The sequence below is a fragment of the Trachypithecus francoisi genome, unplaced genomic scaffold, assembly GCF_009764315.1.
Source record: "Trachypithecus francoisi isolate TF-2019V2 unplaced genomic scaffold, Tfra_2.0 Lachesis_group2, whole genome shotgun sequence".
NCBI classification, from domain to species: Eukaryota; Metazoa; Chordata; class Mammalia; order Primates; family Cercopithecidae; genus Trachypithecus; species Trachypithecus francoisi.
Genome location: NW_022681465.1, coordinates 112,838,548 through 112,899,495, shown reverse-complemented (window position 1 = coordinate 112,899,495; position 60,948 = coordinate 112,838,548). Strand labels below are relative to the sequence as shown.

The 60,948-nt window shown below is 39.6% G+C and overlaps 1 protein-coding gene and 2 pseudogenes across 4 annotated transcripts; 2 read left to right on the top strand and 1 right to left on the bottom strand.

The window, feature by feature from the left end:
• The first annotated feature begins 1,934 nt into the window (after nucleotides 1-1,934).
• On the top strand, nucleotides 1,935-54,691 carry FAM151B (family with sequence similarity 151 member B). Of its 4 annotated transcripts, XM_033180150.1 has the most exons (7): nucleotides 1,935-2,539; nucleotides 8,535-8,652; nucleotides 15,200-15,325; nucleotides 27,866-28,031; nucleotides 34,579-34,796; nucleotides 36,936-37,071; nucleotides 53,821-54,691. In XM_033180150.1, exons 2-7 carry the CDS (start codon nucleotides 8,580-8,582, stop codon nucleotides 53,978-53,980), a joined length of 879 nt encoding a protein of 292 aa, XP_033036041.1. In that variant the 5' UTR covers nucleotides 1,935-2,539; nucleotides 8,535-8,579; the 3' UTR covers nucleotides 53,981-54,691. The 4 variants fall into 4 exon arrangements, with proteins under 4 accessions (XP_033036041.1, XP_033036042.1, XP_033036044.1 ...); XM_033180151.1 differs by lacking the exon at nucleotides 8,535-8,652 and having other exon boundaries at nucleotides 53,821-54,077; XM_033180153.1 differs by lacking the exons at nucleotides 1,935-2,539; nucleotides 8,535-8,652; nucleotides 15,200-15,325 and adding an exon at nucleotides 24,266-24,752.
• On the bottom strand, nucleotides 11,899-12,822 carry LOC117064648 (annotated as a pseudogene).
• On the top strand, nucleotides 13,662-14,509 carry LOC117065381 (annotated as a pseudogene).
• Nucleotides 54,692-60,948: the final 6,257 nt, after the last annotated feature.

Here is a 60,948-nt window from a genome sequence, read left to right as displayed (position 1 = left end):
AAAATATTGTGGTAATATTGTGACCAATATGTCATAAAAATTTAGTAAACTGATGCAGGAACAGAAAACCAAATACCACATGCTCTTATAAATGTGGGAGCTAAATGATGAGACACATGGACACAGATTGGGGAACACCACACTTGGACTTTTGGAGGGTGGAGGGTGGAAGGAGGTAGAGGATCAGGAGAAATAACGAATGGGTACTAGGATTAATACCTGGGTGATGAAATAATCTGTACAACAAACCCCTGTAACACAGTTTACCTATATAACAAACCTGCACTTGGACCCCTGAAGTTAAAAGTAAAAAAAAAAAAAAAAAAAAAACAACACCTGCACTTGGACCCCTGAAGTTAAAAGTTAATAAATAAATAAATAAATAAATAAAAAGATAGCTGAGCACAGTGGCTCATGCCTGTAATCCCAGCACTTTGGGAGGCCAAGGAGGGGTGGATCACTTGAGGTCAGAAGTTTGAGACCAGCCTGGCCAACATGGTGAAACCCTGTCTCTACTAAAAATACAAAAATTAGCCAGGCATGGTGGTGCGCGCCTGTAATCCCAGTTACTCAGGAGGCTGAGGCAGGAGAATCGCTTGAACCCAGGAGGTGGAGGTTGCAGTGAGCCGAGATCGTGCCACTGCACTCCAGCCTGGGACAACAGAGCGAGACTTCATCTAAAAAAAAGAAAAAAAAGTTTTTTAAAGAAGACTTGTACTGCAATCAATACCATCAAGAAAGTGAAAAGACAATCTGCACAATGGGAGAATATATTGCAAATATTTGCAAATTATCTGTTAAGGGACTTGTATTGAGACTATACAAAGAATTCTCACAATTGAAATGAGCACAGGATTTGAGAAGACATTTCTCCAAAGGAAATATATAAATGACTGATAAGCACCTGAAAATAGGCTCAACATTATTAGTAGGGAAATGCAAATCAAGATAATGATGTAGTACTTCCTATCTACTAGGATTATAATTAAAAAAACATAATAACAAGAAGTACTGGTGAGGACGGGGGGAAACTGGAATCTTCATACACTGCTGGTGGGAATGAAAGATGGTACAGCTGCTTTGCAGCTAGGTATGTACACAGATATGTACGCAGAAATGTGTTCATATACGTCCAAGCAAAACTTGTCGATAAATGTTCATAGCAGCATTATTCATAAAAGACAAAATGTGGAAACAACCCGAATGTCCATCAGCTGTTGAATGGACACACATAAAATGTGGTATATACAAACTGGAATTTATTCCAACATAAGAAGGAAGAAAATACTGATACATGCTAAAACATGGATGAATTTTGAAAACATGCCAAGTGAAAGAAGCCAGATACAAAGATCATACATACAGTCTCTGATTCTATTTACATCAAATGCCAGAATAGGCAAATTCATGAGACAGAAAGTAGATGAATTTTTGTCTGGGGGTAGGAAGAGGGTAAATGGAGAGTGGTTGCTTTAGAGTGATGAAAAGTATTTTATCTGAAAGGCTGGACAAGAATCGCTCCCCTTTGTATTATGTGTCAGGTGATAATAGTTATCCTAACTCTACCACTGGCAGATTGAGTTTTTTGGTCACAGAAGCCGAAAATGGCAGAGCTTTGTTGCTAATTCTGATCACTAGTTTGGCATCAGAAAGGAATGAGTTAAGGAGGGCTAGAAAGACAGTGGATGGGAGAACCCAGTTGCTGGGAGCGTTTTCTGAGTGAACACTGGTAGAGAGACAGAAGGGGAGAAGAAAACTTCAGGTTATCTGCTCGGTAACTTTGTACAAAAACTGTTTCTTGTTTTTTTTTTTGTTTGTTTGTTTGTTTGACAGAGTCTACCTCTATCGCCCAGGCTGGAGTGCAGTGGTGCGATCTCGGCTCACCTCCACCTCTCCGGTTCAAGCCATTCTTGTGCCTCAGCCTCTCTAGTAGCTGGGATTACAGGCGCGCGCCACCATGCCCGGATAATTTTTAAAATTTTCAGTAAGGACGGGTTTTCACCATGTTGGCCAGGATGGTCTCGAATTCCTGACCTCAAGTGATCCGCCCACCTCAGCCTCCCAAAGTGCTGGGAGTACTGGCGTAAGCCACCGTGCCCGGCCAGAAACACTGATTTTTATCAGTAATGATTCCACACCCTTTTAGTATATTACTAACATTTAAAAGAAAATATATCCAACTTTTGAAATTCGTGCTCCACTCCAGCAACTGCTTTCAATCGGAGTTCCATCCTCCGCCGCAGTATTCTCTAACGCAGCGTTATCTTCAGAGCTACCACCTGCTTCCGAAAGCTTTCGGAGGAGCGCTTCGCCAACACCTGCACGGCCAACCGCGAACGCCAGCCTCTGCGCCTGCGTGCCGCGGCTCCATTTGGTTCCGCTTCGCTGGCGCCCGCCTGGCTCTTCCCCTGCAGGAGGCCTGTGGTTTGTGGAGTCGAATTTCCCTGCCACCAGTGCCCGGTTAGCAGGGGCGCCAGCCGCCGGGCGCCTGCGCGGACGGCGGGCGTCATCACCATGGCAGCATCCGCTGGAGGCCCAGGTAAGCGCCAAGCACGCGGCCTCTGCCTGGAGCTGGGGCTCTTTGAGAGGCCCCGCCGGCGGCACCCTCCCTTTGTGCGCTCCCGCGGTCCTCCTTGCTTAGGGACCTGGGAGCGCGCCGCGCAGTACCGGGCGGCTGGGCTTGGAGCCCGCTCCGCACTCGGAGCGCGCCCCCGATCGCCTGGCGATGACCTTGGTTTGCCGGGTGGGCGTTAAGGGACAGGCGTTAGGGGAAGGTCGGAGAATGGCAGAGTCAGTGTGTTTTGAGGTCTTGGTTGGAAGGAAATGAATGTGACGTTTCCCTAATTCCTTAATTTCCGCAGACCGCATGGGGGCGGTCTGGGTCAGTCGGTTCCTCTTTGGAAACGGGGAGGCTTGAGAATGCGGACGGTGGGCCGGCCCGGCCCGGCGTAGTCCCGCTGCTGAGCGCGCGGCCTGGAAACCTGGCAGAGTGCGGCTCGCTTAAGTTTTCTCTTGGAATCAAGTGCTTCAACTTGCGGGACAATAGTTCCGCTCTTGAAGGTTACAGTATCTTTTCTGTAAGTTTAAGTAGTGGCATGAGACAACCTCAGTGACGCGTTCTTTCTTCAGTTTAGATTTTTTCCCTAATTGTAAAAATAATACACGCTTTCACCATTCTGACTAGCAGGCTGTATAAATACAGGTTTTCTTCTGAATCGAGGCACGGTTTACAGAATCTTGGAATAACATGTGTGTGTAAGAGAAAAATGTCCAGGTCCTGATAAATGTCATTATAGAACATTTATAAAGTATATTAGTATAGGGAAGTAGGAAAAAAAAAATTCCCCAAATGCTGATACCCACAGGCACCACTACTAACTTTTTGGTATTTTCTAACAACCCTGACTCTTAAAAATAGAGTTAAGGTCATGGTAAACATAATTTTTAAAATCCTGCCTCTTATACTATTCCATGTCACCAAGGTTTTTATAAACATAATTTTGAATGACTGAATTTACACAATTACATTGTATACAATACAGTTATATTGTAATTAACCAGTCTCCTAATGTTGAACGTTAATCAGTCGTTTCCTGTTTAGTTTTGTTAGAATTCATTCTGTAATAAACATTTTTGCATTGTTCTTCCTCAGTTATGTTTTTGGTTTGTTTTTATCCTGGATATGATTCTTGTAATTGAAATTACTGGATCAAAGTGATCAATGTGAACTTTTTTTTTCTCTTCTCTTTTTTCTCTTTTTTAAGACCTGTGCTAAACTTCCATAGAACATTTTCTTCAGAGTTTTCCATTTTTAACCCTTGGGCTCTTTACTTCTCAGTATAAATCCTTTTAATGCCTGCTTTTCCTAAGGATCCAAACAAATCTGGGACAAACCCACCCTCAGGACTTACACCATTCTCACTCACAGGCTGTATAAATCCAGGTTCTCTTCTGAATCCATACAAGGTTTACGGAATCTTGGGGGGGAAATGTGTGCACAAGTGAAAAACGTCCAATTCCTGACAAATGCCATTTTTAAAAAAACAAATTTTCGGGCTGGGCGCAATGACTCACGCCTGTAATCCCAGCACTTTGGGAGGCAGAGGCGGGCGGATCATGAGGTCAGGAGATCAAGACCATCCTGGCTAACACAGTGAAACCCCGTCTCTACTAAAAATACAAAATAATTAGCCGGGCGTAGTGGCGGGCGCCTGTAATCCCAGCTATTCGGGAGGCTGAGGCAGGAGAATGGCGTGAACCTGGGAGGCGGAGCTTGCAGTGAGTCGAGATCCCGCCACTGCACTCCAGCCTGGGCAACAGAGAGAGACTCTGTCTCAAAACAAAAACAAAAACAAAAACAAATTTTCTTCTCATTACCGAGTAACTGATAAAACTAATTCTTAACCAGATTCTTCTGTTATATGTCATTTTCCCCCCTTACTTAAAAAAAAATACATTCTCAACGTAAAAGAGTTAAAAAGGCACAATAGGATGTATAGTGAAAAGTTCCATCCTGGCCAGGCATGGTGGTTTACGCCTGTAATCTGAACACTTTGAAAGGCAGGAGGATCGCTTGAGCCCTGGAGTTTGGATCAGGCTGGGCAACACAGGGAGGACTTGTCTCTACAAAAAAATACAAATAAATTAGCCAGGTATGGTGGTGGCACATGCCTGTGGACCCAGCCACTCAGGAAGAGACTGAGGTGGGAGAATCGCTTGAGCCGGAGAGAGGCTGCAGTGAGCCAAGAACATGCCAGCCTGGGCAACAGAGCCAGAGCCTTAAAAAAAAAAAAACTAATAAATTTTTAAAAATCCTCACTGATGTATAATTTGCATACTATTAATATACAATTTACTCATTTAAAGAGTATAATTCCATGGTTTTAGCTTGTTTATTTAATTTTAGCTTATTCACAGACTTGTGCAACAATTGCCACAATTTTAAAACATCTTCACCTTACAAAAAGAAACACTTCCTCATCCCCCACCCTTTAAACCCAGAGCCACTATTCTTCTACTTTCTATCTCTTTGAATTTGCCTATTCTGGATGTTTCATATAAATGGAATCATCCAATATAGACCCTCTTATGTCTGGCTTCTTCTGCTTGTCATAGTGTTTTCAAGATTCATCCATCTTGTAGCATGTTTCAGTACTTCTTTCCTTTTTGTGGCCAGAAAAGGAATTGCATGAAACACCACATTTTATCCACTCATTAGTTGATGGACATTTGAGTTGTTTCCATCTTTTGGGTATAGTGAATAATGCTACTGTGAACATGTGTGTACAAGTGTTTGTGTGGACATATGGTACACTGTCTTTAATGGTAAGTCAATTCTGGTAGTCGCTTTTGGAAACTGGAAGGAACCTTAATGATTGTCTCTTCCAGGGATCAGCAAATAGCAAGCTTTCTTTTTTAATTTTATTTTTAATTGACAAATAATAACTGTATATTTGTGAGGTATAATGTGATGTTATGATACATGTATACATGTTAGAATGATTAAGTCAGGCTAATTAATATATCCATCACCTCATATACTTATCATTTCTTTGTAATGAGAGCATTTAAAATCTACTCATTTAGGAATTTCAAAATATATAATACACTATTATTAGTATTATTATTATTATTATCGAGACAGGGTCTCGCTCTGCCACCCAGGCTGGAGTGCAGTGGTGCAATCATGGCTCACTAGAGCCTTGACCTCCTGGGCTCAAGTGATCCTCCTGCCTCAGCCTCCTGAGTAGCAGGGACTACAGGCACACAGCACCATGACCGGGTTATTATTATTTTATTTAGTAGTAGAGACAAGGTCTTGCTTCATTGCCCAGGCTGGTCTCTAACTCCTGAGCTTAAGCAGTCCTTCCGCCTCGACCTCCGAAAGTGCTGGAGTTACAGTTGTGAGCCAGCATGCCCAGAGTTATTAACTATAGTCACCATGCTGTGCAATAGATCTTGGGAACTTAGTCCTCCTGTCTAACTAGAACTTTGTACCCTTTGACTGACATATTCCCCTCCCATCCAATTGCCCCAGCTGCATCCCTAGCCTCTGGTAACCACCACTCTACTTTCTACTCCTGTAAGCTCTACTTTTTGAAATTCCACATGTAAGACTATGCAGTGTTTTTCTTTCCATACCTGGCTTATTCATTTAGCATGCTGTCCTCCAGGTTTCTTCGTTTGTCACAGATGACAGAATTTTCTTCTTTTTTAAGGCTGAATAGTACTCCGTTGTGTATCTCTACCACATTTTCTTTATCCATGTACCCACTGATGGCTCTTAGCTTGTTTCCATATCTTGGTGGTCAGCAAACTTTTTCTGTAAAAAGCCAGATATAAAATTTTGGGCTTTGCAAGGCATACATTTCTGTTCCAACTAATCAACCCTGCTATGGTAACTGGAAAACAGCCACAGGTTGCACGGGAAAGGAGGTTGGGATAAATAGAGGAAGCACCGAGGTTTGGAGCAGCAACACTGTGATTCCATGTGATATTGTAGTGGTGGATACATGCCATTGTACAAGCATCCCTTGTTTTATTGTACTTCACTTTATTACACTTTGAAGATAATACTTTTTTTTCTTTTTTTTTTCTTTTTTACAAATTGAAGGTTTGTGGCAACCTTGTATTGAGCAAGTCTATTGGTGCCGTATTTTTCAATAGCATGTGTTCACTTTGTGTCTGTCACATTTTGGGAATTCTTGCAATATTTCAAATTTTAAAATTATTATATTTTAAAAATTATTATATTTATTATGGTGATCTGTGATCAGTGATCTTTAAATGCTACAATAATAATTGTTTTGGGGCACCACAGAGTCAAACTGAATCTGTAAATGTGGCGTGTGAGTCTTGCTGGCTTGGGCAGTGCATGCTGGCCGGCTTGGCGAGGATAAAAAATAAATACATAAATATGGTGTGTGTTCAGACTGCTTCGCCAGCCAGCCATATTCCTGTCTCTCTCCCTCTCCTAGGGTCTTACTATTTCCTGAGACACAACAGTATTGAAATTAGGCTGATTAATAACCATAGAATGGGCTCTAAGTGTTCACGTGAAAGGAAGAGTCACCTGTTTCTCACTTAAAATTGAAAGCTAGAGGGCTGGGCACAGTGGCTTATGCCTGTAATCCCAGCACTTTGGGAGGCTGAGGTCATCACATGAAGCCAGCAGTTCAAGACCAGCCTGGGCAACGTACCAAGACCTTGTCTCTACAAAAAATTTTAAAAATTAGCTGGCCGTGGTGGTATGCACCTGTAGTCCTAGCTACTTGGGATGCCGAGGCAGGAGGATCACTTGAGCCCATGAATTTCAGATTACAGTGAGCTATGATTGCACCACTACACTCCAGCCTGGGCAACAGAGTGAGACTTGTCTCTGAAAAAAAACAAAAACAAAATCAAAAGCTAGAAATGATTAAGCTTAGTGAGAAAAACATTTTGAAAGCTGAGAGAGGCCTCTTGTGCCAAACAGCTAAGTTGTCAATGCAAAGGAAAAGCTCTTGAAGAAAATTAGAAGTGCCACTCTATGGAAAACACAAATTATAAGAAAGCAAAACAGCCCTGTTGCTGATATGGAGAAAGTTTGAGTGGTCTGGATAGGTCAAACCAGCCACAACATTCCCGTAAGCCAAAGCCTAATCCAGAGTAAGACCCTAACTCTCTTCAATTCTGTGAAGACTGTGAGAAGTACAGAAGCTACAGAAGAAGAGCTGGAGATTCGCAGAGGTTGGTTCATGAGGTTTAAGGGGAAAAGCTGTTTCTACAACAAAAAATTTCAAGGTGAAGCAGCAGGTGCTGATAGGGAAGCTACAGCAAGTGATCCAGAAGATCTAGCTAAGATCATTAATGAAAGGAGCTATACTAACAGTAGATTTTCTTTCTTTCTTTCTTTCTTTTAAGACAGGGTCTCCTTCTGTAACACAGGCTGGAGTGCAGTGGCAAGATCATGGCTCATTGCAGCCTTGATCTCCTAAGGTCAATCGGTCCTCCCACCTCAGCCCCCCAAGTAGCTGGAACTATAGGCACACACCACTACCGCCTACTAATTTTTGTATTTTTTGTAGAGACAGGATTTCATCATGTTACCCCAGCTGGTCTCGAACTCCTGGGCTCAAGTGATCCTCCCACCTCAGCCTCCCAAAGTGCTGGGACTACAAGTGTGAGCCACTGTGCAGGGCCAACAATAGATTTTCAGTGTAAATAAAATAGCCTTCTATTGTAAGAAGATGCCATTAGAACTTTGATTGCCGGAGGGAAAAAGCCAATATTTGGCTTAAAAGCTTCAAAAGACAGGCTGACTTTCTTGTTAGGGCTAATGCAGCTGGTGACTTTAAGTGGAAGCCAGTGCTCATTTACTGTACTGAAAATCACAGGGTACTTAAGAATTATGCTACATCTACTTCTCTTCCTGTGCTCTAAAAATGTAACAACAAAGCCTGGATGACAGCACATCTGTTTATAGCATGATTTACAGAATATTTTAAGCCCACTGTGGAGACCCGCTGCTCAGGAAAAAAAAGATTTCTTTCAAGGTGTTACTGTTCATTGACGAGGCACCTGGTCACCCAAGAGCTCTGATGGAGATGTGCAAAGAGATTGATGTTGTTTTCCTGCATGCTTGCATCTATTCTGCAGCCCGTGGATCAAAGGGTAATCTTGATTTTCACATCTTATTATTTGAGAAATGTTTTGTAAATCAGTAGCTGCCATAGGTAGTGATTTCTCTGATGAATGTGGGCAAAGAATCATCATCCTAGATTCCATCAAGAAAATTAGTGATTAATGGGAGAAAGTAAATATATCAACATTAACAGGAGTTTGGAAGAAGTTGATTCCAACTCTCATGGGTGACTTTGAGGGAATCAAGACTTCAGTAGAGGATGTAACTGCAAATGTGATAGAAATAGCAAGAGAAGATGGGGCACAGTGGCTCACACCTGTAATCCCAGCACTTTGGGAGGCCGAGGCAGGTGGATCATGAGGTCAGGAAATGGAGACCATCCTGGCTAACGCAGTGAGACCCAGTCTCTACTAAAAATACAAAAAATTAGCCAGGCATGGTGGCAGGTGCCTGTAGTCCCAGCTACTCGGGAGGCTGAGGCAGGAGAATGGCGTGAACTCAGGAGGCGGAGCTTGCAGTGAGCTGAGATAGCACCACTGCACTCCAGCCTGGGCGAAAGAGCGAGACTGTGTCTCAAAAAAAAAAAAAAAAAAAAAAAAGAAATAACAAGAGAACTAGAATTAGAATGGAGCCTGAAGATGTGACTGTATTATTGCAATTTTATGATAAGACTTTAATGAACTAGGAGTTCCTTCTTATGTATGAGCGAAGACAGTAGTTTCTTGAGATGTAATCTACTTCTGGTGAAGATGCTGTGAACATTGTTGAAATGACCACAGATGATAAAGAATATTACATACATTTAGTTGTTAAAGCAGCAGCAGAGTCTGAGAGAATTGACTGTCATTTTGTAAGTTCTCCTGTGGGTAAAATACTATCAAACAGGACTGTGTGCTACAGAGAGATCTTTCATGAAAGGAAGAATCCACTGATGTCAATAGCTTCATTGTCTTATTTTAAGAAATTGTCACAGCCACCACAGCCTTCAGCAACCACCACCCTGATTGGTCAGTAGCCATCAACATTGAGGCAAGACCCTCCACCAGTCAAAAGATTACAGCTAGTGGAAGGCTCAGATGATTGTTACCACTTTTTAGCAATAAAGTGTTTTAAAATCAAGGTATGCACATTGTTTTTAGACATGATCCTATTGTACACCTAATAGGCTACAGTGTAACAGTGTAAACATAACTTTTATATGTACTGGGAAACTAAAAATTGTGTGACTTGCTTTATTGTGATACTCACTTTATTCCAGTGGCCCATAACTGAACCTGCTATCTCAGATGTACACCTAGACATCTGTCAAAACCTATAAAATGTATGACACCAAGAGTGAATTCTAATGTAAACTATGGACTTTAGTTAATAACAAAATGTCAGTATTGGCTCATCTATTCTAACAGACATACCACACTAATTTTTAAGATGTTAAAAATTGGAGATTTTTAAATAAAAGCAATTTTGTAATTACCAAAAAAACAAAAACTGGGGAAATTGAGGGAAGAGTGGGGATGATATGGGAACTTTGCTCTTTTTGCTAATTTTTTTTAAAATTTTTTTGAGATGGAATCTTGCTTTGTCACCCAGGCTGGAGTGCAGTGGCATGATCTCAGCTCACTGCAACCTCTGCCTCCTGGATTTGAGCTATTATCCTGTCTCAGCCTCCTGAGTAGCTGGGACTACAGACATGAGCCACCACACCCTGCTAATTTGTGTATTTCTAGTAGAGGAGGGGTTTTACCACATTAGCCAGGCTGGTCTTGAACTCCTGACCTCAGATAATCTACCCACCTCGACCTACCAAAGTGCTGGGATTACAGGCATGAGCTACCATGCCCAGCCTAATTTTTTTCTGTAAATGAAAACTGCTTAAAAGGCCAGGCACGGTGGCTCATGCCTGTAATCTCAGCACTTTGGAAGACTGAGGTTGGCTGACTGCTTGAGGCCAGGAGTTTGAGACCAGCCTGGCCAACATGGTGAAACACCATTTCTACTAAAAATACAAAAAGTAGCCAATGTGATGGCTCATGCATGCCGGTAATCCCAGCTGCTCGGAAGGCTGAAGCACAAGAATCACTTGAACGCAGGAGGCGGAGATTGCAGTGAGCTGAGATCATCCCCCTGCACTCCAGCCTGAGTGACAGAGCAAGACTGTCTCAAAATAAATAGATAAATAAATAAATAAATAAACTGCTCAAAAACTCAATCTTAAAAAAGTTGCAATTATTTTTGCCTTTATCTTGGCCCTGTTTTCAGAGTTCCAGCCTGTTTAAATAATAATACTAAGACCCTAGATCATAGGTAATTGGATCCTCTTTTAAGTTTTAAGATATATACAGTTGTGGCTTTAATACAGACTAACAATTTCACTTAGTAAAAGGGTAAGGAAAACTTTTTACTTTAAATGTTTTCAAATTATAGAGTCCTGGTACTTTATTATCACTTTGTAGGTTGCCTTTATAAAAATTCTGAATGCAGTATGTGTAGTTGAAAAGTGCTGTGGAAATATCCAATATGAACCATTAACCAACATTTAGGTTTTTCTGGTAACAGCATGCTTATCAGATCTCTAAATCATTTGGTGTATCTCAAAACCTTCCTTTTTTTTTTTTTGAGACGGAGTCTTGCTTTGTCGCCCAGGCTGGAGTGCAGTGGCCGGATCTCAGCTCACTGCAAGCTCCTCCTCCCGGGTTTACGCCATTCTCTTGCCTCAGCCTCCCGAGTAGCTGGGACTACAGGCGTCCGCCACCTGGCCCGGCTAGTTTTTTGTATTTTTTTAGTAGAGACGGGGTTTCACCGTGTTAGCCAGGATGGTGTCGATCTCCTGACCTCGTGATCCGCCCGTCTCGGCCTCCCAAAGTGCTGGGAAAGCCTTCATTTTTAACAGCCACATTAGTCATATATTCTATCATGCATATGTACTGATTTAATTATTTTCCTATTGTCGGATATTTGTTATAGCCAATCAATAATGTGCCATCTAAGATGGCTACCTTAATATTTAAAGAATGATGGCCATGTGTTGCCATCTTAGTATGAAAGGTCTATGACTCTATTATATATGCCAAATAGGGCCATGTGTTTTGAGTGGGAGACTGCTTTGGGGATAGTGAATCCTCCACCTAACGCTCCTTTTTTTTTAAAATTCTGCAGCCCAGTATTAGAAGTGATTGCTAAGTCCCTCGTATGTTAGTTAGAATTTGTCTTTATATGCCCCTCCATTCTCTGATCAAATTTTACTTTTTCTCAATATCTTATCAGCAGTTTCTGATAGGTTTTAGGTTTTTGGTTTTTTGAAGGGTTTTTAAAGAAGATGTTAGCTCACGTCTTTTATTAACTCATACACAATTACTTGTCTTCTGGTTTGTTGAAGCAGTAAGTCAGACAACATTTGCCACGATAATGTCTGTCAAAGTAGCTTGCCATAAACACTCCAGCACCATCTGAATGACACTCTCGACAAAGGTGACTAAGTTTGCCATTCTCATCTACCTTATAGTATTTCAGGACAGCCAGCTTCACCTTCTTTCTCTTGTGTTTATTATTCTTGGGAGTGGTGTAAGACTTCTTCCTTTTCTTAGCACCACCACAAAGTCTCAACCCAAGATAAAGAGTAGACTCCTTTTGAATGTTGTAGTCAGACAGAGTACGTCCATCTTCCAGTGGCTTGCCAGCAAGGACCCGGCTTTGTGGATCAGGAGGAATTCCTGGATTTTGGCCTTTACCTTTTCTATTGTGTCCGAGGGTTCAACCTTGAGGGTGGTGGTCTTCCCGGGAAGGGTTTTTACGAAATCTGTGTTTTGGTGGCAGCTCCACCACAGATGGCAGATGGGAAAAAGACAAAGAAAAAAAGAAGAAGCGGTTTCAGATTTTTAACTGTTGTTAGGCAGAGTTAACAAACGAGTAATTAACAGAGGAAAGAATCTCATGCTTGGGGACTTTGCAGCCACTTGCTAGGCTCTTAATATAATGTTCGAAGCATGAACAAGGATTAGGGAGGTAAAATTATGGACACCTTTTGTTCAGCATTTTCTTCCTGTATGTTATGATATAGTATGGAGTGGATCTGGGTTCAGATATTTTTGCTACCACTTATCTTAGTCTTTGTTAACTCACAAATTTTAATGCTTAATCAAGAGAAAATATGTTATACCAAAAAGTAGTTGAAGGATATGAGAATTAGGTATATTGCACATGCTAGATAAACTTATGAATCCTAATTCAAGAGATTACTTGCTCACTCATATAGATGTTGCTGAGAATAATCTGAAGGTAGATATGCAGTAAAATATCCAATTTAAATATTAAATTGTTAATACAAATGTAGAATGGGGCTTCGGGTAGAAAAAACAAGTGTGTAAAACTTAGAATTTTAAATATAGCTTTGGCTTTACCTCAGTTGTCCTTATATTTCTGGGACCAGGATTGTAGAGAACATCATATGTAATTTCCAGCTTTTAAATATATGCTTGAGTTTTAGTTTCTTCCTACATTCTTATGCTTCTGATGTTCAGACTATCCTATGTCTACTAATTATAATATATAACATGTTTATATTATATACTTGCCACATCATAATACTTGTTCTCTATTTTTAAAATCTTATATTTTTCCCAGTCTAACTACTTTGTTATTATCCCTCAATATCTTGTCTGTGCTTTGTTAAATTTTTTTTTCACCCCATAACTCAGCAATCCCTTTCCCGGTCATATACCCAAAGGAAATGAAATCACCACTTTGTAAAGATATCTGCACCCCCATGTCCATTGCAGCATTATTTACAGTAGCCAGGATATGGAAACAACAAGTGTTTGTTGATAGATGAGTGAATAAATAAACTGTGGTACACAGATAAAATGGAATATTATTCAGTCCTAAAGAAGAATGAGAATTTGCCATTTTCCACAACATGGATGACACCGGAGGACATTATGCTAAGTAAAATAAGCCAGACACGGAAAGAAAAATAGTGCATGATCTCACTTATATGTGGAATTTAAAAAAATCAAATATAACAGAAATAGATGACAAAACAATGGCTACAGGGAGGGGAGATGCAGAGGAAATGGGGAGATGTAGGTCAGAGGATACAGAACAGATATATAAGATGAGCAAATTGCCTCTTTTTCCGGCTGGAACTGTGGAAGGTGTAGAAGACAAGAAGGTTCCTGCTGTGCCAGAAACCCTTAAGAAAAAGCAAAGGAATTTCGCAGAGCTGAAGATCAAGTGCCTGAGAAAGATGTTTGACCAAAAGATGCTTCGAAAGGCAAGGAGGAAGCTTATCTATGAAAAAGCAAAGCACTGTCACAAGGAATATAGGCAGATACACAGAACCGAAATTCAAATGGCAAGGATGGCAAGAAAAGCTGGCAACTTCTATATACCTGCAGAACCCAAATTGGCGTTTGTCCTCAGGATCAGAGGTATCAATGGTGTGAGCCCAAAGGTCCAAAAGGTGTTGCAGCTTCTTCGCCTTCATGAAATCTTCATCGGAACCTTTGTGAAGCTCAACAGGCTTCAGTTAACATGCTGAGGATTGTAGAACCGTATATTGCTTGGGGGTACCCCAATCTGAAGTCAGTGATCTACAAGCATGGTTATGGCAAAATCAATAAGAAGTGAATTGCTTTAACAGATAACACTTTGGTTGCTCGATCTATTGGTAAATACGGCATCATCTACATGGAGGATCTGATTCATGAGATCTATACTGTTGGAAAATACTTCAGAGAAGCAAATAACTTCCTGTGGCCCTTCAAATTATCTTATCCATGAGGTGGAATGGAGAAAAAGACCATCCATTTTTTAATTTAATTTAATTTTATTTTATTTTTGAGACAGAGTCTCGCCCTGTCATCTAGGCTGGAGTGCAGTGGCGTGATCTCAGCTCACTACAACCTCCGCATCCCATGTTCAAGTGATTCTCATGCCTCAGCCTGTGGAGTAACTGGGATTACAAGCGTGTGCCACCACACCTGGCTAATTCTTTTTTGTGTTTTTGTTAGAGATGGGGTTTCACTATGTTGGCCATGCTGATCTCGAACTCCTGACCTCAAGTAATCTGCCTGCCTCAGCCTCCCAAAATTCTGGGATTACAGGTGTGAGCCACTGTGCCTAGCTGAGAGACCACCCATTTTGTAGAAGGGAGAGATGCTGGCAGCAGGGAGGACCAGATCAACAGGCTTATTAGAAGAATGGACTAAGATGTCTACCATGATTATTTTTCTAAGTTGGTTGGTTAATAAACAGTACCTGCTCTCAAATTTAAAAAAAAAAAAAAAAGATGAACAAGTCAAGATCTAATGTGTAACATGAGGACTCCAGGTAATAAAATTGTACTGTATATAAGGGATTCATGTTAAATGAGATTTTAGCTGTTCTTGCCACACACAGAGAAAATAGATATGTGAGATGATGGATATGTTAACTTGCTTCATTATAGTAACCTTTTTACTATCTATCTATATCACATAACAGCATATGTGTATCTTAAATATATACAACAAAATTAATTTAAAAAATTTTGTCCTATAAAAAACAATATTAATTTACATGTAAAAACTGTTATTTTAGGATCTTGGAGTGAAAATATACTGGAGTATTTTCTGAGAAATAGCCAGATTACAGCAGAAGATGGCGCTGAGATCACCTGGTATCATGCAGCTAACCACAAGGCACAAATGAATGAGGCACTGAAAAGTAAGTTAGTACAGTTACTTGTAATTTACTTTGGATAATAGATTAATTCAACTCTTTTTTTGATATCTAGGTATATTTTCAGATACTAGAGACAGGTGATCCAAGTGTAAGTTCCAGGCTGACATGAGTATTTTATTTTTTTTATTATTTAATTATTATGTATTCATTTCTAGAGATATAGTCTCACTCTGTTGCCCAGGCTGGAATACAAAGGTGTAATCACAGCTCATTGCAGGCTCAAACTCCTGGGCTCAGGCAATCTGTGAGCCACCACACCAGGCTGAACATTTTTATACAGTGTTTCATTTTGTTTACAAAATGGACAAATTACATAATGGAAGAATTTTCTTATTTTCCAGAAGCAATTTGCCTGTTATGTGTGATTCGAAACTCTCATATATTATTATATTTTCTTATATATCTAGTGATTTGAGTAAAACTTTTAAGATCAGGACCATGTATCTTACATATTTTTATGTCTTTCGTCATGTATTAATGAGAAACCCACTCAATATTTGTTCAGTGGATGGATGAAGCCATTGTATACCAATTTATAATGAATAAATAATTGGGTAATATTGATGCCTAAGCTAGAAATCAAGCCTTTAGTTTACTGATTCAACCTGTAATCATTGTATGTATATCCCTTCATTATACAGATGAACATTATAGCAGTGTTTCTCGGCCTTTTCCTATAAAGTGCTCATGTTGGCTGCAGCCACAAAGGAGAATGAAAGCATATCACCACAGGGCTGGGGCAGAGCTTGCAGTACCTGGTCCAACAGGAAATTACCTTGAAGTTCCATATTTTATTGTAAAAATGTATGCATTTTTGCATCCTAATCCATTATATATCTGAGCTGCTTTTATTGTCAAAACACTGTTTTAAGTTGTATTTTTCTCCTCAAAAGGAAGAACTTTGTCTTGTTTCATATTGAATCCTTAATGCCTAAAACAGTGCATAGCATATAATAACTACACAATGATTATTTACTAAATGAATTTTGGCAAAATTGATGCCTCAGGAAATGGTTGATTAATGATTGCCAGGAACTGTAAGGAGTCAATGCTAATGAGTACAGGGTTTCTTTTTTGGATGATGAAATTTTTCTAGAATTAGAGAGTGGTAATAGTTGCATAACCTTCTGAATACACTAAATAAAAACCACTAAAGGGTTCACTTTAAAAGGGTGAATTTTATAGTATGTAAATTATGTCTCAGTTTTTAAAAATGAAAAAATGATAGGAAGAAATAAAACCATTATTCACAGACAATATGATTGTATATATAGAAAACAAAAAAGGTTCTGTAGATAAATGATCATAATAAATAGGTGAACTTAGAAAATCTCAGGATGTGATCAGGGGCTGCTGGCTCATGCCTGTAATCCCAGCACTTTGAGAAGCCAAGGTGGATGGATCATTTGACCCCAGGAGTTCAAGATCAACCTAGGCAACATAGTGAGACCCTGTCTTTACAAAAAATAGAAAAATTAGCCAGGCATGGTGGCATGTACCTGTAGTCACAGCTACTCAAGAAGCTGAGGCAGGAGGGTCGATTGAGCCCATGAGGTAGAGGCGGCAGTGAGCTGTGATCGCGCCATTGCACTCCGGCCTAGGTGACAGAGTGAGACCTTGTCTCAAAAAAAAAAAAAAAAAAAAATCTCAGGATTCAAGGTCAAAATAGAAAATAAATTCTGTTTAACAACTGAAAATCCAGAAATACAACTTAAAAAAAATTATACAATTTGTATAATAATAGTATATACAAAGCCCTTTTGCCGTCATAGCCTGGGAATGGTGAAAAGTTACTTTGGTCTGCTGAACAGGAGTTGATGAAGCAAGGCAAAGTCTGGCCATGGTCACAAGCTGGAGCTCCTGTGGGTAAGGCAACATATGCCTTGATATATAGACTTCCTCCTCTGGCTGTCCCTGTTATATGAGACTATTAGAACCATGCAGTCTCCCGAGCAGAAGTGTGCCCTCACTTTTAAAAGTGAGCTGTGGATGGGAGAGTAGGGAGAGGGGCTGGGCAGCTTCTATATCTTCTCTGTCTCCATGCCAGGTCTCCCTCTCTTGTTAGGACTGTTAATATTAGTCTATCCAACTGCTTATTGATGTTTCCACTTAGAGATCTCTCATGCGTCTCAGATTTATGTTATATGAATTGAGATTCTTGACTATATTTACTAACCTGCACTTCCTATGATCTTTCCTGTCTCAGGAAATGGCACCACAATCTACTTAAATGTTTCAACCAGAAATCTAGGAGTCATTTGTTCGCTCCTTTCTTTTTCTTTCTTTCTTTTTTTTTTTTTTTGAGACGGAGTCTCCCTCTGTCGCCCAGGCTGGAGTGCAGTGGTGCGATCTCCGCTCACTGCAAGCTCCGCCTCCCGGGTTCACGCCATTCTCCTGCCTCAGCCTCCCGAGTAGCTGGGACTACAGGAGCCCGCCACCTCGCCCGGCTAATTTTTTTTTTTTTTTTGGTATTTTTTAGTAGAGATGGGGTTTCACCGTGTTAGCCAGGATGGTCTCGATCTCCTGACCTTGTGATCCGCCCGTCTCGGCCTCCCAAAGTGCTGGGATTACAGGTGTGAGCCACTGCGCCCGGCCTTCGCTCCTTTCTTTATTGCAGTATCTAATATATCATCCAGTCATTATGATTCTATTCCAAAATACATTTTGAATTAGTCCACATCTCTCCATCTTTCTTATCATTATCCTAGAAGCCACCAGGATTTCTTGCTCGTACTGCTGTAGTTTCCCATCTTTCATGTAGGAGATCTTAGGAACATACTTTACATGGGCCCAGAGACTCCTCAATTTGCCCATTTACCGATTTTTTTTCTATCTATTGGAAATAATGGAATTAGCAAACTATTACTTTTTTTTTTTTTTTGAGTCTCAATCTGTCGCCAGGCTGGAGTGCAGTGGCGCTCTCTAGGCTCACTGCAACCTCCGCCTCCCGGGTTCCAGCCATCGTCCTGCCTCAGCCTCTGAGTAGCTGGGACTACAGGCGTGTGCCACCACGCCCAGTTAATTTTTGTATTTTTAGTAGAGATGGGGTTTCACCATGTTGTCCAGGGTGGTCTCCATCTCCGGATCTCGTGATCTGCCCGCCTTGGCCTCCCAAAGTGCTGGGATTAGACTATTACTCTTAAATGAAAGATTCCAAGCTTTCGTGCCCCTTCATAACCACATTGATAAAGGAAACCTACAACCCCCTTCCCCAACTTCATCCTGGGAAAATAATAAAAGACTAGATCATCTACCTTTCTGCAAATTCACTTGCCCTATTGTCCTTGCAGAGGTTTGGCCATAGGATAAAAGAACAACTTCTCTGTATCTGCCCTGCCCCTGGCGAGATAAGCCACACAAACATCAGGACTCAGTACTATTCACATGATTGAAGAATTCCACCTTTGGCAGAGGGCTGGAAGCTGTTTGGATAGTACCTGGACATTGCTTAGAATTGCATTTGATAGAGAATAAAAGGAGTATAAAACTCTTTGATTGGTCTTGGTGTTTTGGTGTTTATTTTGTTTTTTTTTGTTGTTGTTTAATTTTTGTAGAGTCTGGTCTCAAACTCCTGGCTTCAAGCAATCCTCCTGCCTCAGCCTCCCAAAGTGCTGGGATTCCAGATGTGAGCACCACACCCAGCCATTTTGTTATTTTATGCTTTGCCTCACTGTAATTAAAAGAGCCTAAATATGGTGTAGCTTAGAGAAGAGAGACACAGCAAACATCTGCTGAGTTCTTACTGCATCACCAGTCACCTTTTCTTTCTTCCTATAAGAACTTTTTTTTTTTTTTTGAGACATCTCGCACTGTCGCCTGGGCTGGAGGGCAATGGCGCGATCTCAGTTTAGTGCAGCCTCTGCCTCACAGATTCACATAATTCTTCTGCTTCAGCCTCCCAAGTAGCTGGGATTACAGGCTCACACCACTATACCCAGCTAATTTTTTGTATTTTTAGTAGAGACGAGTTTTCACTGTGTTGGCCAGGCTGGTCTCGAACTCCTGACCTCGTGATCCTCCCGCCTCAGCCTCCCAAGGTGCTGGGATTACAGGCGTGAGCCACCACACCCAGGCAAGAACTTTGCTTTTATTAAGGTATCCATTTCTGCTCCATACAAGCGTATGGAAACTGATTTCATTTGTAGCTCCAGGGGTGGATTACCATAAGTTAATCGGCACTTGAGGTTTTTCTGATGATTCATATTGTCCCCATGGTGGGCAAGTGATCAAACTGGGCTCAATTAGACTCAAGTAAAGTAATTATAATTACCAAAGAAGTTTTATATCTTAAAATTGAAATATGTGAACATGAAAATATGTAGCCCCAGTGGTTATTGGTAGCTGTCTTAAAATCATGAGATGAAATTGCCTTACGATGAAGATACCACCAATGACAGTGAAGAAAAGAGACATGAATATCACGATAACGTCACTGAGCTGCTGATTGTACCACACTTAAAGCTCACCTGACCCCTGGACTTTTAGTTATTTGAGATGATAAATCTGCTAGCTTGAATCCAAATTTCTCTTTATTTGCAGCCAGAAGCATCCAATAGATTTATGAGTCCATCCTAATTGGATAGATTATGTTCCCTGCTTCCACACTTGTCCCTGTCCAGTTTATTTTCCACCCAGCATCCGAAGGGGTGTATTTAGACATAAATCAAGCTTCTTTTTTTTTTTTTTTTTTTCTTTATTGGTCCAAATGTTGTTCTGTTTAAAATCTTTAATATAATTGCTAGATGGAAACATGTTTGGTTCTATTGCTCCGGTTTCCAAGAGGAGAGATTTTTTTCCCTAAAGGCTTTGACCTCTTGCCTCACTGTTCATTTCTGTCACAGAGGTGGAGAGACTGTTTTGGTTTGTAGTTCTTGGCAGGGTGGAGCTAATCTATCAAATGCCCTAGGCCAAGCGAGGTGGCTCATGCCTGTAATCCCAGCACTTTGGGAGGCCCAGACCAACCTGGCCAACATGGTGAAACCCCATCTCTACTAAAAATACAAAAATTAGCTGGGCATGGTGGTGCACACCTATAGTCCCAGCTACTTGGGAGGCTGAGGCGGGAGAATCACTTGAACCCAGGAAGCAGAGGTTGCAGTGAGCCAAGATCACACCACTGCACTCCAGCCTGGGTGACAGAGCGAGACTCCGTCTCAAAAAAAAAAAAAAAAAGTGCTGGACAAGGGAGTGAGCTCTTCTCTTCCACAGGGAAATAGCCATCTGGATATTTGTATTTGTTACAACTTTGCTTCGAAGGGACTATTCCAAGATTTGGACTAGAGGGTTACTGTGGCAGTTAGCAGGTAGCAGGTGCAGGCTCATTTAGCTCTCAACTAAGCTGTGTCCTCTGACCTAGCTTTAGAGGTAATACAAGTATACTTTGATCCACGTCTGCTTGACTTGGCTATTTTATTTCTCAAGATCCATTTGGAGACCAGGTGTTGTGGCTCATGCCTGTAATCCCAGCACTTTGGCAGGCCGAGGCAGGCCTCAAACCAGGAGTTTGAGACCAGCCTGGGCAACATGGAGAAACCCTGTCTCTACTAAAAATACAAAAATTAGCTGGACATGGTGGTGCATGCCTGTAATCCCAGCTACTCGGGAGGCTGAGGCAGGAGAATCGTTTGAACCTGGGAGACAGAGGCTGCAGTGAGCTGAGACTGTGCCACTGCACTCCAGCCTGGCGACAGAGCGAGACTCTGTCTGGAAAAAAATTAAAAAATTAAAAAATCCATTTGGAGAAAGGGGTGCTATTTATTGGCACCTTCAAACCACCTCAATAACCTGAAGGCCCTGCATAGACTGGCCTGTGTCTCCAAGTCCGCCTTCACAGTGTTTTCACATTCCTAGAAATTCCCACACTGGCCTCGCAGCAGTGCCTCACGTGGCTGCGCTCCCTCCTTCTTGGGCTGTCATACACATTCTTTCCTGGAAAGCTCTTTTCGCCACACTCTGCCTTGCTAACTCCTTAGGCTGATCCTTTAGTATCGGCTGAATTGTCACTTCCTCAAAAAGACTTTTCCTGACTCCAGAATCAAAATTCAAGAAGCACCTTCCTATGTGGCCTTTTGTGACTGGCTTCTTTCAATTAGTATGCTTTCAAAGTTCAGCTATTTTCTAGTGTGTATCAGTTCTTTATTCATTTTTATGGCTGAATCATTTTTGTGTGTGTGGATATACCACATTTTGTTGATCCACTCATCAATTGATAGACATTGGTTGTTTCCCTTTTTGGCTACTATGATTACTGCTGCTGTAAACATTTCACATACAGGTGTTTTTGTGGACATGTGTTTTCAGTTCTCTTGCTTATATGTCTAGGAGTAGAATTGCTGGATCATATGGCAACTATATGTTTAACTTTTTAAAGAACTGCCAAACTCTTCCAAAGTGCCTGCTTGCTCCTTTTTATATTCCTCCCAGCAGTGTGGATAAGGGTTCTAGTTTCTCCACGTCTTTGCCAGCACTTGTTATTGTACATTTTTAAAAAAATTATAGCCAGCTCTGTGTATGTGAGTTGGTGTCCCATTGTGGTGTAGATTTACATCCCCTAAAGACTAATGCTGGTGAGCATCTCTTTGTGTGCTTTTTGGAAATTGGCTCATATTTGCAGCTGAGTAGCTTTCTTTTTTTTTTTTTTTTGAGGCGGAGTCTCGCTCTGTCGCCCGGACTGGAGTGCAGTGGCCGGATCTCAGCTCACTGCAAGCTCCGCCTCCTGGGTTTACGCCATTCTCCTGCCTCAGCCTCCCGAGTAGCTGGGACTACAGGCGCCCGCCACCTCGCCCGGCTAGTTTTTGTATTTTTAGTAGAGACGGGGTTTCACCGTGTTAGCCAGGATGGTCTCGATCTCCTGACCTCGTGATCCGCCCGTCTCGGCCTCCCAAAGTGCTGGGATTACAGGCTTGAGCCACCGCGCCCGGCCGCAGCTGAGTAGCTTTCTTAGCCTGTTCCCTGCCTGTAGAAATTTGGGAGCCCACAGACCTCTTTTCGTTTTGAACTGTCTCTGTCCTTTTGTGTCCAAGTAGATATATCTTCCTTAAAAATATAGTGGGCGTTTAATATATTAAATTTAATCAGAAGCCACACCCCCAAGTCTCTTTGAGGTAGACCTCTCTCTACTTTGGTATGCAAGTTAAGGTACTGTGGGTAACACCCTTAAGATTCCAGAAGATTCCATATCTAGCTATGTGACTACATGAGGCACCTTCTTTCCGAGGGCTTAATAAAGGGTCATATGGTTGTACCCTTGGCTTAATATTGACACTGAGGCCGTATTTTAATGGTGGTGCTATGGTTTGAATGTTTGTTCCATCCAAAACTCATGTTGAAATTTTTTGTTTTTTTTAGAGATAACGTCTCACTCTGTCACCCAGGCTGTAGTGCAGTGACGCAATCACAGCTCACTACAGCCTTGACCTCTTAGGCTTAAGCAATTCTCCCTCCTCAGCCTTCCACGTAGCTGGGACTACAGGCCTGTGCCACCAGCATGCCTGGCTAATTTCTTTTTTTTTTAGTAGAGATGAGGTCTCACTATGTTGCCTAGGCTGGTCTTGAACTGGCTATTTTTTTTTTTTTCAGTAGAGATGAGGTCTCACTACGTTGCCCAGGCTGATCTTGAACTCCTATGCTCAAGTGATCCTCCCGCCTCTGCCTCCCAAAGTGCTGGGATTACAGGAGTGAGCCACCACTCTGGCTTCATGTTGAAATTTAATTGGCAGTGTAACACTACTGGGAGGTGATTAGGCCATGAGGGGTTCACCTTCATGGTTGGGTTTAATGCCATAATAAAAGGACTTTGGAAAGTGGGTCTTCTCTGCCTCTGCCTTCCACCAGGTGAAAATGCAGTGAGAAGGCCCTCTTTAAGTATCAGCACTTTGATATTGGATTTCCCAGTCTCCAGAATGGTGAGCCAATAAATGTCTGTTTATTATAAATTACCCAGTCTGTTATTCTGTCATCACAGTGTAACACAGACTAAGACAGGCAACACCCTAGATTTAACTTTTGGCCCAAGACTATCTCTTACTTTGAGAATCTCTTGCCAGCTGGAGAGGACAGGAATAAGAAACAGTTTTATTTTTGAATTCAGGAAGTCCTGAGTTGGAAATATTTTCTCTATATGCTGCTGAAAATCTGAAACGTTAATTATGTAGCTTAGCTCTTTCTTCTCATTGTTTATCGTAAGTGATTAAAAGAAGCCAGTTGCCACTTTTCACCATTTCCCCTGGAAACCTCGTCAGCCAAATACACAGATTTACTGGGTATCCTCTCCATCTTCCACCAGTTGCTGCAGTGACAGTGTTGCCAGAAGTTTTACCACTATGGAAAACAATAAAATGAGCTTATTGTTCTCAAGCTTCCAATAAGAATTTCTGCACTGCTCTTCCAACTTCCATGAACAGTTCCCTCCTTGCCTTTCTTAGCTTCCACCAGGTCACAAAGCCAGTGCCACATGTTTCAGGTTTTTGATATGGCAACACTCCACTTCCAGGTACCTGTTGCTTTTTATCTATTGCTGTGTAATAGAATACCCAAAAATGAGTGACTTAAAATAGCAGTAGTATATTTTTTCCTTATGATTTTGTGGGTCAGCTGTGTGGTTCTTCTGTTGCATGTAGTACGGGCTGAGGACGTTCATATAGCTGCATTCATCTGGGAGCTCAGCTGGGCCTGGAAATTCTAAAATGACCTCTCTCTTATGTCAGTGGCCTTAATGCTCTGTCAGATAGGAAGTCTTAGTTCTCCATGTGGCTTCTCTCTCTCTACGTGGTCTATCAGTCTTCAGTAATCTTGCCTAAATGTCTTTACATGGTGGCTGGATTTCAAGAGTAAGAAAGCTGAAGGTGCCAGCTGTTTTAAAGGCTAGGCCTAGAACTGACAGTTTTATTTCCACTACCTTCTGTTGATCAAAGCAGGTCACAAGTGGTGCGGATCACAATCCCAAAAGACACAATCCCAAATGCCATATCCCAAGTGTTGAAATACTAAAAGATCAAAATCCATAGTCTAAAATCCCTAATGTCTAATTGAGTGCCCAAACTATAATGATATATTTAAAATTAGGTGCAATCAAGGCTTCTAAGAGTGAATTTCAAGTTGTTACCAGTAAAGTTTGTCTGTTTCATTCAGCCTGATGCCTTTGACAGAGAACTCAGATGAGTGGATTGGCCATGTGAGATGGCAGTGACAAAAACTTCAGTTTAAAATGCCTTATGGATCTGCATTGGCATTCATTCCAGCTGATGAAATTCCAGGAGTTTTTAGTAAATTAAAGCTGCATTTGCATGAAGAAGCCAGAGAAATTACTGACTGGTTTGAAGATAATGACATGCATGGTCGGATAAGAAGACACACCATGAGGTTGCTGTTTGACCATCAGTATTGTTTCCACCAAATTTGTGTTATGCATGTAAGTGCATGTGAAATGGATTTCCACGTACCCAAAACAGCATAGAAACATGGCACAGAAGATGGGAAAATTTAATAGGGAATACTCATGCAGGTGCATATCAAATCATAGAAGAAGTTCAGAAAAAACCATGCCACATAGAAAATAAATCTGTATGTATTCTCCAAGGAGACTCATGCCCTAGAAGAAAAAATGTGGCTGGATCCCACTACTGGGTATATACCCAAAGGATTATAAATTACTCTACTACAAGACACATGCACACGTATGTTTATTGCGGCACTATTCACAATAGCAAAGACTTGGAATCAACCCAAATGTCCATCTGTGACAGACTGATTAAGAAAATGTGGCACATATACACCATGGAATACTATGCAGCCATCAAAAAGGATGAGTTTGCGTCCTTTGTAGGGACATGGATGCAGCTGGAAACCATCATTCTTAGCAACTATCACAAGAACAGAAAACCAAACACCGCATGTTCTCACTCATAGGTGGGAACTGAACAATGAGATCACTTGGACTCGGGAAGGGGAACATCACACACTGGGCCTATCAGGGGAGGGGGGAGGAGGGAGGGATGCATTGGGGAGTTATACATGATATAAACGTTATGCACATGGACCCTAGAACTTAAAGTATAATAAAAATAAATAAATAATAAATAAATAAATAAAGTTCCTAAAAAAAAAAAAAAAAAAAAAAAAAAAATGTGGCTGGTTGTGGTGGCTCTCACCTGTAATCCTAGCACTTTGAGAGGCCGAGGTGAGAGAATCATTTGAGTCCAGGAGTTTTTTGAGACCAGCCTGGGCAACACAGTGAGACCTCATCTCTACTAAAAATTTAAAAAAATTAATAGGGTGTGGTGGTGCATGCCTGTAGTCCTGGCTACTCAGGTGGCTGAGGCAGGAGGATCCCTGGAGTCCAGGAGTTTGAGGTTGCAACAGAGCGAGACTGTGTCTCAAAAAAAAAAAAAAGAAGAAGAAGAAAAAAGAAAAGAAAGAAGAAAGCAACTATTCATTGCAGTGCAAGTTGGCCACCTCTTATGGAGTACACTTGTGCGATTACCTATCATCTATCCCACTTTTTTCATGTGTCAAAGTTTCTTTTTCGTTTTTGTCCACTAGTATTTATCTTTTTAAAAAAATTTTTTTTTGAGATGGGAGTCTTGCTCTGTTGGCCAGGCTAGAGTACAGTGGCGTGATCTCACCTCACTGCAACCTCCACCTCCTGGGTTCAAGTGATTCTCCTGCCTCAGCCTCCCGAGTAGCTGGGATTATAGGTGCACACCATCACGCCTGGCTAAATTTTGAGTTTTTAGTAGATACGGGGTTTCTCCATGTTGGCCAGGTTGGTCTTGAACTCCTGGGCTCAAGTAATCTTGCTTTGGCCTCCTCAAGTGCTGGGATTACAGGCATGAGCCACTGTGCCCATTCTGTTCATTTTTAAAAGGGCATTTATTTGAGAAACCCATGAAAACATGGCAGAACACTTCAGAGGTCACTTTACACAATAACATAGGCAAAAATAACACACATTTTTGCAAGCATAAACATCCAGGTATATTAATCAGTTGCAGAGATATGACAGTTATGAGCAAATGAACTGTAGTCATAAAGAAATAGCTTAAATAACTGCAGTCATCTGAAATAACTTGATGAATAACCTAAGTCTCTTGACAACATCAGTCAAAAACTGTGATGGGTTGCCATCACACATGTAGTCACCCAAGGAACTGTGATCTTCAGAAATTTTATCTTTCACAAATGCAGATGTACAAACGGATATCTCTTCATTTATTGTGAAAGCTTCAACATTTTTATCAATAAGCACAATGGTTACACACAAAGTCAATGTTGTGAAAACACACCTCTGTGGAGTCAAATTTGAGAAAAAATGCATAAAACAAATGAGAACACTCTAAAAGTCTTTCTACAATTTATACCTCCAATACTGAAAACAACGCAAAGATGAAATATGTAGCATAGTGAATTATAAAAAATAATGTTGACAATTTAAAATAGTGGAAATAGCCAAGCATGGTGGCTCACGCCTATAATCCTAGCACTTTGGGAGGCCAAGGAAGGCAGATCACCAAGTGAGACCCTGTCTCTACAACAGATATTTTTTTAAAAAATCAGCTGGGCATAGTGGCACACACCTGTAGTCCTAGCTACTCAGGAGGCTGAGGCAGGAGGATAGCCTGAGCTCAGGAGGTCAAAGCTTCAGTGAAGTACGATGCTGCTACTGTATCAGCCTGGATGACAGGGTAAGACCCTGTCTCTAAAAAAAAAAAAAAAAAAGAAAAGGAAACTTAAAAAAATGTAAGTAAATGTATTTTAAAGAGTTTTTAAAATTATTTTTTCCAATATTTTCTGGATTTTGATCTTTCGGGATTGTGATTTTGGAGATTTTAGACTTTAGGGATTTTGATTTTCTGGGATTTCAAAATTCAAGATTATGTTATTTTGGGAATTATGGCCCCAACCCACCACGAGACCAGCCCAGCTGAAGAGGCAGGGAAGAGGAAGTTGATGGGGAGAGCGGTATGCATATACTGGAGGAGTTGTTGGCAGCCATCTTGGAGGCAGTCTGTCACAGCCGGCTGAACATACTTATACCGTGTCTGCTGAAGCTCATTACCTGCTCAAAGGATGTCTGCCTTTAAGCAGTAACTAAACTGTAAGTCAAAGAAGTGAATTTTTAATGTGGACTTTCAAACATGAGCAATGAATATCCATAATTTCTAATTTGAGGACTGAGGAGATAAAAGTACAATTTTTATTCCCAGAAAACTTCAGCACTTATTAAGCCTTCCATTATGTATGCACTTTGCTAGGTATTAGAAAGAAATTCAAAAGTATGTCAACAGCTTAAGATCTGTGTGACTTAGGGAAAGTCATTTAACTTCTTGGCATCTGTTTGCTAATCTAAAAAATAAGGACCACGGGTTCGGGCCTTGTATACTGCCTGGCATGGGATCATTGCTCACTGAGTGTTACTTTTCTTTCCTTTTTTTTATCTTCCTCAAAAGGATACTGAACATGGCGGCTCCTGTAGTTCTGTGCCCTGTTTTCTTAGCATTAACTGAAGTTCTTTTATTTGGACAGGTACTGCTCACATGATAGAGGCTGATGTCCTTCTTCCAAGTGATGGATCAGAACACAGCCAGCCAATTATGGCCCATCCCCCTGAAACAAACAGTGATAATACTCTACAGGAGTGGCTGACTGAAGTTACAAAAAGCAATAAAGGCATCAAGCTGGATTTCAAAAGGTATTTGTATAAACATGTTCAATTTTCTGGGAAAAAATGAATAGCTGTACCTGATTACCTATTTTTTTTTTATGTTATCCAAACTGAAAATGGGATTGTAGACTCTATTTCAGGACTGAACCTAAATGACCCTAAGACCCACTGAGTTATTTACTAAAATTGCTTTTTGGAGACCCTTAAAGGCTAAAGTTAGATTAATTTTTATAAAGGAATTTATCATAAGTGACCATTGTGACAACAGAAAGGTAAGTTAAAAATGTTACGTTTGTGGCCGGGCGCGGTGGCTCAAGCCTGTAATCCCAGCACTTTGGGAGGCCGAGATGGGCGGATCACAAGGTCAGGAGATTGAGACCATCCTGGCTAACACAGTGAAACCTCATCTTTACTAAAAACACAAAAAATTAGCCGGGTGTGGTGGCGGGCACCTGTAGTGCCAGCTACTTGGGAGGCTGAGGCAGGAGAATGGCCTAAACCCAGGAGGCGGAGCTTGCAGTGAGCTGAGATCCGGCCACTGCACTCCAGCCTGGGCGACAGAGTGAGACTCCGTCTCAAAAAAAAAACAAAAAACAAACAAACAAACAAACAAACAAAAATGTTACGTTTGTTAGAAAGTAATCCAGGAGAGAGAGAGCTGGGAGAAATTCATTGAGCTAGTTAATGCATACCCTATTTGATTTATATTATTATATTTGTAAAGGGAATTATTTAGAATTCTCCAATAACCAAAGTGTTCCTTAAAAATAATACTTGGAGGCAGCCGGGCGCGGTAGCCTAAGCCTGTAATTCCAGCACTTTGGGAGACTGAGGTAGGCGGATCACCTGAGGTCAGGAGTTCGAGACCAGCCTGACCAAAATGGTGAAACCCCACCTCTACTAAAAATACAAAAATTAGCCAGGCATGGTGGTGGGCGCCTGTAATCACAGCTACTGGGGAGACTGAGGCAGGAGAATTGCTTGAACTTGGGAGGCAGAGATTGCAGTGAGCCGAGGTTAGGCCATTGAATTCCAGCCTGGGCGACAAGAGCAAAACTCCCTCTCAAATGATAATAATAGTAGTAATAATAATAATAATATTTGGAGGCATTAATACTGAAGAGCAAGAGTAAGTTGTCGTTTTCTTCACTGTGGCCATCACAGGAAATTTTGCTTTTGTAGTATTTTGGCAGTGTAAAAATGATAAAGAAAGCCAGAAATATACAGCAACACTTCAGAAGCACACTGTAAAGCTTATGAAGGCAGCTGCTATTGAAATCTAGGATTGGCAGTAAGCCTACTTCATCTCTGAGTAATATTTTTAAATAGAATTATCTCAAGAAATTAATAAGGACTTGGAATCTTGTAGGATTCTTAAGATGACTCTAACCATTTGTTATGGGGCAAAATATACCAATAAACCTTATTATACTGTTGGTGAATGAATAGATATATAAAATCTTGATATACAGGAATTTGGATTGACAAGGTCTTGTGAATTAAAGAACTATCTTAAGGTCATAAACTTTTTTTTTGGCTGGGTGCGGTGACTCATGCCTGTAATCCCAGCACTTTGGGAGGCCAAGGCGGGTGGATCCCCTGAGGTTAGGAGTTTGAGACCAGCCTGGTCAACATGGTGAAGCTCCATCTCTACTAAAAACACAGAAAATTAGCCAGGCATGGTGGCGTGCACCTGTAATTCTGCTACTCAGGAGGCTGAGGCAGGAGAGCCTCTTGAACCCAGGAGGTGGAGTTTGCAGTGAGTTGAGATCATGCCACGGCACTCCAGCCTGGGCAACAAGAGTGAAACTCTGTCTCAAAAAGAATAAAAAAATAAATAAAAAATTAAAAATCATAAGCTTTTTGAGTTATGAATGGTTCCATTTCATTTTATTGACAAAGAAACTTAGTTCCAGAAAGGTTAAGTGATGTACCTAAGGGCAACAGGTAAGCTTTGACAGGTAAGCTACAACCAGATCTTCGGTCTCCTGAAACCAGTCCAGTGTTCTCTATACCATGAAATACAGCATTTGATCTTTAGTGCTTGATGGCTTAAACTTTTAGATCTCCTTGACTTGTCGTGTGCTCAGTTTTTCATGTTTACTGTTGCCCCTTGAATTGTTTCCTGTGACATATTCTTTGGCTTCTCACCAGTCAGATCAGCTCATTCATTCTTAAATGCTACCAGCTACCACAAAAGGGCTGAGCCGCTGAAACAAAGATTTTGCAAGTTTTCTTTTTTTTCAATCATAACATATTTGAAGGAGATTCAATCTAAACTAATAGGTATATGAACACCTATTACATGTCAGACACTGTTCTAAAAGCATTGCATGTATTTTTCATTAAATTCTCGTAACAATCCTAAGAGGTAGGTTATTGCTGTTACGCTCATTTTCCAGATGAGGCAATGGAGGTGGAGGGGGCTAAGGAGCCCACTTGTCACATAGTTGTTAATGGAACTAGAGAGCTATCAGCCTGGCTGGAGAGTTCACGCTTTTAACCGGAATGCTACACTCACTGCCTTTGTACGAGCAGCTGAATGACCTGTTAGTTAAATTTTAGTAGTTCTTGTTTTGTGCTTCTAAGTTACTTTATTTGGTAACACAAATAAAAATTATTATATTTTGGCTGGGCGCAGTGGCTCATGCCTGTAATCCCAGCACTTTGGGAGGCCAAGGTGGGCGAATCACCTGAGGTTGGGAGTTCTAGACCAGCCTGACCAACATGGAGAAACCCCGTATCTACTAAAAATACAAAATTAACCGGGCGTGATGGCACATTCCTGTAATCCCAGCTACTCGGGAGGCTGAGGCAGAAGAATCGCTTGAACCTGGGAGGGGGAGGTTGCAGTGAGCCGAGATCGCGCCATTGCACTCCAACCTGGGCAACAAGAGTGAAACGCCGTCTTAAAGTGGAAAACAAGTATTATATTTTTAAATTTTATCTGGAGTCTTAGCCAACTCTTCAGTGTTTTAGCCAAGAATTACTTTCCCTTAAACAATGCAATTTTATATAGTTTGTTATAATTTTAAGTATGATATTTATTTTATCATTCCCAATTTTTAAATGAAATTAATAGGAAAGCAGGGTATGATATTTAGAAGTCCGATTTACAAATAACTTTTTAGGAAAAAATATATTCTATAATAACTAAGTTTATATTCTTTTCAGGAGACTTAAATAAATCCCACCAAAGAGCACTTTTCGGTAGTATTCCGACCAGGACTTTCCTCTTCGATGATCATCTTAGTGAAGCTTTGGCACTTCCTTATGGGAAACTTAATACTAATATATATAAGAATTGAGAATGTTGGCCACTGTATTTTAAATTAGAATTACATGGAATTTATAGATTTAGAAGGATGTGTCTATTTTATAATACATGCAATATTGAACCTTCCAGGCTGGTCTGTTATTTCTTGTAGTATACAGCAGTCCTCTGTTATCTGCAGTTTCAGTAACCTGCAGTACACCATGGTCTAAAAGTGTTAAATGAAAAATTCCAGAAATAAACAATGAATAAGTTTTAAATTGCACACCATTCTGAGCAGTGTGATGAAATCTTGTACTTTCCCATTCCATCCCACCTGGGATGTGACTCATCCCTTCCCTTTGTCCAGCGTATCCACATCGTATATGCTGCCCACCTATTAGTCACTTAATAGCCGTCACGGTTATCAGATTGACAGATCACAAGAAGAAGGATGAGTAGGGTACAGTAAGCTATTTCGAGAGAGAGAGAGACCACATTCACATAACTTTTATTATAGTATATTGTTATAATTGTTCTATTTTATTACTAGTTTTTGTTGCTAATCTCTTACTGTGCCTAATTTATAAATTACACTTTATCAGAGATAGGTATGTGTAGGAAAAAATGCAGAGTACATATAGGGTTGGGTGCTATGTGGTTTCAGGCATGCCCTGGAGGCCTTGGAACATATCCCCTGCAGACAAGGGGGACTACTGTATATTTTATTTTGTTGTTTAGGAAAGTTTGTCCTCAGTCCTTTTTTCTCCCACAAAAAGTTACACCTTTTCTTCCAGAAGAACTTTAGAATTACTTTGTCAAGTTTTAGAAAATAAGAACTACAACAAAAAGTTTTTGGTTCCTTAGTGAGGTTTTAAATTTGTTTAACTGCAGGTTTTGTTTTTCTTATTTAAGTTTCTGGTTAAGAGAAAATATCATTATCCTTAGTCTACATTAGTGATAATTAAAACATTTACATATAGAATGGAATAAATGTATTAAATTCTTGCTTCACTATGTTCTTTGTCATAGTTCCTTATGTTTAACTGCACAGTGCTTCACATGTAGTAGGCACTTAGTAAACACTGGTGAAATTTCGATTTGTAGGAGAATACGCTGTTTCAAACTGGATATTGGCCAGGTGCGGTGGCTCATGCCTGTAATCCCAGCACTTTGGGAGACCAAGGTGGGTGGATTACTTGAGGTCAGGAGTTCAAGACCAACATGGTGAAACCCCATCTCTACTAAAAATACAAAAAGTAGTTGGGCATGGTGGCACATGCCTGTAATCCCAGCTACTTGGGAGACTGAGGCAGGAGAATGGCTTGAACCTGGGACGTGGAGGTTGCAGTGAGCCGAGATCACGCCATTGCACTCCAGCCTGGGTGACAGAGTGAAACTCCATCTCAAAAAAAAAAAAAGAAACTGGATATTATCAGATGGAGAATCGATCTTAAACCACTCTATGGCAGCTTACTAAATTGAGAAAGCCTAAGAGGCTCCCTCTTGAAATGTAAACTGGAAATTAGTATTTAACCCAGATTCCATGGACACCAGATTTATTAAGAAATTAGAGTCCTTTCTGGAAAAAGAGGAGCTTGGCAGGAGACATGCATGGATTAGTTCAAGGTTTGTCCTTACTCCACCCATGAAAAGCAGCACCTCATGGGGGATTGGCTGCTGCTATGGGACTGACAGGCAAGCAAACTTTGGAGTCACAGGTACAAGTTGCTTGCTACCAAAAATGCAATTTTGTAGGAAGTACAGCGTTGGATCTCAGAATTGTGGTTTTAACATAGTGTTGACATAGGGCAAGGCAGGGAGAATTTAAAAGAGACAAATGACAGCATCTGAATTAAAGTCTGCAGAGTCCAGCATTAGGGTTTATTAATCCACTAAAATCTAGGCCCTCCATTCAGGGGCAGAAGAGTGAGAAGGAAGTGTACCACATGGGAGCAGAGGGAAAGGGGCTAGAGGCTAAGGGATAGAGCCTGGGTTCCCCTGGTTTTAGTACATAGTATCCTTGCTTACTGGCAAACACAACCCAATAAATAATAAGATTATTTAAATTTCTTCTCTTAGAGTAGGCGGCCCAAGTGGAGTGGAGAGAGGAGAGATAGAAGTATGGATAGAAGGCCGGGCGCAGTGGCTCAAGCCTGTAATCCCAGCACTTTGGGAGGCCGAGACGGGCGGATCATGAGGTCAGGAGATCGAGACCATCCTAGCTAATACGGTGAAACCCCGTCTCTACTAAAAAATACAAAAAACTAGCCGGGTGACGAGGCGGGCGCCTGTAGTCCCAGCTACTCGGGAGGCTGAGACAGAAGAATGGCGTGAACCCAGGAGGCGGAGCTTGCAGTGAGCTGAGATCCGGCCACTGCACTCCAGCCTGGGCGGCAGAGCAAGACTCCGTCTCAGGAAAAAAAAAGAAAAAGAAGTATGGATAGAAGTACTGCCGTCTCTTAGAAGAGAGAGGGAAATGTGAGGAGGGGTTGGTGAGTGTTCTCCCCTCCAATATCCATCTCCAAAATTCTTAGCCTCCCATTACAATATTCACTACAAGGTAATTTTCTTATAAATGAACATAGGCAAGTAAAAAATTATGGAAGCTGATTAAAACCCTACTGTTTCAAAGTCTGTAGGTATCAGCTAGAATATAGGTAGGGAAGTAAAAAGAGTGAAGTTGCTTTTTAAATTTAAACTAAAATATGCATGTTTCTAGTTTTCAGAAAAGGTTCTTACAATAAAAGAAGAAAAATGAAACAGAAACTTGAAGGAAATACTATAATTTTATATTTTGCAGTCATTTTTAGAATAGTGTTTATGTATCCAAACTCACCCAAAAATATATAAAGGACAGAAGCTACTTTTTTTCTCCAGGGTCATGAGCTTGAATTAGAGATACAGAGCTTGGATCCACTTGGGTATTTCATAAATGTGAATTTATAGGTTATTAAGAGTATTTCATTTATCTTATTATACATTCTCTAACAAGTTAATATTTGTGTCTTTTTAAAAACTGTTTTCACACTAAGTGATCCTAATATGGAGTTTTGAAACCTCTATTTTGTCCACAAGTAGTGCAACTATTCGTATACTTATAGACTCTAAGGTATATTCGTGAATAATAAGCACAATTCAACATTTAGAGATATGGCATATGTTAGCTTTTCTCTCTGGTGCTATGTGATCTCTGATTTTATTTAACCCAGACATTATTGTATTTTTCTTACGAATTTGAGAACATTAAGACCACCAGTCTAAAAGAATTTCTTTTTACTTTACCTAAGGAATCTAATTGACAACAAATTATATTTTTAGTCTGGCAGCTGTAGAACCATCCATGATGCTCTTGGAAAATGTGAAGAGGCATCTGAAGCGCCCTGTATGGATTAATGCCGATATTCTTCCTGGTCCAAATGGAAATAGCAAAGTAATAGATGCAAAACCATTTTTAGACACCGTGACATTCTTCTTTCCAGACGTGACGTTTTCCCTGGGTTGGACAACAGGATGGCATCCTGAGAAAGTCAATGAAGGTAATAATTCTAATAATGTATTTCTTGTTGGTCAAATTAAAATATCCTCCAGGTATAAAAATGTTATCTTTAATACAAAGCCCAAAACCCATTCGACAAAATCTAAGCCTAATGGAAAAAAAGGCCTGACCCTTCAGGTACGTGTAGACCCTTCCGTCTACTCTTTCAGGTAGATGCCATGTTCACTGGTGATGCTGCAAATTTTAAGAGAGTTCATACATTTATAGTCATATAAGTAAAGCTTTTGTTAGCAATCTCTTTTTCTAATTTTTAAAAATATAATTTTCCAGATTTTAAAGGAAAGTGGAATATTTCCCTTCTTTTTATCAGGAAATTAGCAGCTAAACTAACATATTCACTTAAGATTTCTGTAAAATGTTCCTTTACTGACTGACCAATATTTTTTACAACTTGCTTTTGATAGAGTATAGAGTTACTTAAAATAGATATATTCTGGCTGGGCGTGTTGGCTCATGCCTATAATCACCACACTTTGGGAGGCTGAGGTGGGCGGATCACCTGAGGTCAGGAGTTCGAGACCAACCTGGCCAACATGGCGAAACCCCGTCTCTACTAAAAATACAAAAGTTAGCCACGCATGGTAGCACGTGCCTGTAGTCGCAGCTATAGCTACTCAGGAGGCTGAGGCAGGAGAATCGCTTGAACCCAGGAGGCAGAGGTTGCAGTGAGCCAAGATTGTGCCACTGCACTCCAGCCTGGACAACAGAGTGAGACTCTGTCCCCCCCAAAAAAAGTATGTGTGTGTGTATGTGTGTATAGATTATTTATTTATTAATTATATGTGTGTATAGTTTATTTATATATAAAGATGTATATTCTCTGTCTATATATATACTTTTTTTTTTTTGAAGCTATTTAGAAACAAGCAAGTGTGTTTTCCACGTGGTTTTTTTTTTTTTTAAACAGAGTCTTGCTCTGTTGCCCAGGCTGGAGTGCAGTGGCGTGATCTCAGCTCACTGCAACCTCCACCTCCCAGGTTCCTGGGTTCAAGAGATTCTTGTGCATTAGCCTCTTGAATAGCTGGGATTACAGGTGTGTGCCACCACGCCCAGCTTGTTTTTGTGTTTTTTTTTTTAAATAGAGATGGGGTTTCACTGTGTTGGCCAGGCTTGTCTCGAACTCCTGACCTCCAGTGATCTGCCCACCTCAGCATCCCAAAGTGCTGGGATTACAGGCATGAGCCACTGCACCTGGCCTTTTTTTTTTTTTTTTTTTTTAAGAAACAGGGTCTGGTTCTGTCACCCAGGCTGAGTGCAGTGGTACTCAGTGCATCATGGCTCACTGCAGCTTTGACCTCCTGGGCTCAAGCGATCCTCCCATCTCAGCCTCCAGAGTAGCTGGGACCACAGGCACATACCATCACACACAGCTAATTTTTAAATTTTTTGTAGAGATGAGGTCTCACTAAGTTGCCCAGGCTGGTTTCAAACTCCTGGGCTCAAGTGATCCTCCCACCTTGGCCTCCCAAAGTGCTGGGATTACAGGCATAAACCACCGTGCCTGGCCCCGCAATGTCTTAACATGATTTAAATATATGTTATATATATATGTATATATATATAGAGAGAGAGAGAATGTGTGTCAATTTTTTTTTACCACTATTTCTACTTTAAGTAAAATGTACAGATAATTTAGGCAAGCCAAAAAGAAAATTGATTTGATGTTAACTATCACTTAACCAGCTAGTATATACCCCAAAGCTACCTTTTCTTGGAAAAGAAAATTTAACAAAAATAGAAAATCCAAGTTTATAGAGAATAAGAATGATGCAGGTGTACCTAAAAGAAGAGCCTTAAAATCTTGAAAGTAAAGAAAATCTAGTGGTGTAAATTTTCTTTTCTTGTGCTTGAATGATGAGTAAAACCTTTTTAATGCCTTAATTTTTTTGTTAAATTTGCTCTAGGTCACTTGTGGAATGATTTTTTATCTCCATTTTCCACTTAGTTTTTTTTTTTGCATTAAGTAGCACTTTAATTCACTTAGCATCCAAATGGAAAGTATTATGAATTACCTATGAATTATCTATGGTTTTACCTAATTGTAGGTAATTTACTCTTTTATTTAATTGTCTTTCAAGATTTCAATCAATAAGGTTAAATTTTTTTCTTTTCTTTTAAGGGTACAATTGGACAATGGTGAAAGAGATGGAATATATATGTAATGAACTAAGTCAACCTGTAACGTTCCCTGTCAGAGCAGCATTAGTCAGGCAGTCTTGTTCTCAGTTACTTTGGCTGTTAAAGCAATCAAACAGGTATGTAATAGTTTAACAAATGTGTATGTGAGTGTGTATGAGAGACAGAGATAGAAAGGGCATGAAAATTGATTAGTTAAGGGCAGTGTGTATGAGAGAAAGGTAGATGGAAAAAATGCAAACTGATGATATAAGCGCACAGACTCTCTCACCAGGTTGGAGCTCCTTGATGAACCTTAACTTACTTAACATCATATATTTTACCCCTATTCCTCACAAAAGTTGTTGTACATAGTAGGTGCTCAGTAAGTGTTACCTGTCTTTTTCATTATGTTATACATTCACAAAAAGTTATGAGTGGATAAATTAGCTTCTTTTTTAATTTCATCATAATTTCAGAAATCAGCCAGGTGTGGTGGCTCACACCTGTAATCCCAGCACTTTGGGAGGCTGAGGCAGGAGGATCACTTGAGCCCAGGAGTTTGAGATGAACCTGGGCAATTTAGTGAGAACTTGTCTTTACAAAAATATTAAAAATTAGCCGAGCAAGGTGGCATGCGCCTGTAGTCTCAGCTATTCGGGAAGCTAAGGTGGGAGCATCACTTGAACCCGGGAGGTAGAGGCTTCAGTGAGCCAAGATCATACAAGTGTACTCCAGCTTAGGTGACAGAGTGAGACCCTGTCTCAAAAATAATAATACTTTCAGAAATCTTTTTTATATAAAAGTTTTATTTGTAATAAAAATTAGTTGGACCACCTATTGAATATTTAAATAGATTATAAAAATACAGATATTAAAATTTTAATTATTTTGTTTTCTTTTAAGAGGTCAATCAGTAGAACAAAAGACAAAGTCCAGAATCTGTCATGGAACTTAGTGTAGAAACAAGCTGACTTTTCAGATCTTTGGAGCAAGAAGTTCAACAACTGGTTTTAGGACAACAGGCTATGTAGGAAAAACAAAGCTGACACCTTTGCTTATTCCTTGCTCCAAAATACATTCCCAGTGAATTAAAGATTTGAACATCAAGCAGTAAATGCATAAAGAATAAACAGGGATGATTCCTTAAATATAGTTTCAGAATGGAGAAGACCTTTAGGCACAAAACCCAGAAACTGTAAAAGGAATTTTGATACATTTGAATCCATAAAAATGGAAAGCAACTAGTAAAAAGACCCCCAATGTGTATGTCAGAGAAATGTTAAGAATTCTGACAAATAAAAGATTTTTACAAATTACCCAGAAATAGGCCTAGTTTAATAATTCACTATATTGCAGAGAATAGTGAAAGCAGACAATCATACATTTTTGGCTGGAGTGTAAACTAATCAGTAATTTCCTTGGAGAGAAATTTGGCATATACTCATGAATCTCACTATTGAGACCATGTCTTACTAATAGAAGTTCACATAAGCACAGAGACATAGGTACAAGGATATTCTGGTAGCATCATTTGTAGTAATAAAAGACTTGAAACATTCTAAGTATCTATCAGTCAGACACTGTTGAATAAATTATGGTATACCCATATGATGGAATATTATATGTTACAGATAATGCAGTAGACCCTATGTTTTAATATGGAATGATCTGTAAGATATATCATTAACTGAATAAATTAAGATGCAGAATGATAGGTATAGTATGATTCCATTTGCATGTGGGAAAATTGATGTGTAAAAATATTTATAGATGAATTGAGCTTAGAGTAGTTTGAATCAATGGCTGCTAGCATTATGCTTAAAGAGAAATATTAAGTGATACCAGACACTATACCAATCAGATTCTTAGTTACAAACAATTATGGGGCAACCCTCATTGTTAAAGTGTCCCGTGATGCTATTTGACATTCTCTTTTTGCAAACACATCATCTATTTATTAACTCCGCCTCTAGTTTTGTTTGTTTTCATTAGTGTCAGAGAAGTGCACTGAAATCAAATAGCATACTGTATTAATTTTTTAATGATTATTATTGAAATTAAAGCATTACATTTAATTAAAATTTTCAATTCTCATGGAAAACGCTAGAATTTTTTAGAATATATCTTCTTACCCCCATTTGAGAAACATTTACAATATAGATGGACTCTGTTTTCTTGGAGACATAATACTCAGATGATCATGTGCACAAGTACCATAAGACTATGGCCACATTTATGAGAGAATTCAGCCCAGCCTATATTCCATTTGGGTATATTTTGTTTCGTTTTTAATGATGTCACATTGATTTTCACATAGTCATGTATGTGATAAGAGCACCTAAAATCTATTCTCTTAGCAAGTTTTTCAAATACAACAGTGTTAACTATAGTCCTCATACTGTCCATTAGATCTCTAGACTTCTTATCCTGTGTAACTGCAAGTTCATCTACTCGTTATCTTTTAAAGATACCTATTTACTCTCATTTTACTGGTTTTGAGAATCATATTCATCCTCCAAAGTTCTGGTGTCTGCTTGTTTTTCTAATTATTCCATAGAATAATTAGAAAAAACTACAGAACATTATCATTAGTTCTACAGACTTAGAGGTTCCTATATTGTTTGAGATAGGAAGGAAAAGTACATTTATTTTTTAAAAGCTTAGCACTGAAGTATTTATGTAGACTGTACTTTTTATGGTAAAAGCAATGTAGGCCGATAACAGTGTTTCAGATAACAAAATCTGGATAATATGGTTCTACTTTAAAAGACTGAAGGTTAGAATTGCCTTTATGGTGGACCCAGGTATTTTAATTTTGTTCCTAATAATTTTCTTATCTAATGTTTGTGAGATTACATGAAGACAGCAACCTTGCTTATCTTGATCATCCACAAATCCTCAGAATTTAAAACAATGCCCAGCACATCATAGGAATTTAATAAATAGTTATTAAATGGAAAAACCAAATGCATACAGGCACTGATTCATCATAGAGGGCATTAGAAGCCTATACTTTCTGGAGAAGTAGTTTTGGTGTTTAAATACAAAAATAGCTATAAAAGGCAGCATTAAGCAAAGAGGCTTAGAGGTTATTTTAGTTACTGTGGTGTCAAGTACCGCCTCAATCACCTTGTGATGTGTGCTAATGTAATTAGTAATACGAATAATATATACAAAGAGGAGTAGCTTCTAGAGAAAGAATGCTTCTAAGAAGACAGCAATATCCCACCTTTAAACGAGAACCTCATTTTGAGTCAAGCAATTGTGCATGAATGAATCTTGCAATGTCAAGAGAGCTATTTGAAATAAAACACTATCATAATATTTCTGTGTCAGGGAACTCAACGAATGATGAACTGCCAATCCCTTTTTGCTTCTCATTTAAGTAGTTGGTGAATCCACGCTGCCGTCACACCCATGAAGCATGGCCAAGTTTCAGTTTTTGACAGCATACCTGCTCAAAGAACAGGCTACAAAATACAGTAACTCAAACAGGAGAGAAGTTTATATCTCTCTCTCCAAACAGTCCAGACTCAGGAAGGTCTCAGGAGAGTAGAGGCTCTTCTCCAACGGTCATCTAGAGCCTAGGTTCATTCTGTCTTGTTCCTCTGCTAAGCCTGGGAGTGTCAGCATGCACATAAGTAGAAGCTGGCATACACCATCACATTCCCGTTCCAGCCCACAAATGTTGAAAGAAAAAAAACATACACCAGAGTAACTAAAATAACTTCTAAGCCTCTTTGCTGAATGCTGCCTTTTATAACTTTTTTTGTCTTTAAACACCAAAACTACTTCTGCAGAAAGTACAGGCTTCTAATGCCCTCTATGATGAAACAGTGCCTGTATGCATAAATATATATATATATGAAGGCATATACTAGATGTATTTAGATGACCTGTATATACTAGGAGTATTTATATTTTTATACTAGGTGTGTGTGTGTGTATATATATATAATGCATATACATATATATGAAGGCTATAGATTCTGTATACAGTCATCCGTCAGTATACATGGAGGATTGGTTCAAGGATGCTCAGTATATAGCAAAATCAGCTCATTCTGAAGTTCCCAAGCTGTTCCTGTGGGACTTGAGTACACAGAAAGTCAGCCTCCTTATACCCACATTTCAAATCCTGTGAATACTCTATGTCCATTCTCATTTGGTTGAAAAAAATCAGTATATCAGTGGACTGACTCAGTTCTAACCTGTGTTGTTCAAGAGTCAACTATACTGATGCGAATACTGTGTCCAAATCTATATCCTAAATTATCTTAGCATTTTTAAAAATAGTCTTTCAGGGCCAGGTACAGTGTCTCATACCTGTAATCCTAGTACTTTGGGAGGCCAAGGTGGGCAGATCACCTGAGGTCATGAGTTCAAGACCAGCTTGGCCAAAATGGTGAAACTCCATCTTTACTAAAATCCAAAAAAAAATTAAAAAAAAAATTAGCCGTGCATGATGGCAGGTGCCTGTAATTCCAGCTACTTGGGAGGCTGAGTTGAGGGAATCGCTTGAACTCGGGAGACGGTGGTTGCAGTGAGCCGAGATCGCACCACTGCACTCCAGCCTGTGCAGCTGAACAGCACTGTGTCTGAAAAAATATATATATATAGTCTTTCAATTGATTTTCTTGAGTTTTCTAGGCAAAACAATTTATTCTCTTCAAATAATGTTAACTTTTTTCAACTTTTATATCTCTAATTTCTTTTTTTATGATGGTTAATACCTCTAGAGTAGTGATTCTCAAGGTATTATCAGTAGTGGTGATTTGGCTCTCCAGCAGACAATGCCTGAGGACATTTTTGGTTGCCACACCGAAAGATGAGGGGTGGGGGAGCAGGGATTCTATTGAACAACTAGTGGTAAAGGCCAGGGATGCTGCTTTAGACATCCTACATGGCACAGGACAGCTCCCACAGTAAAGAATTATCTAACTGAAATGTCAATAGTCAACATTGAGAACTCTAGAACAGTGTTACATAATATTGCTAATAGTGCCCAAACATATCTTATTCTTACCTTTAAAAACAGCTTAGTATTCTGCAAAGATACTACAGAAGTACAGTCATGTATCACTTTAAGATGGGGATACCTTCTGAGAAATTTTTCATTAGGTCATCTGGGCACAGTGGCTCAGGCCTGTAATCTTAGCACTTTGGGAGGCCGAGGTGGGTGGATCACTTGAGGTCAGGAGTTTGAGACCAGCCTAGTCAACATAGTGAAACCCCATCTCTACTAAAAATACAAAAATCAGCTGGGTGTGGTGGCGCACATCTGTAATCTCAGCTACTCAGGAGGTTGAGGCAGGAGAATCGCTTGAGCCTGGGAGGCAGAGGTTGCAGCGAGCCGAGATCATGCCACTGCACTTCAGCCTGGGAGGCAGAGCAAGACTGTGTCTCAAATACATGGAAAATTACTACACAAATACATGGAAATTAAATAATATGTTCCTGAATGACCAGTGGGTCAATAAAGAAATTAATAAAGAAATTGAAAAATTTATTGAAACAAATGATAATGAAAAGACAACATATCAAAACCTAGCAGATACTGCAAAAGCCATACTAAGGTGGAAATTTATAGCTATAAGTGCCTATATCAAAAATTTTTTAAACTTCAAATCACCTAACAGTGCATGCTAAAAACTAGAAAAGCAAGAGCAAACCAACCCCAAAATTAGTAGAAGAAAATAAATAATAAACATCAGGCCAGGCACAGTGGCTCACGCCTGTAATCCCAGCACTTTGGGAGGCCAAGGCAGTGAATCACCTGAGGTCAGGAGTTTGAGACCAGCCTGACCAACAAGGCGAAACCCTGTCTCTACTAAAAATACAAAAATTAGCCGGGCGTGGTGGCACACATCTGTAATCCCAGCTACTCAGGAGGCTGATGCAGGAGAATCAGTTGAACGTGGGCAGCAGAGATTGCAGTGAGCCGAGATCATACCACTGCACTCCAGTCTGGGCAACAGAGCGAGACTCCATTTAAAAAAAAAAAAAAAAGCAAAAATAAATGAAATTGAAATGAAGAAAACAGTACAAAAGATCAGTGAAACAAAAAATTGGCTTTTTGAAAAGTTAAAGAAAAGTGACAAATCTTTAGCCAGACTAAGAAAAAACAGAGAATCCAAATAAATAAAATCAGATATGAAAAAGGAGACATTACAGTTGATACTGTGGAAATCCGGAGAATTATTAGTGACTACTATGAGCAACTATATGCCAATAAACTGGAAAATCTAGAAGAAATGGACAAATCCCTAGAGTCATACAACCAACCAGTACTGAACCATGAAGAGATCTAAAACCTGAACAGACCAATAATAAGTCATGAGATTGAAGCCATAAAAAGTCTTTCAGTAAAGAAACCCCTGGGACCCGATGGCTTCACTGTTAAATTCTACCAAACATTTAAAGAGAACTAACATCAGTCCTATTCAAACTATCCAAAAAATAGAGGAGGAGGGAATACTTCTAAACTCATTCTACAAGGCCAGCATTACCCTGATACGAAAAGCAAAGATATATTTAAAAAACAAACAAAAAAACTACAGGTCAATATTACTGGTGAACATTGATGCAAAAATCCTCAGCAAAATACTAGCAAACTGAATTCACCAATACATTAAAAAGATTCATCATGACCGAGTGGGATTTATCCGAGGGATGCAAGAATGGTTCAACACATGTAAATCAATCACTGTGATACATCTTATCAACAGAATGAAGGACAAAAACCACATGATCATTTCAATCGATGCTGAAAAAACATTGGGTAAAATTCAACATCCCTTCATGATAAAAACCCACACAAAACTGGGTATGGAAGGAGCATGACTTAACATAATAAAAGTTATGTACAACAGACCCACAGCTAGTATTATGCTAAGTGGGATAAATCTGAAAGCCTTTTCTCTAAGACCAGGAACAAAACAAGGATGCCCAGTTTCACCATTGTTATTTAACATAGTAGTAGAAGTCATAGGTAGAACATTCAGCCAAGAAAGATATATAAAGGACATCCAAATTGGAAAGGAAGACATCAAATTATCCTTATTTGCAGATGATATGATCTTATATTTAGAAAAACCTAAAGACTCCACAGAAAAAACTATTAGAACTGATAAATTCAGTAAAGTTGCAGGATACAAAATCAGCATACAAAAATTACTAACATTTCTATATGCCAACAGTGAACAATTAAAAAAGAAATGAGAAAAGTGATCCCACTTAGAATAGCCACAAATAAAATTAAATACCTAGGAGCTAACCAAAGAAGTGAAAGATCTCTATAATTAAAACTATAAAACACTGATGCAAGAAATTGAAGAGGACACCCCAAAATGGAGAGATATTCCATGTTCATGGATTGGAAGAATTAATATTGTTAAAATATCCATACTACCTAAAGCAATCTACAGATTCAGTGCAGTCCTATTAAAATTCCAATGACATTCTTCACAGAAATATTAAAAAAAAAAATCCTAAAATGTATATGGAACCACAAAGACCCAGAATCGCCAAAGTTATCCTAATCAAAATGAACAAAACTGGAAGAATCACGTTTACCTGACTTAAAATTATACTACAGAGCTATAGTAACCAAAACAGCATGGTACTGTTGGTACTAACCAAAAACAGGCACAGAGACCAATGGGACAAAATTGAGAACCCAGAAACAAATGCACACACCTACAGTGTTCTCACAAAGCTACCAGGAACATACACTGGGGAAATGAGTCTCTTCAGTAAATGGTGCAGGGAAAACTAGATAGCCATATGCAGAAGAATGAAACTAGACCCCTCTCTCTTACTATAGACCAAAATGAAATCAAAATGGATTAAAGACTTAAATCTAAGACCTCAAACTATGAAACTACTACAATAAACATTGGGGAAATCCTTCAAGACATTGGTCTTGGCAAAGATTTCTTTAGTAATACCACGCAAGCAAGGCAGCCAAAGCAAAAATGGACAAATGGGATCACATCAACTCATAAAGCTTCTGTACAGCAAAGGAAATGGTCAACAAAGTGAAGAAGCAATGTACAGAATGGGAGAAAACTTTTGCAAACTACCCATCTAACAAGGGATTAATAACTAGAATATATAAGTAGCACAAACTACTGGAAAAAAAATCTAATCTGATTTTTAAATGGGCGAAAGATTTGAATAGACATTTCTCAAAAAAAGACACACAAATGGCAAACAGGCATATGAAAAGGTGCTCAGCATCATTGATTATCAGGGAAATGCAAATCAAAATTACGATGAGATATCACACCTCAATTAAAATGGCTTTTATCCAAAAGACAGGCAGTAAATGCTGGCAAGGATGTGGAGAAAAGGGAACCCTGGTGTGCTGTTGGTACAAGGGTTTCAGTTTTTTTGTTTGTTTGTTTGTTTGTTTGTTTGTTTGAGATGGAGTCTCACTGGGTAGCTCAGGCTGGAGTGCAATGGCGCCATCTTGGCTCACTGCAATCTCCGCCTCCCAGGTTCAAGCGATTCTCCTGCCTCAGCTTCCCAAGTAGCTGGGATTACAGGTGCCTGCCACCATGCCCAGCTAATTTTTTTTTATATTTTTAGTAGAGACAGTGTTTCACCACCCTGGCCAGGCTGGTCTCAAACTCCTGACCTCAGGCTATCTGCCCACCTCGGCCTCCCAAAGTGCTGGGATTACAGGCGTGAGCCACCGCGCCCAGCCGGGTTTTAGTTTTTGAGGAAAAAACTATACATAGAGCTACCGTACGATCCAGCAATCTCACTGCCTGGTATGTAAACAAAAGAAAGGAAATCACTGTATTGGAGAGATAGCTATGCTTCCATGTTTGTTGCAGCACTGTTCACAATACCCCAGATTTGAAAGCAACCAAAGCGTTCATCAACAGATGAATAGATTAAAATATATATGGTACTTATACACAATGGAATATATTCAGCCCTAAAAAAGAATGAGATCCTGTCATTTGCAACAACGTGGATGGAACTGGAGATCATTATGCTAAGTGAAATAAACCAGACACAGAAAGATAAACATCTCATGTTCTTATTTATTTGTGGGTTCTAAAAATTGGAGCAATTGAACCCATGGAGATGGGCAGTAGGAGGGTGGTTTACCAGAGGCTGGGGTAGGTAGTGGTGGTGGGTGTTGGGGGGAGGTGTGAATGGCTAATGAGCATGAAAAAATAATTTGAATGAATAAGGCCTAATATGTGATAGCACAACGGGGTGACTATAGTTCATTTAGCTGTACATTTAAACATAACTAAAAGAGTATAATTGAACTGTTTGTAACACAAAGGATAAATATCTGAGGGGATGGGAACCCCATTTTTCAAGTGATCATTACATAGTACATGCCTGTATCAAAAATCTCATGTACCCCATAAATATGTATACCTACTATGTACCCACTAAAATTAAAAGTAAGTGAGACTCTGCCCATTTTCCAATTCCTGTTGCTCCTGGACTAATCAACCTTGCTGATCCCTTCAGCGTTCTGGGTGGGGTGAGAGGAAGAGCAGCATCCCACATGGGTAGTGAAGCTAGGTGCTTACTTCACTCTTACATTTCCTCGTAGGAGAACACACAGGCCAAGGAGATCTTTGTTGGCACTGAACTGTGCTGCCTTAGAGGAGGGGTAATGTGGGTAAAGTGAAAAGTTTTACCTTCTTCAATGTGTCTATTCTCGGATTTTGTGTGTGTGTACACTCCGTAGTAGCGGAGTCTTTCCACTGGACTCCTGGGTTCCCACAAAGGTACTTTTATCCATGAGTCATTGTCAAAATCAGTGTTTCAGCCGGGCGCGGTGGCTCATGCATGTAATCCCAGCACTTTGGGAGGCTGAAGCGGGTAGATCACAAGATCAGGAGATCGAGACCATCCTGGCTAACATGGTGAAACCCCGTCTCTACTAAAAAGAATACAAAAAAAATTAGCCGGGTGTGATGGTGGGCACCTGTAGTCCCAGCTACTTGGGAGGCTGAGGCAGGAGAATGGCGTGAACCCGGGAGGCGGAGCTTGCAGTGAGCCGAGATTGCGCCACTGCACTCCAGCCTGGGTGACAAAACGAGACTCTGTCTCAAAAAAAAAAAAAAAAAAAAAAAAAAATCAGTGTTTCAGTGGAGTAGACGAGGGATAAAAGCTCCTATTCTGCAGTTTTACTCATGTTACATGTCTTCCTGTTATAACACATTGGCTATAACTCAGTTATGTACCTATACTTAGTTACAGGTAAAGCTGGGAAAGGTAGATTTTATTTTGTACAACCTTGTGTCTAGTTAGAATTCAGGAGTTTGTTAAAAAGAAAAAGGAGAATGGTTATTGGAGTAAAAGTACCAGCTTCTGTCATACATTAATAAAACATTATTAATGTTATTTTATTTAAGTGTTTTGTATGTTACTTTTTTTCTTTTAAAAGTATTTTAAATTTAATTTTTTTTTTTTTTTTTTTTTGAGACGGAGTCTGGCTCTGTTGCCCAGGCTGGAGTGCAGTGGCCGGATCTCAGCTCACTGCAAGCTCCACCTCCCGGGTTCATGCCATTCTCCTGCCTCAGCCTCCCGAGTAGCTGGGACTACAGGCGCCCGCCACCTTGCCCAGCTAGTTTTTTGTATTTTTTAGTAGAGACGGGGTTTCACCATGTTAGCCAGGATGGTCTCGATCTCCTGACCTTGTGATCCGCCCGTCTCGGCCTCCCAAAGTGCTGGGATTACAGGCTTGAGCCACCGCGCCCGGCTAAATTTAATTTTTCAAACAAAAAAATTAATTCAAAAGCTTAATGGAATAAAGACTTACACTGTGAAAAGCCTTTCTCTCATCTACCCAGTCTTCCTGCCCAATGTCAGTAACTACAATAGTTACTTTCTTTATACATATAAGAGTAAATGTAAATATAACATTAATTTCCCCTCCTTTTTACTTTTATTTTTATTATTAATTTTTCTTTTTTTTTTGAGACGGAGTCTTGCTCTGTCGCCCAGGCTGGAGTGCAGTGGCCGGATCTCAGCTCACTGCAAGCTCCGCCTCCCGGGTTCACGCCATTCTCCTGCCTCAGCCTCCCGAGTAGCTGGGACTACAGGCGCCCACCACCTTGCCTGGCTAGTTTTTTGTATTTTTTAGTAGAGACGTGGTTTCACCGTGTTAGCCAGGATGGTCTCGATCTCCTGACCTTGTGATCCGCCCGTCTCAGCCTCCCAGAGTGCTGGGATTACAAGCTTGAGCCACCGCGCCTGGCTATTTATTTATTTATTTATTTATTTTGAGACAGAGTCTCGCTCTGTCACCGGACTAGATTCAGTGGTGCAATCTTGGTTCATTGCAACCTCCATCTCCCAGATTCAGGTGATTCTCCTGCCTCAGCCTCCTGAGTAGCTGGGACTACAGGTGGGCGCCACCACATACAGCTAATTTTTTGTATTTTTAGTGGAGACAGGGTTTCACCATGTTGGCCAGGATGGTCTTGATCTCTTGACCTCATGATCGGCCCACCTCTGCCTCCCAAAGTCCTGGGATTACAGGCATGAGCCACCACACCCAGCCTATTTATTTATTTATTTATTTATTTATTTATTTATTTAAGATGGAGTCTTGCTCTGTTGCCCAGACTGGAGTGCAGTGACAGGATCTTGGCTCACTGCAACCTCTGCTTCCTGGGTTCAAGTGATTCTCATGTCTCAGCCTCCCTAGTAGCTGCATTTGCAGGCGCCTGCCACCATACCCAGCTAATTTTTTTTTTTTTTTTATACTTTAAGTTCTAGGGTACATGTGCATAACGTGCAGGTTTGTTACATATGTATACTTGTGCCATGTTGGTGTGCTGCACCCATCAACTCGTTAGCACCCATCAATTCATCATTTATATCAGGTATAACTCCCAATGCAATCCCTCCCCCCTCCCCCCTCCCCATGATAGGCCCCAGTGTGTGATGTTCCCCTTCCGAGTCCAAGTGATGTCATTGTTCAGTTCCCACCTATGAGTGAGAACATGCGGTGTTTGGTTTTCTGTTCTTGTGATAGTTTGCTAAGAATGATGGTTTCCAGCTGCATCCATGTCCCTACAAAGGATGCAAACTCATCCTTTTTTATGGCTGCATAATATTCCATGGTGTATATGTGCCACATTTTCTTAATCCAGTCTGTCACAGATGGACATTTGGGTTGATTCCAAGTCTTTGCTATTGTGAATAGTGCCGCAATAAACATACGTGTGCATGTGTCTTTATAGCAGCATGATTTACAATCCTTTGGGTATATACCCAGTAGTGGGATGGCTGAGTCATATGGTACATCTAGTTCTAGATCCTCGAGGAATCGCCATACTGTTTTCCATAATGGTTGAACTAGTTGACAATCCCACCAACAGTGTAAAAGTGTTCCTATTTCTCCACATCCTTTCCAGCACCTGTTGTTTCCTGACTTTTGAATGATTGCCATTCTAACTGGTATGAGATGGTATCTCATTGTGGTTTTGATTTGCAGTTCTCTGATGGCCAGTGATGATGAGCATTTTTTCATGTGTCTGTTGGCTGTATGAATGTCTGCTTTTGAGAAATGTCTGTTCATGTCCTTTGCCCACTTTTTGATGGGGTTGTTTGTTTTTTTCTTGTAAATTTGTTTGAGTTCTTTGTAGATTCTGGATATTAGCCCTTTGTCAGATGAGTAGATTGCAAAAATTTTCTCCCATTCTGTAGGTTGCCTGTTCACTCTGATGGTAGTTTCTTTTGCTGTGCAGAAGCTCTTTAGTTTAATTCGATCCCATTTGTCAATTTTGGCTTTTGCTGCCATTGCTTTTGGTGTTTTAGACATGAAGTCCTTGCCCATGCCTATGTCCTGAATGGTACTACCTAGGTTTTCTTCTAGGGTTTTTATGGTATTCGGTCTAACATTTAAGTCTCTAATCCATCTTGAATTAATTTTCGTATAAGGAGTAAGGAAAGGATCCAGTTTCAGCTTTCTACTTTGGCTAGCCAATTTTCCCAGCACCATTTATTAAATAGGGAATCCTTTCCCCATTTCTTGTTTCTCTCAGGTTTGTCAAAGATCAGATGGCTGTAGATGTGTGGTATTATTTCTGAGGACTCTGTTCTGTTCCATTGGTCTATATCTCTGTTTTGGTACCAGTACCATGCTGTTTTGATTACTGTAGCCTTGTTGTATAGTTTGAAGTCAGGTAGCGTGATGCCTCCAGCTTTGTTCTTATGACTTAGGATTGTCTTGGCAATGCGGGCTCTTTTTTGGTTCCATATGAACTTTAAAGCAGTTTTTTCCAATTCTGTGAAGAAACTCATAGCTTGATGGGGATGCATTGAATCTATAAATAACCTTGGGCAGTATGGCCATTTTCACGATATTGATTCTTCCTATCCATGAGCATGGTATATTCTTCCATTTGTTAGTGTCCTCTTTGATTTCACTGAGCAGTGGTTTGTAGTTCTCCTTGAAGAGGTCCTTTACATCCCTTGTAAGTTGGATTCCTAGGTATTTGATTCTCTTTGAAGCAATTGTGAATGGAAGTTCATTCCTGCTCTGGCTCTCCGTTTGTCTGTTACTGGTGTATAAGAATGCTTGTGATTTTTGCACATTAATTTTGTATCCTGAGACTTTGCTGAAGTTGCTTATCAGCTTAAGGAGATTTTGGGCTGAGACAATGGGGTTTTCTAAATATACAATCATGTCATCTGCAAACAGGGACAATTTGACTTCTTCTTTTCCTAACTGGATACCCTTGATTTCTTTCTCTTGCCTGATTGCCCTAGCCAGAATTTCCAACACTATGTTGAATAGGAGTGGTGAGAGAGGGCATCCCTGTCTTGTGCCAGTTTTCAAAGGGAATTTTTCCAGTTTTTGCCCATTCAGTATGATATTGGCTGTGGGTTTGTCATAAATAGCTCTTATTATTTTGAGGTACGTTCCATCAATACCGAATTTATTGAGCGTTTTTAGCATGAAGGGCTGTTGAATTTTGTCAATTTTTTTTTTTTATCTTTAGTGGAGATGGGGTTTCGCCACATTGGCCAGGCTGGTCTTGAACGCCTAACCTCAAGTGATCCACTGCCTCAGCCTGCCAAACTGCTGGGATTACAGGGGTGGGCCACCCCGCCTGGCCCCCCTCATTTTTAAAACAAAAGATAGTATGTCATACACCTTGCTTCTTGATTCTGTTCTTTTCTTTGCTTTTTTTTTTTCTTTTCCTTCCTCTTTTTTTTTTTTTAAACTTAACAATACATCGTGGAGCTGTTTCTGAAGTAAACTTTCTTGATTTTCTTTCCTAGGTACATGATATGTATGTATGTACTGTAATTGACTTAACAAGCCTCATTTTGATGGGCATTTGGCCTATTTCTAATATTTTATATTACATTGTTTTCATGAATAACCTTATTATAAATGTGTTTTCATATGTACAAATATATGTCATCTCCAACTCTTAAAGTATTTTTGTCTATTTCCTCATCTACCTTCATGGTTTTTGCTTTTTAAATGTTTATGATATGCTATATGTTGTGTACACATTCATATCTATTTTCTCTTCATTAAGAATTATACCTTTACCATGGTGTTCTTGGTCTTATTTAATGATTTTTTTTAACCTTAATTCGCATTGTCTTTCTTTTTGTTTGCTTTGAATAACTTTGCTTTATCCTTTATTTGAAAAGTAACTTAATGAAGTTTTGGTTTTTTACTGTTTTTTTGTTTGTTTGTTTGTTTGTTTGTTTTCTTTTTTTGAGACGGAGTCTAACTCTGTAGCGGAAGCTGGAGTGCAGTGGCACTATCTCGGCTCACTGGAACCTCCACCTCCAAGTCTCAAGCGATTCCCGTGCCTCAGCCTCCCGAGTTAATGGGACTACAGGCACACGCCACCACGCCCAGCTAACTTTTTGTGTTTTAGTAGAGACGTGGTTTCACCGTGTTACCCAGGGTGGTCTCAAACCCCTGAGCTCAGGCAATTGGCCTGCCTCAGCCTCCCAAAGTCTGGGATTACAGGCATGAGCCACCGTGCCCTGCCTTTTCTTTTTTTCTTTTTTTTTTTTTTTTACTGTCTTTTATAGGAGTGATTTATGATTATTTTTCAAAAGTTTTAAATTTACAGAAAAGTTGCAAAAACTACCACATCTCCTTCACCCAGATTCCCCAATTGTGAACATTTTCCTGCATTTGTCCATTATTTCTCTATACATATATAGTTTTCTGTTTATGTTTTTCTGCATGAGCCTCGTTATCCCTAAGTACTCCAGAGGATACCACCCCAAAGAAGGACAGCTTCTGTATTACCGTCATGCAGCCTCCCAGTCAGGAAGTCAGCATTGGTACAACACTGCCATACAATCCGCAGACCCCATTCAGATTCTGCCAACCATTGCACCAATACCTCTTTTCCTCTTCTGATCTGGAAAACCCTCCAAGAACATGCATTGAATTTAGTTATCATATCTCCTCAGCCTACTTCACTCTAATAGTTCCTGTTTCCTTCTCTGTCATATACTTAGCAATCTTAAAGATCATGGAGACTTGAAAGGAGAGGAGATTGTGATAGAGCAGTGACACCAAGGTGCTTCCTCAACTGCTGGTCATGTTCTATTTGTTTTATTGCACTGGAGTTCACTTTATAATAATCTGATAAAATTTATATTTATGTTTTATGTCCTTTTTTCTATGTGTGTTATTTCACAATAAAGAAGGTTAAAAAATGAAGTTTGAGAATTAATATCAATGAATACAATTTCAGATACCCTCAGGCAATGTTTTTTCCATTTCAGTCTAAATACAATTAAGTGAATATTAAAAGAGGCAAAATAATACTGGGAAGCTCTTCTTTTTACCTAAATGATCATAACCATGTCTTTTCATAAGATTTGTCACCGTGGTACCCAGATAAAGTAATAAAGATTCCATTTTAGCAAAAAAAAAATAGGTTTCAGAACTAATTTTCATTTTCTGTGTCCCTGAGCTGTAGTTTAAAATTCTTTTTGGTTTGTAATATGATACTGCTGTGGGGCAATATCCAAATTGCTTTCCTCTGTTGTATTTCCAGAATGGTGTCACCATCCTATAAGGGCAGGAATATGTCAATATGACAAGAAAAGATGCCTTGGTTAGGCAGTTCTTCCTTATCATTAGCAGAAAAAAATGCTTTGGAAAATTTTCCCTGGATTCTGACAAGCTTACAGGGAATATAAATATGAAACTGCTTAACAGCTTTGCATTTCCCTAGACTTGAATGCAACAGTAGTAGTGTCACCAGAAGAAATGAAAGTATACAGTTTAAGCAACATTAACATTCTGAGCATATTCTTACATCCATAATGAATTTACATAGGTTGTTGGTTTTCAGCTCAATAGAAAAAGATCTAAATGTATTCTATTTGTCATTCTTAGTGGTATCTCTTGGCATTCTTGTATCTCACACAAAAACCTCCAAAAGAAACAACAGGGCCTCCATACGTGACTCTAAGTGTTGTAGATATCAGTGACATTTGTGTCTCTTCACAATCCCTTCCCATTGTGCTTTTCACTCTGACAAGGCTCCTGAACAAACCCAGGTTACAGATTGCTCCATCAGCAACACAATCTCTTCTATTCCTTTTTCCAAAATTAGACCCATTTCCCATGCCACCCGTCTGGTTTCTTAGTCCATTTAACATTCCTGCAATTCAGATAGAGCAGTTATATCATTCAGACAATAGCAGTATGAATGTTTTTTGTCTCTAGTCCCTCTTGATGAAAGAATGGAATATGAAAGTACAGTTACACCACTGCTGATTAAGTTTTTTGTCTGAGTGAATTTGAGTTAGCTATAAATGAAAGTATTTTTAGGCTTATTGGAATGAGTCATCACTTTCTTCCACTTTTAACTATATAATTCTGTTTTATTTCAATGCAGGTACAGCCTGACTATTTGGACTGGAAAAAATGATAACTATTCCATTGAAGATTTACTTTACATTAGAGACCATTTTGACAAAAAACAAGTTTTCTATGACATCTTGGAACCACAAAACCATGAATTTAAACAAGCTATTGGAATCAAAGTTAATCTCTAAGAAGAAGATTCTCCTCAATTATTTCCTGTGTTTTGGTTTCATAATCCTTCTCTCCATTGGTCTGAATTAATTACCATATAAATTATGGTTATTGGTTTACATTCCAAGTCATCTAATCAAGAAACGTTTACTGTGTGCTTACTCTGTGGGCATATGTCCTTATAATAGTGCACTTACATAAAAGATTTGAAGAGAGTTATTTTCACATGTGGCCTAGTCTAATAATAATTCAGGAAAATGATACTCTACACTCCTTTATAAAAAATAATTTTGATAAACTAAAGATGATTGGCAGAATCCACATGTCATAAAACAGGTATAAACCACGTGTGCTTGGCACTTGCATTTCAGAGATTATGAAAAATATGGTACTCTCTTTTCCTTTTTCCTAGAAAACTTTTTTTTCCGGAGATAATAAAAAAGGAAGAGAGCTTTTAAAGTGTTTTTAATTTTCACAGGGGTGAGCAGCTGTCTCATATCAAGATTAATCCATTTCCTGAAACTATTAGATCTGGAATTTCCATGTCATTGGGAAGCATGCTACTGGCTAAATATTTTTTTTATATTTCTTATTTCTATAGTATCTGATTTATAGTGAACAATATACTGTTGGAGAGCAGTTTTAGTCTTTGTAATATATCATTTGTTTTCCAAATTTCTTACTGCCACCACCTTCATTCAGGTCCTTGTTCTACTAGTAGAATTTTATGACATACTTTTTTCATGGCTCATTGCTCACACTCTACTCAGAGATAACCTGAGTTTTTCTGCTAAACAAAACTTTCTTTTCTTTCTTTTTTCTTTCTTTTTTTAGTTTATTTTATTATTATTTTTGTTTTTTGTTTTTTTTTTTTTGAGACAGAGTCTTGCTCTGTCGCCCAGGCCAGAGTGCAGTGGTGCGATCTTGGCTCACTGCAACCTCTGTCTCCCGGGTTCAGCCCCCCGAGTAGCTGGGACTACAGACAGTTGTGTGCCACCACACCCAGCTAATTTCTGTATTTTTAGTAGAGATGGAGTTTCACCATGTTGGCCAGGCTGGTCTCAAACTCCTGACTTCAGGTGATCCACCCACCTCGGCCTCCCAAAGTGCTGGATTGCAGGTGTGAGCCACGACGCCCAGCCAAAAGTTTCTTAAATACCTCTGTCTTTATGCCAAATCAAAAACCTTCAAGGCCTTAAACTCAATTTTACTCAGTTTTCCTCTTTTAAGACCCTTCATAATGCAGTCCCACCTAAAAGTCAATTTGTTGTGCTCCAACACAGTTATTCATTTAAAACATTTATTCAACATCAATGGTTTCTAGATCCTACTTCAACCATTAATCTTAACTATTTAGTTATGTTCACTAATTGACGCGTGCATGTTAACTGTGTCTCCTCAGCTAGACTGTAAATTCCTTTATGGCAAAGTTTCATGCTTAAGTATCTTTTACAGTGTCTGGCATAGTCCTGAGAAAAACATCCAGAAAAATATGTTGCTGCATTGATTTATTAACAAGTAATTTACTAGTGAATGTCCTAAAATATGTAATTTGCCTTTTGTTAATCAACCATTTTTCTCCCAGAGAATAACGTAGTTCTATATAGAGAAAAGAGCTTGGGTTTTGAATTCAGACAGGTTTTCTTGACAGTCCCACCTCTATCCTTTACTAGCCATAGACTTTGGGAAATCTTTAATGCCATTGACTCCAGGCTCACTTGTCTATAAAATGGAGGTGGGGGAATAAAATTTCTCTTGTAGGGTTGTTGTGAGGATTATGTGAGATTCATGTAATAGAGACATCTAGCTCAATGACAGCGAATGCTCAGCAAAGTTACTCTTCTTTTAGACTTATCCTGTGATCATGTCCATTATAGATAGATAGCGCTAAGAGATACAACATGAAACACTGTAGACCTACAAATACTTAAAGGCAATTATAGTATTTCCACTTGAAAATTCAGCTCTAGTCAAATGGAATGCTTCTTGTCAAATCATACCTAAAACTTTACTATCCATGGCTGTTTGCCAAAGACAAAAGGTGCAATTTCATTATAAAATTTCAACAACTGCTATAGAAAATAATTTTTAAAATTATAGTAAAAAAGTAATTTATGAATTTTCTACAAAGACCATGCATTACTAAAGACAGGTGAATTTATAAATAAACTGCCTTTTGTTGAAGTTTGAAGTAAAACTCACTTGTCCAGAATATTATTTTTACTATGTAATTGTCCTACCTTTGATAATATTTTTAAAAATATTAGTATTATGGTATAAAGTTATATATTGAGAAATCTATAAGCCTGATATCACTTAGATTATTATTATTATTTTTTTTGAGACAGAGTCTCACTCAGTCTCCACCTCCCAGGTTCAAGTGATTTTCATCCCTCAGCCTCCCAAGTAGCTGGGATTACAGGACTGTGCCATCATGCCTGGCTAATTTTTGAATTTTTAGTAAACAGGGTTTTGCCATGTTGACCAGGCTGGTCTGGAACTCCTGGCCTCATGGGATCTGTCTGCCTTGGCCTACCGAAGGGCAGGGATCCAGCCTCACTTAGATTAATATTTAAAGGTATATTTTAAACTGTTGTCAGGAACAAAAACACATAAGAGAATTATAAAATGTATTCTGTTGAAAAGTAACATTTTAATAGCTATCTAAAAAATAACCTTGGTCCTTACCTTATGCCATATACAAATAATTTGAGATGGATCTTAGGCCAAAATGTCAAAGCTAAAACCTTAATGCATTTAGAAGAGAATAAGGGAGAATGTTTTCAGGACTTCGGGGTAGGCGTAGGTTTCTTGTAACCCAGAAAATACTAGCCATAAAAGGAAACGTTGATAAATGGACTTTATCAAAACTTAAAACTTCTCAGAAAAGACACCACTGACACATGTCTGACAAAGTGTGTATTACTCCTGTAAACTATAAGAAAAAATCCCAAAAAACTGACTAAAAATGGGCAAAAGACTTGAACAGATACTTCACACACAAAATAATTCAAATGGCCAAAAGAATATGAAAAGGAATTCAACAGCATTACTTATTCAGGAAAGGCAAGTTTAAGCCACAATAAATGCCAGTACATACCTACCAGAAAGGTTAATATTATAAGGACTAAAAACACTTTTTAGGAAAAAAAGGAAAACAGTTTGGGAGTTTCTAATAAAGATAAGTATATCTCTACCTTAAGACCCAGCTACTCTATCTATAGCCATATACTCAAGAGAAAAGTGCTCATATGTTTGCATTAAAAGACTTGTAAAAGAATGTTCATAAAAACTTTATCCTTTTTCATCAGTAAGAGAATTTATAAATAATGGTAGATTCATACAATGAAATTGCTACACAGCACTAAAACAGTTTGAACTGATGTAACAGTAAAGATGATTATTAACATCATGCAAAAAAAAAAGCAGGCACAAATGAATACCTATTATCTGGATCCATTTATATGAATTTCAAGAATAGTAAAAACTAATATATGTTGCTAGAAGTCAGAATAGTAGTAACCTATGTGGTTCTGTGGGGTTTTGTCTGGGATGGAGCATGTTGGAACTTTGTTGAGTGTTGAAAATGTTCTGTATCTTGTTCTGGGGGTGGTTATTTTGATGTGTACATAGGCAAGGCAAAAAACATTGAGTTGTAACATTTAATATTTGTGCATTTTACTGTATGTAAATTATATATCCATTTTCAATAATATTTTTAAAGGCCTTGATGTACAGAAATCCAGTAGAATACTATGCAGAAACTGAAAGTTTGACTTTTTTTAATTTTTCATTTTTTTTGAGACAGTGTCTCACTCTGTTGCCCAGACGGGAGTGCAGTGGAGTGATCTCAGCTTCCTGCAACCTCCACCTCCCAGGTTCAAGCAATTCTTCTGCCTCAGCCTCCTGAATAGCTGAGATTACAGGCATATGCCACTACAACCAGCCAATTTTTTTGTACTTTTAGTAGAGATGGAGTTTCACCGTGTTGACCAGACTGGTCTCGAACTCCTGACCTCAGCTGATCTGCCCACCTCGGCCTCCTAAAGTGCTGGAATTACAGGCATGAGCCACTGCATCCGGCCCAACCTTTATTAACGTGGGAAGATGTTACAGCATACTGCAGGTTATAAAAGAGCATATATATGGCCGGATACGGTGACTCATGCCTGTAATCCCAGCACTTTGGGAGGCCAAGGTGGGCAGATCACGAGGTCAAGAGTTCAAGGCCAGCCTGGTCATCATAGTGAAACCCTGTCTCTACTAAAAATACAAAAAATTAGCCGGGCATGGTGGCGGGCACCTGTAATCCCAGCTGCTGAGGAGGTTGAGACAGGAGAATCACTTGAACCCAGGAGGCTGAGGTTGCAGTGAGCAGAGATCACACCACTACACTCCAGCCTGGGTGACAGTATGAGACTCCGTCTCAAAAAAAAAAAAAAAGAGCATATATATGATGTAATAAAAGTGTGTATCTTTGTATGCATAGAAAATTTTTGCAAAGAAGTTCAAATGCACAACATAATGGTTAAGTGCCACCTATTTGTCCCCTCTAAGTTGATGTCTAATATAGTGATGTTGAGATCACATAGCATCCAAAGGCTATTTCCCAAGACTGGCAGAGCAATCCTAATTCCAGAAGAGACTGCAATAAGAAAATCAGTTGTTCAAAAATTCAAAGGCTTTTAATAGAGTGGCTTATTGTCTTGTGAGTGGTATAATTTGTTAATTAGCCAGGTATGTACTTATCCAGTGGGAAATGATTAAAAGTAATTTGGAACAGTTTTTAATTTGCTTCTTTGTTGGAGTTGGGGTCATGGGTTTTGTTTTGTTTTGTTTTTGTTTGTTTTTTCTGTAATTACAAAGAAAATTAAGTACCTAGTCAATATATAGACAAATGCTGTATCTCCGACCTTGTTATTTAGGGCAAGATCCAAGGGAGCTCCCAGACCTGAGCAGCAGGAGCTCGGGCTCCAGTGTCCTAGTGTTCCACATCAGTATTACTCTTACTCTTCATAGTAATTGCCTCTTTATATCCATCAGCCTTTGATCTGGGGAACCAGCTTGTCCAGCCACCTGTATCTTTCATGACAGAATCTCACGTCAAGACGTCACAGCTCAGCAGGGACTCGGAGGGTAGATGGGGGAGTGAAGGGGCAGGCATCTAGGCAATGTCTGATATGCTGAGGCTGCGCAAATAATTCCATAGTTGTCCCTATGTAATTCAGAAATGGAGCTTACAGTAATCTAGTCTTGGGAGAGAGACCTGTAAATGATAAGTTGAATATTTGCTAAAACTCCTATGATGGAATAACACATGGCTTGTGGAGTAGTCCCCGAAGAGACAGCCGTCTGTTTTAATTGGGAGGGAACATGAGCTATGTCTTGAAAGATGAGTAAGGTTCACTGGGTAGACTGACAGGGGAAGGACCTTTCAGACCCAGGCACCTGAGCCACGCGGGAAAGAGCCTGATCAACCTGCTCAGAAATGTTTCTGGGGCCATGACACTGTGAGACACGAACCAGATTTATTTTCTGTAGTAAGGAGTTGGCTGCTTTTCTCTTAGGGAGTGGGAGTTATTATACTACTTTAATTAGGGAAGCATTACTATCAGTTTTGAATGTTAGAAAAGTGATTATGATGGTGAGGAGGAGGAAATCAATTGGGAGATTTGGAATCCTCAAAGTGAAAGAAGATGAAGGCCTGAATTAAGGAGACACCAAAAGGGGATGGAGAGGCTCAAGAAATAAAGATTATGGATGGGCGTGGTGGCTCACACCTATAATCCCAGCGCTTTGGGAAGCTGAGGCGGGTGGATCACGAGGTCAGGAGTTCAAGACCAGCCTGGCCAATATGGTGAAACCACGTCTACTAAAAATACAAAAATTAGTTGGGCATGGTGGCGCACGCCTGTAGTCCCAGCTACTCAGGAGGCTGAGGCAGAAGAATTGCTTGAATCCGGGAGGCAGAGGTTGCAGTGAGCCGAGATTGCACCACTGCACTCCAGCCTGGGTGACAGAGTGGGACTCCATCTCAAAAAAAAAAAAAAAAAAGGAAAAGAAAAAGTAAAGGTTAAAAAGGAATAATTTGTAGTTGAATGAGTAGTATGGGGGAGAGGGAGGAGTCTAGTATTTTTAGGTTGGGTGACAGAGTGTTAAGATAATACCACTGACCCCATCAGGATGGAAAAGAGCCAGGTGTGGCTATATTTCTCAATGGCTCTTTGATGTTACTTCATACCAACTTGGAAAGAAAAATGAAAATCCTCTCTGCCTGACCCTGAACTCACTCTAAGATACTCTTAAAAAAAAAAAAAAAAAATGTAATCCTGCCAGTTTCTTTTTTTTTTTTTAATTTTTTATTTTCATAGGTTTTGGGGAAATATGTGGTATTTGGTTACATGAGTAAGTTCTTTAGTGGTGATTGGTGAGATTTTGGTGCACCTATCCCCGAGCAGTGTACACTGAACCCAATTTGTAGTCTTTTATCCCTCACCCCTTTCCCACCTTTTCCCTGAGTCCCCAAAGTCCATTGTATTATTCTTATGCCTTTGCATCCTCATAGCTTAGCTCCCACTTACGAGTGAGAACATACAATGTTTGGTTTTCCATTCCTGAGTTATTTCACTTAGAATAATAGTTTCCAATCCCTTCCAGGTTGCCATGAATGCCATTAATTCACATTCCTTTTCATGGCTGAGTAGTATTTCTCATATATATATATACACACACACTCATATATATATATAAAACAGTTTATTATGCACTAATTGATTGATGGGCATCTGGGTTGGTTCCACATTTTTGTAATTGCGAATTGTGCTGCTATAAATATGCATGTGCAAGTATCTTTTTTGTATAATGACTTTTCCTCTGGGTAGATACCCAGTAGTGGGATTGCTGGATCAAATGGTAGTTCTACTTTTAGTTCTTTAAGAACTCTCCACACTGTTTTCCATAGTAGTTGTACTAGTTTACATTCCCACCA

Bases quoted from the DNA above. Each gene is read 5' to 3' on its own strand.
- FAM151B (XM_033180150.1), top strand. From the start codon at position 8,580: ATGGAGATGTGCAAAGAGATTGATGTTGTTTTCCTGCATGCTTGCATC. The intron at 34,797-36,935 runs GTAATAATTCTA...TTTTCTTTTAAG, and splicing joins TCCTGAGAAAGTCAATGAAG to GGTACAATTGGACAATGGTG. The intron at 37,072-53,820 runs GTATGTAATAGT...ATTTCAATGCAG, and splicing joins CTGTTAAAGCAATCAAACAG to GTACAGCCTGACTATTTGGA.